The following is a 68,935-nucleotide window of genomic DNA, read 5'->3' on the forward strand; positions in this document are numbered from 1 at the left end:
CTTTTAACTCTATATTGCGAACTGATTTAATTAAACTGTGGTTATGTATGATGATTTCATTTGTTTTATTTTGTTATAATCTTTTTGAAAGGGTAATTCGCTCAAGTATGGTCATATATTAACCCTTTGGTTTGAAATTTCTTTCAACAAAAATTTGAAAGCTAAGATGGTCTTATTTTAATAGTTCAGATTGATACGTACAAGACATTAAAAGATTTATACAAAAAAAAAAAGACATGAAAAGATGATTCAACTCTGAACCAATATGAAAAGATTATGACTATTCCATTATGAGCCACACTTTGCAGAGACACCAACGCGTTTATTTATTCTCTACTAAGGCATGGGGGAGTATTTCTTTCGAGTTACACACTAAATTAATTTCAGAAATTATCAGTATAGGTTAATTTGATTATTGAAATTACGAAAATTCATTTTAATCTTAATTTAAATTAGTACATAAAATTAAAACAATAAAAATAAAAATGATTAATGTTTTGTCATTTTAGAAATTAAAATAACTTATCAATGATTTATTTAAAAATATATTAAAAATAAAATTTTATAATAATGTAGTTTAATATAAATTTAATCAATTAAATTAATTAAACCATGACTCTAATATCTTCTCGAGGTTCAATTTCTGATTCAATTTTTCTAAATATTGATCGAACATTAATCCTGAAGAATCTTTAAATATTAACCCCCCTTTTTCTTTTCTTTTCTTTTCTTTTTTTTGAAATACGGAACAAGGACAAAATACCCCTCCCCCTCAAATTAAGGATCACAATTTTATGGGTATAAACATAGTTAAATCTTCACTCAAGCAATGTCCGGTGCCCTTCCAAGTGCAAATCGTAAGCATCGATCATCAAGTTGTTAGGTGCAATCAAATCAATTTGAGCATTGCATTACACTATATTTGAAAGCAAAAATGCAACAACCTACACAGATGAATTCGTAAACAAGAATATGGTCTGCGCATCAATATAAAAAAACTAATAATAGTGCTCGGCAACTAGCCCTAGCAGGATAATTAAAAAATTAAAGAGTCATAATCAATCACTTTTAAATTTGATTAGTCTAAGCACTCCTTTTGAAGTTATCTGATTAGTTGAATCCAATATTGTTTGAGGGAAATTATAACTAAAAACAAAGTGGTTTAGACAACGCAATCAATAAGTATTGTGCATTTTCAAACACTCTTTAAGGCAACTTATTATATACTTTCTGAAAATACTGCAAATGACAGACTTTATTACTAGAAAGATTTTGATATTGTTTCTGAAAAGTCTTGATAGTGAGAATATATGGTTAAATAATATGTTAAAAATGCCTCACATTGAACAAAATATTTTTTTTTTATAAAATTAATCATATTAACCTAAATTTTGAGAATGAGGTAAACCAATGGGTGAAGAAATATGTATAATTATGCATCCACTTTAGAACAGAGAGACAAGAAGCTCAAGGTGGTCATTGTAGGTAGAAACCAATACTAACATCTTGTTTGAAAGAAGAGATAAAAGAAACTAGATTGTTCAACCTAGACGTCATTGATCGGCAAGAACACCACCATCAATGAGGAGAGTTAAGAAGCATCAACAGTGATGATGCTAAGAACACCCGTGCAACTCTGAGAAAGATATTAGAGATTGAAGCCAAAATATTGAGACAGATAAACCTTGTTTTTGAAAAGATTAAATTTGATATTTGATTAAAAGTTTTTCATAAAACTATTTTATTATTCATAAGCAGCACCTACTCCAAGCAAGGAAAGGAAAAACACAAATTGTTGTATAACAAAATCTGTGATTTTGGGAGTAGGATTTGAAGCAATGGATTACAAGATTACTTGGAAGTTTTCTGATAGGAAAAGGAAGATAATGGCTCAACAACCACAACGAAAACCACCTCAGTACTTGAAGGATTATGTTTAAGGGATTTGGGCACCAATTCCGTTATTTTGTAGTGCCTATTCCTGTAGTGCTCCCTATTAGTGCTATATAGATTCTGTTATTAGTTTTTGTCTTGTAGCAAGCACACATAACTACATATAGATTCTTACCTCTGTGTCTCTGCATTTTGTTTCTATCCTTGTTCATAACTTTTTCATTCTAAACTATCCTTTTATCCATGTACTTGTAAAGAAAAAAGTTTGATCCTGTAAGTCTTCTGATTTTCAAGCGTGAAACTTAAGAAGAAAAATATCAGAAGCATTTGTTAATGGAGCATTGTGGGCCCTTTTGTTTGCAATCTGGTCAATGGTTTAGTCAAGGAGCCTAACGAAATTTAAGACTTGAATAAAACCCTCCTCACCTTGATCCCGAAAGTTGAACATGCCACGAAGCTCAGATAGTTTCGCCCTATCTCATTATGTAACATGTCCTACAAGTTGCTATTGAAAGCTATAACTCAAAGGCCGAAACAAGTGATGGAAAGTATCATTAGCCTTGCCTAAAGTAGTTTCGTGTTGAGACGCCAAAGTTGGGATAATATAATTATTACTTAAGAAGTTATTCATTCCATGAGGTGCAAGAAGGGCAAAGTGTGTTAGATGGTGATCAAAGTTGGTCTTGCTAAATCCTATGATCGCCTAAGGTAGGAGTTTATGAAAATGAATTGAGATGAAAAGAGGTAAAATATTTGAAAGTAGAGTGTATAGGTGTAAGACCCGCACCAATTTTTGAAACATTCAACCCAAACACACCCAATTATATTTAAACCAAACACTACCTATGGAAGAGACCATGGAGGATATTGATCTTTTGAGAGATTTATTGACATGATTATGGCCTGCATTTCAACCCCTACATTTTGTGTGCTTTGGAATGGAGAATAGTTGGATGAATTTACTCATGCGAAGGGTATTAGGCAAAGGGACCCGGTTTACCCTTACCTTTTTGTGATGTGTCTGGAATGATTATCCCAAATGATTAATGAGAAAGTGTTAAGTAAGGAGTGGAGAGCCATCAAGTTATCTAGGAAGAGTCCAATTATCTCTCACCTTGTGTTCGCTGATGATTTGGTCTTGTTCAGTGAGGAATCTATGGAGAAAGCGGATATTATGCTATATTGTTTGCAGAAATTTTGTGTTATCTTAAGGCAATCAGTGAGTAAAGAGAATACAAAAGTCTTCTCCAATAATTTTGGATTTTAGGTGAGGAATCAAATCAAAAGTAGGTTGGGTTTTGGGTGAACTAATAATATTGGAAGATATCTAGGAGTTAACATTAACCATGGGTTGAGTTTCTCATGTTTCTATCAAAGGAATCATTAACAAGGCTCGGGCTAGGTTAAGTGTTTGGAAACAAAGAACTCTCCATTTCACTAGTAGAGTCACCCTTACAATGGAATTTCATCAAGCTTTACCTTCAAATTCTATGCAACCCTCATTCTTGCTAAGGGCTATTTGCAATGATTTAGATAAAATATGCAGAAACTTCATTTGGGGGGATAGTGGTGGATCAAGGGGCTTACATACTGGTTCCCAAGATAATATATGCAAACCAGAGGAAATGAGGGGTTGGGAATTCTAGAAAATATAATGATGTTTTTATGATTAAGATAGCTTGGGAGATCTGCACTAAACTAGAAGAACTTTGGGTAGAAGCCCTAATGATGAAATACACCAAAGGAGGAGGCATGCACTATCCCGTACTTGAAGAATGCGAGATCGACTTCTAATTGTTAGAAGGGTGTGGTGCATGTCTAGGAGGATTTCCTAAAATTTGTGTTTTGGAATTATGGGAAAGGAAATAAAGTCGGGTTTTAGGTTGATATTTGGTTGCCATAGTGTGGAATGCTAAAAGATCATGCTACGATTCAACTGACTAAGGAGGATCTTGACCTCAAGTTGAGTGAGATAGTGGACTCTAATGGGAATTTTAACATTGATCCCTCCTAATCCTTATGGAATAAATGATAACCTGGCATGGGCCTATGCTCAAGATGGTGCTTTTTATGTAGCTTTTGTGTATAATAACCTAATTACCACCACTGGACCATCTAAGGCACTTTACAAACTCATTTGGAGGTGGCCAAGATCGGAACATATCAAATGCTTTCTCTGGAAAGTCCAAAAAAAAATCCTTAGTGATAAACTCCCTATGATGGTCCAGAGGCTTAGCCGATTCAAATCTTTGCAATCTCTGTGGAGATGAATCGAAAAGTAAGATTCACATGCTAAGGGATTCTTTTGTGTATGGAGAAGAATTATCCCTCATGACCTGGCTAGAGAATTCTTTACGTTGGATATGCATGAATGACTCCATACTAGTTTGAATCATAAAGACAACACTAATAGTAGGTGGCATGTTATATTTGGAGTTAGGATGTGATACATTTGGGAAAGGATGAAACGTTGGATTTTTTCGGGTGTGTGGGAGAGAACAAATTTGGTATTATCAGAAAGGAACAATTGATGTCCCAATCTATTTTTCAGGCTTTTGCGAATGATCGAAACCTTTCATATTTGATGAGGAGATAAGAATTTGTCCTAGTGTCCTAGCAGCCTCCTCCGGAAGGGTGGTGTAAGTTGAACTGTAATGGCTCCTTCCCTTCTTTTTATCAGATAGCAACAACGTGAGATATTCTAATGGATAATCGTGGGAGATTCTTGATGGGATTCTCAAGTTTCTTAGGAACTTGTATGATAACGCACGAAGAGCTTAATGTGATTTTGAAAGGGCTTCAACTAGTTAAATCTAAAGGACTGGTGAAGATTCTAGTTGAATTCGATTCAAAGACTGCTATCAAGTTCTTGAGCAAAGGGTGCCCATTGAATCACCATGTGGTCCATGTGGTAGATTCTATTTGGAGACTTATTTTTGCTGATATGGAAGTAAGGCTGTTTCATTGATTTAGGGAAATGAATGTTGTGGTGGATTCCTTCGTCAATCATGCTAAATCTTTAGCAAGAGGATGCATTATAGTCCCCCTTATTTTGTTTCTTTGTTGTTACTGGCTAATGAGTCAAGTATAGCTTTTGGTAGATAGTTCTTTTTGTTTTCTGGCCTTAGGGCCCTCCATGAATATAAAAAAATTGTTAGTGTGTTTGGTTAGGTGGTAGAAAATCAAGGAAACTACAAAATCATGGTGAGTTCACCATAAAAGCAAATATATTTGTTGCTTCTACAAATTATAGTGAGTTCAACTCATTACCAATCTAAACACACACACACACATTGCATCATTTGACATATCAATGTTACATTAGTCAAATCCATTACATTTTCAGCAAAAGATTGATGAAAAGTTCAATTTACACAATTGCAAATTTGAAAACTAAAAGATTCAATTTGCATAATTAAAACTTAAAGAACCAAAATTACATTTAATCCTAAAATGAAAATCTAGTCAACTATTATTATACTATATACTACACAAATCATATATATCACAAATTTTGCATACTAACCTTAGAAAGTGGTTTGGACTTAAGAAAGAAAGGTAGTTTTAGTGTAAATGAAAAAGTAAAATAAAATAAACAAACCACCGTCATATAATCTTTTAATAACAAGCCTACTTATCGTAACATTATTAGTTTTGGATTACTTGTATTTGTATGTCTATTCTGGTGAGCTTACCCTTGCATGTTGCATGTGTGGTTTATGCCTGTGATGATGTCGTACTTGATATACATGGGGGAGCAGATGACTTCTAGGGTGGATCTTCTTCTTGAAGGAATAATAGATAGAGCAAGCATGGAGCTTGAAGTTGTGTTCTTCTCTTTCTTTTCCGGGGTTTAGTTTCATGTATAGAGATGAAAAGCTTAGGTTTGTATTAAGTAAATTTTCAAAGAGTCATATGTAGTTAAAGTTTTATCTTCTTTTAGTGGGTGAAGTGTCCTAAGGTATTAAGTTGTAAATGCACAAGTTGCATGGTAAGGGTTGAGTTTAATTTGTTGGTTTTGGGAATTATATATAAAAAGGAAAAAGTTCACTATTTTCATAAGTAAGTTAATGAAAGAATTTTTGAATCAAATAAGACTCAAACCTTAATTGTGTTAGTTGTGTAGCGAAGGCAGGTCGTTACATTACAAGCCTCACCTTAAATCAAATTATCCATCTCTAACCACCACCACCAAACGAAGAAAACCACCCAATTTGTTTATGTCATTGTTAACTCGTTGGCAAGTGTACCAAATCGTTACAAGTAGTAAAGTTCTCGAAAGTCCGAGTGTCGAATTCACAAGGACTTTGTTTGTACTTAGATTAATGCAAACCCAATTTAAAAGCAAGAGATAAGAATTCAAAATAAAAGATAAAGAAAGATAGAAGATAAGGTAAAGAAATGATAAGATATTTAAAGATAAAATTAGAAGATAAAAGAAAAGATAAGATATTTAAAGATAAAATTCGAAGACAAAAGAAAAAGATAAAAGATTGAAAGATCAAAATAGAAGATAAAATATTTAAATTGCGATAAAGATAACTACTTCTACGAAATTCAAATAAATAAAATCTAAATCTAAATACTTACTCCTACAACCCAACAGTAAAAATAAGGAATAACTACTTCTAAGAAAAACCAACAATAAAAATAGGGAATAAAATCTATATATTAAAATTGCTAAAACCTGACAAGTCTAGTTAGCCTAGACATATGGATTTTGGATTTGTCTGTTATCAATACCAGTGAACTAATTCTGCCCCACATCTATCCATCTACTTGTCCCTGATGCCTCATGATGACAAGCCTACCTTAACTACCTATCTTCCATGCCCTTTGCGAAGACTCAATAACTAAGATGCACTAGGATTACATCCTAGATGTTTGCTAAAGCATGGGCATTGGGGCATTAAGTCATGCTAACCCAATAATTTCTTTCTTTTATTGTTCTATTAAGCGTTACCTTCTCCCAAGTGGCCTAACCCTTAAAATCGATTCACGCATTCATTCGTTATCCCTAATTAGGCTTTACCCTCTCCCGAGTGGCCTAAAGACTAACAGAGTCCGAGATGCAGAATAAGCAAGAAAGAAAAGCAGATAAAAGAGACTGGAAGGAAAACCCTCTAAAAGATAACCCGATAATATCCTCCTTTTAGTGTTCTCTTAAGCGTTACCCTCTCCCAAATGGACTAAACCCTAACAGAAAGCAAGTTCCGAGATACAGGATGTAAAAAGAAAGAACAGTAAATAAATAAAGAACCTGGAGGGAATTTCTCTTTTTATTGATAACTCTTGAAATGCTCCATACATCATTGGTTTTTTAGGCCTGCCAAGCCCTAGCTAGGGGATTAGCCAGTCATGGTCATGAGGGCTTTACAATGAGAGGAGGGGTGAAAGAAAGAAAGGGAGTAAATGAAACCCCTAGGAGAGGGGGTTCTATGGTGGTGTCTTCTGTCCCTTGAACTGGCTCTCTATTTATAGCTGCTGAAGTGGGCTTTGGGCCTTCGTCGGCGCGCTTAACGCGACACCCCGCGCTTAGCACGTGTACTTCCTGGCCCACTTAGCCCGTGACGCACGCTGAGCGCGCGTATTGGGTTGGGCCTTCTTAAAATTTTCTTCTTTTTTCAATTTTTCTGCCCTTTTTGCTTGTTACACCTCCAATTTTTATATCTACACCCAAAAATTCAATTTAATTAATTTTCTAACTTTTAATCACAAATAACTGCTAAATAATTAATTTCAGGCCAATATTTGACTAATTTTCTACTATCAAAATACAATTATTTAGCAGTTATCAAAATCCCCCAAATTAAACTTTGCTTGTCCCCAAGCAAATAAAATTATTCCATTCTTTAGCAAAAATTTTCTCAAGTAAGTTCCAAGCATTCCAACACTCTCCATGACTTCAATTCCTTGATCCTTTGACTGGTCTCTTTGCATCTGTCATGATCTTAAAATAAAAGCATAAACACAAGAGTAGAAACAGGTCAATTATCTGGAATTCCAACAAGTCCGGCTTGCCTTACTTCCTTACAAAACTGGTGTTTCTCTCTGCTCACAAGTGTCTGGTCAAGTGTTTGCAATTTTAACAACCTGTAAATAAAACTCAAGAGTTTTGTACTTCATCTCGGTTAAGGTTAGCCATAATTACCTTCGGTGGATCACTAAGGACTTTTATGGCTTGTAATGGGGCCTGGCTAACAAAGAATCATGGTTTTTCTTGGAAATTCAAAATATAAGATTATAAGAGAGCATGCATTCCAAAAATTTGATTTCTTGCCAAGACTTATTTCCCACTTTTAGCCCCTTTTGCCTTTAGCACTTTTCACTTACACCTCTGTTTTTCATTCTTGTCCTTTTTATTTATTATATATATGTATATATAATTTTTCTTTTTCTTTTTCCCTTTTTTTTCTTTTTTCTGTTTTTTTTCAATAATATGCATAATAATAACAATGGGCTCACAATTATTTAGAGGTGTTCTAGTGTGTGCTATTTCCTTGGCTACTTTACCCATTTGTTCAAAATCCCCCAAATTAAGGCCTTATTATCATTTGGAACCCTATTGCTCTGTTAGAATCCTAAACAAGGTCAGGAATATCAATTTCTTGGCTTAGGGTTCTACTCAAAATAAATCATTATAATTCTTTCGGCTCAACATGGGTGCAAGGGATAAAATTATGTTGGGTTGACTTTTTGGCTTAGTGGGTAAAATAAAACAAACATGGCCTTGATCATATCCACCTTAAGTAACTAATTTTAACAGTCCAAGAATGATGCAAAACTAAAAGTTTAAAAACAGGCGTTTTCTCTCACGATTAAGGTCACACTCTCACCGGGATAAACTCAGTATTAGCGTACTAGATGTGTCTTCATTCCATCAAGCTAACCTTTCCTTTTCCATGAATTATGTTTCATTCCTTGATCTGACTTTTACTTCCAAGACCAGTGTTTTCCAATGACTAGTAGCCTTTCAAGTGTTGGACCTTTCAGAACAAACTCAGAATTGTCATTTCTCAAGTTATCATGCAATTTATTTATTCACGCATAAATTTAAACTATTGAAATTAAATTGCTGAAATCAAAATGCATAAAATCAAAATAAAGAAAAGAAATAACACAACTATCCTAAAAAAAACAAAATGCGATTAACTAAAAGAGAGATAAAGTAAGAAATCCTGGGTTGCCTCCTAGTAAGTGCTTCTTTAACGTCATCATTAGTTTGACGAGTCAAATGCCTTCAAGGTGGCATGAAGGTCACGTAGAACACATCTTCCTTGCATTTTCGCCTCTTAGTTAGAGACGCCATGAAACTCGTGTATTCTGGAAGCACCTTCCACATTATTGCAAGAGAAGTGGTAGCGATCAAGGAAAGAATGACACTTAAGGCTTTCTCATGTTTTCCATGCCTTTCTTCCTTGACAATCAGTTGATGAGGAGGGGTATTGACTTGGAGAATACTTTCTTGCTGAATTTCTACTTGTGAGTACTTCTCCCATTGTTGTGCTTTCTCCTCATTTCTTTCTGTTTCTTTCTTCTTTTCTCCTTCCTCATCACGCACATCTTCCTCAGTTTTCTTTTCTTCCTCTTCTCTCTCAGTGAAAATTACCTTGCAATCCTCTTTGGGCTTCATCTCAGCATTTACCGCAAAGGTTTCAGTGGGCTTTTCAACAATTGACTCAGCTAGTTGGCCTATTTGTATCTCCAGGTTTCTGATGGTTGCATCTGTGCTCTTTTGATGTGATCTCGTCTCCTGGATGAATGCTTTTGTCTCTTGAGTGTTTGCCCTTGTTTCTTGGATGAAGCTTAATAGCATTTCCTTTATACTGATAGGCGGCTTCTCTTGATGACTCGGACCCTGGCTAGGATTCTGATAGGGTGAACCCCCTTGGTTGAAGTTATTACTTGGATAATATCTCCAATCGTGGTCTTGCAAAAAATTATCGCTATGATAGAATCCTGGTGGTCCTCTTTGATGGAATCCTTGATGATTATGACTGCCCATGTAGTTAACTTCATTTGATGCGTCATCTTGGGCCATGCATAAGCCTGACTCATGTGTTCCTCCATATATGTGACATCCCCTTACCTGCATAATAGAAGAGTGAGAAGGACTTACCGCTTGCAGTTGCTGTGGAAGCTTGTTGAGGATCTCTGTCAGGGCTTCTATTTGTTGGGACAACAACTTATTTTGAGCCAAGGTTTCATCTTGAGTGGTGAGTTCTAGAAGGCTTCTCTTTATTGGTGCATATGTGCGATCATGAAGAATGGCGTGATCATTAGCTGCCATGTTTTCTATGAGTTCCATTGCCTCCTTCGGTGTCTTTAGCTTGATCTTCCCTCCTGCGGATGCATCCAATAATTGCTTTGATTGTGGTCGCAGGCCATCTATGAAGATGTTTAGTTGCATCGGTTCACTGTACCCATGTGTAGGTGTTTTCCTTAGCAGTCCGCGGAAGCGGTCAAGTGCCTCGCTGAGGGATTCATCGAGAAATTGATGGAAGGAAGAGATTTCCTTCTTCCCTTCAATAGTCTTTGATTCTGGAAAATATTTCTTTAAGAATTTCTCTACAACTTCTTCCCATGTCCGCAGGCTATTCCCCTTAAACGAGCAAAGCCATAATTTTGCTTTACCTACTATTGAAAAAGAGAAAAGATTGAGGCGTGTTGCATTTTCAGGAACCCCGACTATCTTCACCGTGTTGCAAATGTCGATGTATGTGGCCAGGTGTGCGTATGGATCTTCACTTGGTAGGCCGTGAAATAGATTCCCTTGAATCAGTTGGATCAAGGAATATGGATATGAGAAGTTGGCCGCCTACACCTCTGGTACGGCTATGCTGGTGAAGTATTGAGGTATAATAGGACTAGAGTAATCCTCTAGCGTCATCCTCTTTGGACGATCTTCTGCCATGATGCGTTCTCTAGAGAAGGAATGTGCACTGTTCACAAAAGAAACAACTACCGTGCACGTTATCACAGAAGAAAAATTAAACAAATATTTTTTAAAAAAAAATTTTAATTATTATTTTTTTTATAAAAAAATAAGAATGAATAAAGACAAAAAATTGAATAATAAAATGAAGCACTAAAAAAATAGAAAAAAAAGAAAGAAGTTAAAATAAAAAAAAAATAGAAAGTGAAAACTAATTACTTTAAAATTGGAATATGCAAATAATCAAGTACGAAAAACAAAGTTCCCGGTAACGGCGCCAAAAACTTGTTAACTGGTTGACAAGTGTACCAAATCGTTACAAGTAGTAAAGTTCTCGGAAGTCCGAGTGTCGAATCCACAGAGACTTTGTTTGTACTTAGATTAATGCAAACCCAATTTAAAAGCAAGAGATAAGAATTCAAAATAAAAGATAAAGAAAGATAGAAGATAAGGTAAAGAAAGGATAAGATATTTAAAGATAAAATTAGAAGATAAAAGAAAAGATAAGATATTTAAAGATAAAATTCGAAGACAAAAGAAAAAGATAAAAGATTGAAAGATCAAAATAGAGGATAAAATATTTAAATTGCGATAAAGATAACTACTTCTATGAAATTCAAATAAATAAAATCTAAATCTAAATACTTACTCCTAAAACCCAACAGTAAAAATAAGGAATAATACTTCTAAGAAAAACCAACAATAAAAATAGGGAATAAAATTTATATATTAAAATCGCTAAAACCTGACAAGTCTAATTAGCCTAGATATATGGATTATGGATTTGTCTGTTATCAATACCAGTGAACTAATTCTGTCCCACATCTATCTATCTACTTGCCCTTGAGGCCTCATGATGACAAGCCTACCTTGACTACCTATCTTCCAAATGCCTTTTGTGAAGACTCAATATGATGCATTAGGATTACATTCTAGATGTTTGCTAAAGCATGGGCATTGGGGCATTAAGTCATGCTAACCCAATAATTTCTTTCTTTTATTGTTCTATTAAGCGGTACCCTCTCCCGAGTGGCCTAACCCTTCAAACAGATTCAAGTATTCATTCTTTACCCCTAATTAGGCTTTACCCTCTCCCGAGTGGACTAAACCCTAACAGAAAGCAAGTTCCGAGATACAGGATGTAAAAAGAAAGAACGGTAAATAAATAAAGAACCTGGAGGGAATTCCTCTTTTTATTGATAACTCTTGAAATGCTCCATACATCATTGGCTTTTTAGGCCTGCCAAGCCCTAGCTAGGGAATTAGTCACTCATGGTCATGAGGGCTTTACAATGAGAGGAGGGGTGAAAGAAAGAAAGGGAGTAAATGAAACCCCTAGGAGAGGGGTTCTATGGTGGTGTATTTTGTCCCTTGGACTGACTCTCTATTTATGGCTGCTGAAGTGGGCTTTGGGCCTTCGTCGGCGCGCTTAGCGCGACACCCCGCGCTTAGCGCGTGTACTTCCTGACCCGCTTAGCCCGTGACGCGCGCTCAGCGCGCGTATTGGGTTGGGCATTCTTCAAATTTTCTTATTTTCTTCAATTTTTCTGCCCTTTTTGCTTGTTACACCTCCAATTTTTATATTTGCACCCAAAAATTCAATTTAATTAATTTTCTAACTTTTAATCACAAATAACTGCTAAATAATTAATTTCAGACCAATATTTGACTAATTTTCTATTATCAAAATACAATTATTTAGCAGTTATCAGTCACACTCACATGCATGCTTCAATTTTCACCCACACAGTACTTTCTTGCATTTTGTCATAATCACTTTCACTTTCTTGGTGGTCGTTGAATATATGCTACCATCGCCTCCATAACTATTTTGTCATAATCCCTTTCTATGAGTGCTCATCCCTAGTGCAAAACATCTTTGCCTGTCATGCCTCCATTTCTCCGTTGTGACCACTAGATCAAAATTGTCAGCCTCTAGCAAACCACACACTATTTGACCTACTTGCCTACCGCCACCAAATGCGCCACCACGGACCATCCTTCTCCGACAAATGCGCTACCACACGCCATTTTTTGGGTGCATGCACCATTTTCTTGACAACCTACTTATCTTTCAAGAAGTTTATTTTATTAATTTAATTTTTAAATTTAATTTCATGCTATCCTTACACTAGTGTGAAAGTAATTAATGCCATTAATAATAAAAATAAGAGAGAGTAAATTTTTAGTAAAATAATGTTCTTACCCGTCACTATAATAATTTATTTCATTAAATTTTATAAATATGACATTTCACCATTCTGTCTTTCTTGCTCTTGCTCTTTCACATAAGAAATACACATTAAGCCTCACCTCAAATCAAATGATCCATCTCCAACCACCATTGCCAAACAAAGAAAACCAATCAATTTGTTGGTGTCACACTATGCCTGCTTCAGTTCTCAGTTTTTGAAGGTTTTTTCTTTCTCTCTCAAGTCTTCACATTTTTAATAACATCATCTCTTGATTCTTTGGTTGTCAAAATTCATTACTTTCTTGCATTTTGTCATAATCGCTTGCACTTTCTTGGTGGTTGTTGAACATATGCTGCCTTCGTCTCCATAACCATTTCGTCATAATCCATGTCTAAGAACTCGTCCCTACTGCGAAGCATCTTTGCCCATTTTGCCACCATTTCTCCGCTGCGACCACTAGATCAAAATCACCATCCTCTAGTAAACCACTCACCATGCGTCACCTTTTTCCAACAAACGCGCTGCCACACCCCCTTTTCCGGTGCATGCACCATTTTTTCAACAACTTGTCTTTTATGAAATTTATTATACTTATTTAACTTTTAAAAATTTAAGTTAATATTATCCTTCCACTAGTGTGAAAGTAATTAATGTCTTTCATAATAAAAATATGAGCGATAATTTTTAATAAAATAACATTTTTAACTGTCACTATATTAATTTATTTTATTAAATTTTATAAATAAGACCTTTTGTCACTCTTCTCTCTTTCTTTCTCTTGCTCTCTCACACAATAAATACTCATTACAAGCCTCACCTCAAAACAAATGATCATTCTCCAACCACCACCGCCAAACAAAGAAAACCAATCAATTTGTTAGTGTCACACGCACATGTTTGCTTCAATTCTTGGTTTTTGAAGGTTTTTTCATTCTCTCTCAACTCTTCATTTCCTTGATTCTTCAATTTTCACCCTTTCATTCCTTTCTTGCATTTCTTTATAATCATTTTCACTTTTTCGGTGGTTGTTGAATATATACTACTTTCGTCTCCATATCCATTTGAGTCTCACTCTAACTGTCTCACAGAATTCATTTTTAATTGATTCCATTGCTTGCTTGATTTTATACTGTTCTAGTTAGGTTATTGTGTAGTTATTATTATTAATTTCTTATTGTTGTTTTTAACTTGTGGAATGCATTTTTTGTTTTGGTACAATTGTTGTTTGAGATTGGTATTTTCTTATCTAAATTTGTGTGGATAGAAAGGATTTGATGTTCTAATAAATTGAGGTGAGTCTTTTAACAAGAACCACTATAATCATTTTGGACCACTTCTAGCGTGGACCAATTGGTCATGTGGTCCAATGCACACTACTATTTATAACCATTAGATACATCAAGGTACATAGTGTTATCATAGATCCTCCCTCACTTAAACATTTCCTTTTTCCCCTTTAACTTCTCTTCTTAATTTCCTCATTGAATCACCGTTGTTGTCACCTCACATTTGTCGTCGTTGCCATGCATTTGTCGTTGTCGAACTTGTGCTCCGACATGCACCACGACCTTGGCATGAACACCTGGTTCATGCAATGATTGCAACCTCTTTGAAAATCTTCATAACCCCCTTCATTGCTCGCAATTAAAGCAAAAAAATCAAACAAGGTTCAACTCGATTTAGATCTAGGACAACAAATGCACAAGAAGTCCCCTTGATTTGGTGTGAATCTATCGTCATAGATTTGGTAGATGAGGAACGAAATCCCCTCGATTTGGTGCAAATCTATTGTCGGTACCCACTCGCGGTGGTTCTTCAAATCAAAAAGGAAGTGCGATTTTGTTGTCATGAATATGGTGGAGCTCCGGCGAAGTTGATGACATCGTGGATCTAGTGGGTGTTGTGAGTCGTCGATCTATTCGAGAAAGAAAGAGGAAATGAAAGGAAACAAAAGTTGCTGCCAAAGGTACCACAGTCAAAAATACCATCGACAATTGTGACTGACAGTCGGAGAACAAAGAAGGAAGGAGAGGGACAAAAAGAAAAAAATTGATACAAAGGGTGCATCATATTAGTGTATGAATGAGATTAATCTAATGGTAAATATAAGCAATCCACAATAAATCTCATGACCAAGTGGTCCATGCTAGAAGTAGTCATCATTTTATTTTATTAAAATTACCAACAAAAAAAATATAAGCTTCCTCATCTAGTTTTAAAAAACAAGTTTCTCCAATATGGAAACTTGGCCTAATTTGAATTATCTTCCATTCTTGATCATACTTAAATATTTTTTTGGTAGGTTACTCACATAAGAGAGGTGATCTAAATCCCTCAATCAATTACAGAAAACATATATAGAAAAGAAGATTAAAACACACTAGATTTTGTAATATTTGCGACATAAAAACGTTAAATTATCGCACATGCTTCAACGAAATCATCTTACTTTCCACTATATTGATAAAAACATACAGGACAATGAAACCTCTTAATCAATTTGATAAAATGATGAATCAACAAGAAAGTTCCTTTGTTAACACAAAAAATGGGTTTCTCATCTTCTTCTTATTTATCTCTAAGATCCATGCACAAAGGAGGAGGGGGGGGGGGTTGATTTGAGAACACAAACATATTCCCTTCTCTTGTTTTTGTTTGCAACAAGAACCATGCATTTTTCTTCACTTTCATATAAGAGGGACAAAGACACTCTCATGCACACACTTTGTCCCCCTTTTCTTTTAAATTTTGGAACATTTAAATATCATAATTAATAACCATTAAAAATCATCACTATGTTAAAATTAATTGTCATATAAAACACTAACAATCACTAGTTTTAGATTGGAAAAAAGGCAACATTGACCCAAATTTAAGAGATAAAATAACAAAACAAATGTTTAAAAGGATAAAGATAAAAAAATTAATAAAATAAAAGACCAAAAATAGATTTCATCCTATTCATGAACATAAACTATTTTACAAATTTTGCACAAATCATATTTTAATAATTATATTCATTTTTACTTTTCCTAGCTATTTTGAAATTACTAACTTCTATCCTAAGGAGATTCATTAAAAACTTAAAATTTATTTTTTTATTGAAAAGTGTAATAGTATACTATATTCTACGATAATTTCTAATGCAATCCCAGCTTAAAAACTTTTTGCTTAATTTCTTAGGTGCAGGCTAGAATGGGAAAGCCCCTCATATCTCCCATCATGGAAACTGGTCCTTAAGATATAATAAGCCTTTTTCGAGATATGTATAAGACTAGAATAGGCATGCCCACTCCAGAATAAATTTAAAATATTAAAAAAAAAGTAGCCTGTAACTATTATAGGCTATCATCTTGAAAGCTTTAATTTGATGGCCATTCCTTCACAAAGCCCTTCCTTCTTCCAGACCAAACCACCATTTGCACCAGAAGATCAAAACAAAAAAAGGAGGGAAACATAGCTAATGAAAGTAAAGAAAAAAAGATATCACCACCGTCACAGTCACAGATCCCAAAGCTCTTGCACCACCGCACTCCCTCTTCATCCTTCATGCACGGTGTTGGCGTTAACAACCTTCATATTGTCTTCTAGATTTTTTTGTGAAAGGGCAATGTGAAAATGATTTTAATTGCTCATAATTTAATTGTTCATAAATCATACAAATTACAAAAGGTTCTGGATACTAAAATGGGTGTAGAAGAGTTTTTTCATCACAATAGTGTTTACTGGAATTGGAAGCCATCAAATATGGACTCACACCAACTATTTGAAGTTTTCAACGTTGGTGCTCTACAATAGGATGATCATAGACTACTTTTTTAGTATTTTTTTTTTTTTAATTTGCTCTAGTATGGGAATGTCTACGATAGTCTTACACATATCTCAAAAAAAAATTATATCCTACAGACCAGCTTTGTTTCCCATGATGGGAGATGTGAGGGGCTTTTCCATTCTAGCCTGTGCCTTATTTCTTAATCATTATCTTTAGGATATTAATTAGGATGTATCTTCTCCACTGGAAATTGCTTACAGAAAAAAGATATATAGAGAGGGGTTGACTGTATAAACTTTTTGTACCATTTTGTTTTTGTGTGTTTATCTGTCTCAGTGGAGAGGATCCACACACACTATTTAGCATGATCCTTTCTTTTTCCCCTGAAAATTCTATTATCTCTGGTTCCTCTTGTTTCTGGGAGGTCAATGATTTCATTTTCAAGAGTGAAAAACCTGCTGTTGCATTGTACTTATTAACCGTGACTGAAAATCTTTAATTAGGACTCACGTGCATGGGCAGGAGGGACCACAACTCGCCCCCACGTGGGTAGTCTTATCAGACTAGAAAAAAAATCCTTCTGCAAGAATACTAATCCATTAGGGCACACAACACTCTCGTGTGCTACGCTGATCTTCAAAAACCCAACAGATGTGCTATGTAGGCTAATCTTTGTGTACATCTTTTGCACTGATCTCACTGTTCATACACATTTTTGTAGTGCCATTCCTCAGCTATCGCATTCGTGATCTTCACTTTTTGTCAGAGAAAGATCATAGAGGGTGGATTCCCTTTTCTTGACTAGTTGTATTATTGAAGAATGATTAATGAATTATAATTTATATGACACATGTATAACTCTAATTTACTATGTATACCAAGATTCAGGCTTATTGAATCCTAAATAAATGTTAGATATAACCTACATTATTGAGTTTAGTGAGTGAATAATATAAAATGATTATTAATAAATTTAATATAAAGTGTTACCACGTTAAAATTTGAGTTTGAGTATAACTTAATTAGTTAATCTTGTAAAATTAACTTATAAAGTGAGAATTATCTCATTTATATTCATTATTTTGGTTATATATACATCGTTCTCATGCCACAATTTGATATTGTCTTAGAATTTAGATTTGAGTCTAACTCAATCCCTAATATTGTCTCATAGGATAAAGTTGTAAGAGTTATTCTACTTATATTATTTATTTTGTATTATCTCTAGTCAATATGGCTTTGGATTTTTCTTAATATTTATGTTTAAGTCCCAATTTGCTTGTCAGGTTGAATGAACATAAGAACAAAAATTGGTTTCTTTTTTAGATATAATAGTCCTAATTGAATATTATATTTGTGTCTTCATCAACACAAAAATAGAAATGTACCAAATGATGTTTAAATCGTTCATTTAGGCCTTGTTGGAAAGCCACTTTAATTGTAGTCATCCCTAGTCCACTTTAGTTGTGACAGGTAGTCATGGGCAAAGAAGAGTGTGTTGAAGTCACACATTGTGGCAGCTAGTCATGGGCAAAAGAAGATGTGCTAAAATCTCACATTGACTAATGATAGTGTCGAGATAGAGTATATAAATGAGAAACAATCATCATCTTTCAAGTCGATTTTGTAAGGTTGAGTTAGACTCAAACACACGTTGTAACATAGTACCAAAGTCTATCCTAGATTCATCAGTGGGCCACCTGTGTTTATCATGCTCTAGGCGGGTAGCCTTGAGTGTGAAAGGAAGAATTGGAAGCCACCTTAATTGTGGTCACCCCTTGCCCACCTTAGTTGTGACAATTAGCCATGGGAAAAGCGGGATTGTTGAAGTCTCACATTGCAACTATTCACCGTAGGAAAAAGGAAGTGTGTTGAAGTCTTTCATTGGTTAGAGATAGTGTCAATATAGGATACATGAGTGGAAAATAATCCTTACCTTACAAGTCGATTTTGTAAGCTTAAGTTAGGACCAAATTCACATTATAACATGGTATCAGAGTCTATTTTAGACCCATTGGTGGACCATTCATGTTTATCACGCTCTAGGCAGATAACCTTGAATGTGAGGGAAATGTTGAAAAGCTATCTTAATTGTAGTCACTTCTAGTCCACCTTAGTTGTGGTGTGAAGCTGTAGGCAAAGAGGGGTGTGAAATCCCACATTGCAACAGGTTAATGTGGGCAAAAGGCGACATGTTAAAATCTCTCATTAACTAGACACAATGTCGAGATAGACAATATATAAGTGGAGAACAATTCTCATCTTATAAGTTAGTTTCATAAGATTGAATTAGGATCAAACTCACGTGATAACAAGACCTAAATGGGTAATTTAAAAATTACAATATAAATAAAGTGGATTAGAGAACTAATATTGTTGATTGAAGTATTTATCCTAGTTTTTTCAAAATGATTTTTTGCCTCATCTGTGTGAACTCATAGGCGGTTTCAAGGCCCGGCTACCCTGGGCAATTGCCCAGGCTCTGGCCCAAATTCATTTGGTAAAAAAAAAAGGTAAAAATTAAAAGAAAAATATTAAAGAAAGGGCAAGAAATTGAAAGGGCAAAACAATTGTAAGAGTTAAAAATTAAAAGGGCAAAAATATAGGTAACAGAAACAAAAGAAGTAAAGCTTCGTCACCGCAGCAACACTGTAGAAACCTTAAAGCTTCCGCCATCGACACCTACTGGTTCTTTTATTTCAACTGATTGGGTTCTTTTATAATATTGTATCATACTGATAACTTCAATAAATTTCATTATAAAAAATATTTACTTTATAATATATTTTGTCATTTTGTGTGCTGCTAAGTGTCAGATTAAGCTACTACACAGCAAGATTCATTGGTTATAAAAGTTTTATTGATAAGTCAAACTAAAGTGTGTATCTAGTAATATTATAAGCATATAGTATTATTTATAATAGCAGTAAAAAGATCTTTTACAGTGGAATCATACCACTTGTAAATTTGTTTATTGATAGATAAATTATCTACAATAAAGGTTTCTTTTGGTTATCTAATTTTATTAGTTTCTATAATGGTGTTTAATTGAATATAATATAATGCTTGTTCCTACTCTTTATAAATCATAAGAGATTACTTTTATTTTGAAAAACTATTCTTATTTAAATTTTGATTCTTATGATTTTAATTGTTAATTGAGTATTAACTTAAGATCATTTAATTTCAGAGATGAGGAGATTTTTGGTTGATAGAGCAAGTATTGAGAATGTGAATGTTGTACAACAAGAAGCCGAATTAGAACCGCCACCTAATGTGGTTAATGAGTTTAACCCAAATGAGATTGTGCGTGATCCAGGTCATAGGAAACAAATTAATGAGTATGCTCCGGATATTCAAGATCAAGTGAGGAGGGCATATATATTGAAGGGTCCAATGCAACCACATTTGCCAAGCTTTCCTCGTACTCCATTTGGAAGTGTTTCTAGAGCATTTAGTAAATCATGGTATAAGAATTACACATGGTTAGAATACAGTGAGATCAAGGATGCAGCTTATTGTTTTTATTGCTTTCTCTTTAAGCAACCCGGGAGGGCCGAACCCTTTGGTTTTGAAGTCTTCACTAAAAGCGGATATAGAGATTGGAAGCATGCATCTCAAGGCTTGAAAGATCATGTTGGTAGTCATAATAGTTTGCACAACTCATGTGTCAAGCACTACGATGATTATAATAATCAAAGACAAAGTGTGACAAGTAAGTTTACTAAAGCAACCAAGGAATCAGAAGAATTGTATAAGATTCGTTTGACTTGTTCTTTAGATTGTTCAAGATATCTCATAGCACAAGGCATGGCTTTCCGTGGCCATGATGAATCCTCTACTTCGCTAAATAAGGGCAATTTTAGAGAGATGGTAGATTGGGTAAAATCTCAGAATGAACAAGTGAGGGATGCTTTTGACCGTGGTGGAAAAAATTGCACAATGACTTGCGGTGACATTCAAAAGGAGCTTGCAACGTGTTGTGCACATGAAGTTACCAAGGTGATTATGGAAGAGCTTGGTGATAGACAATTCTCCGTGCTTATTGACGAGTCACGTGATATATCCGTCAAAGAGCAAATGGCGGTGATGTTGAGGTTAGTAGTTGTATTTTCCAATTTCCAATTTTCATTACCTATTATTCTCTATGCCGCCAAGTAAACTGGTTGAATTTGTTTTAGGTTTTTGAATGACAAAGGGAATGTTGTGGAACGATTTATTGCTCTACATCATGTCACAGATACTTCATCTAAGTCATTAAAGGATGCTCTTTATGGTATTCTTGATAAGTACACATTATCTATTTCAAGGATACGAGGGCAAGGATATGATGGAGCTTCAAATATGAGAGGTGAATTTAATGGTTTGCAAAGAAAAATTCTAGATGAAAATCCTTATGCTTTCTATGTCCATTGTTATGCTCACCGTTTGCAATTGGTTGTTGTGTCTGTTACTAGTAGTTGCTCATCTATTCATGATTTCTTTGAGTACATCACCTTGATTGTGAATACAACAAGTGCATCTTGTAAGAGGAGGGATGCTTTGACAGAGGCACAACACAAAGATATTTTAAATAAACTTGAGAGTGGTGAGATATCTAGAGGAAGGGGCTTACACCAATCATCTAGTCTCACTAGACCCGGGGATACTAGATGGGGTTCACATCATACTACATTGCTTCGTTTGGATCAAATGTGGTCCTCCGTGTTAAAGGTGCTTAGTATGGTTGATGAAGATGGACGTGGACCATCTCAAGCAGCAGGTTTGATAGAAAAAATGGAGAGCTTTAAATTTGCTTTTATTTTGAGGTTAATGTTAAAGTTGTTTGGTATCACAAACGAGCTTTCAAATATATTGCAAAGAAAAGATCTTAATATTGTGAATGCCATGGAATTAGTTGATGTTGTCAAAGCTCGGTTGGGCACAATGAGAGAGAGTGGCTGGAATAATTTTTTTGCCGATGTCCAAGGATTTTGTGTTGCTAAAAGTATTCTGGTACCAAATATGGATGACGAAATACCAGTTCGGGGTCGTTCAAGAGCAGAAGGGAGGACTATCACTAATCTTCATCATTACCGTGCAGATATTTTTTATGTTGCTATTGATAAAATATGCGTGGAGATGGATCACCGCTTTAGTGAAGGAAGTAACATTATACTTGATTGCTTCTCATGTCTTGACCCCAAGAACTCTTTCTCCAAGTTTGATGTTGATAAGCTTGCTCGTCTTGCTGATATTTATCATGCAGACTTTTCTGATGATGACCGAGGAACAATTAGGGATCAACTTGAAACTTATGTGCTTCAAGTGAGAAGAAATGCTTCTTTTTCCACTTGTGAAGATGTTCAAAGTTTGGCTATGAAGATGGTTCAAACTGAGAAACATTTGGTATTTCCATTGGTTTATAAACTTATTGAGCTAGCTTTGATATTGCCGGTGTCGACAGCATCCGTTGAAAGAGCTTTTTCAGCAATGAAGATTATCAAGTCTAAATTGCGCAATAAGATCAACGATGTGTGGTTCAATGACTTGATGGTATGTTACACCGAGCGGGAGATATTCAAGTCACTTGATGATATTGATATTATTCGAACATTTACCGCAAAGAAGTCTCGGAAAGGACACTTGCCTAGTAATTTTATTTAACCTGCTATTGTAAGATTATGTTTATCTCTTTTATTTTAAACTATATTTTTGTTGACAAAATGACGAGTCTCTTTTATTTTGATTGATTACTATTTACATATTATATACAATGTGAATTTGCTATCTTTAAATTTTTGCCTAGGCTTTATAATTTTTCTGGCTCCGCCACTGGTGTGAACCAGATGCGTCTCTCAATGAATAACCTACCACAGCTAAATTAATAGAAATAGAGACTATAAACATTAAGAATGTAGGATATATAGTATTATTAAATTTGTTGTGGCTACTAATTTACAAACTGCACTCAATCGAATAAATGATAAACTAAGGATTTTGGTCTAATCATTAGTTTGGCATGTGGCAAAATAAGATCAAATTGAATGTAACAAGCTCTCATATTTCATTGTTATAAATTGTCAACGCAGAGAGACATTAAATAATGAAGAAAAAAATTACATGTATGAGTAGGCAGGACGCATAATGTCTTTCTTGCTTTATTAATTTATTGACTATAAATTTGGTAAGATGTATATCCAATCTTAGTTTCCAAAAGACTGCTTCAAGTAAACTTGAGAATCAGCACCTTGTTTTCTTGCAGGATATAATAGCAGGTAACCATCAGTTTCAATCCACTCTTCTTTCAACACTCGGAATCAACCAAAGAAGAGATGACAAAGCTACACACTTGTTATCCAAGCTCTGCATCTTCAAAGCTAGGAATTGACAAAGATTCACATGTGATCTCAAAAACCAAGCCAAAGATCAGGATAATTCATGTGTATGCTCCAGAAATCATTAAAACTGATGCTGCAAATTTCAAAGAGTTGGTTCAAAGGCTCACAGGAAAGCCAAAAGAAGAAGAAGGGAGAGGTAAAAGCAAGTCCAAAACTGCACTAACCAAAGACCCAAAGGATTCACGCCCCAAGAAGGCCATGGTCATGCAAGATGATGAGTTTCTGAGTCTGCAAAATAGGACAAGGGTAAAGAATGAATATAAAGAGGAGGAAATTCAAGATGATATGTGGAGGTCAAAGTCAAACGAAAAGTTCAGTGGTTTCCTTGATGGGTTCTTAGAATTGGATGGTTTTATGGAAGAGTTAAGTACTGTGCCTTCAGAGAATCAAAATTAAGGCCTAGTTTTGATATGCTGTTATGTGTCTATCTTGTCGATGTGAACATATTTATCATGAAAATGAGTCACTGAAGAACTGATTCTTCTCCAATGTAGATTGGGTATTGACAATTACCTTGACTCTGTTGCAGTGCATGTGTATTGATCTCAATCAGTCCTTTGGATGCTTCAGGATTATAGTGAGTATTCATTAACATTACTCACCATAATACTTTGTTTTGTGTATGATAGTTGTCTTGAATTGCATCTCTTTCTCTTGGTAATGATTGCTTTCTAGGTCTTTCACATAGCAATTGTTAACCAATTTTGCCTAGTTAAGCTTCTTTTGTTTTCTCTCTCAGCTATTGTTTTTTCCTTCTTCTAATCATTTCCAAGGGAGAAGAAGGGCTTTTTGTACTTTTGCAGGCTAAAAATTCACAGATCAATTCATTCCATTTGGGAACAAAATTATAATTCGAGCTTTGACAACATTGGAGTAATCAAATAGTGTCCTTGTCGTGCATACAATATTAATGTAGACCTGACAGTTGTTTATCTTTATGAAGACTTTTCAAGAGTAAAGAGCTTCAGAAATAAACAGCATTACACTTTGAAAGTGAAAGAAAGATTATTTAGATAGTAAATTGAATTGTGATTGGAGATGAAATTGGAATTGTTGAACAAAATAGATGGAAAAAAACTTATGCTGTTTGTTAGAGAATACAAGATGTAATGCAAGTTGTGAAGCCACCATTTGGAACTCATCATTCAAGACTTTTCAATAGTAGTGAGCTTTGGAAATCAACAGCATTACGCTTTGAAAGCGAAAGGAATATTATTATAGACAGTAAATTCAGTTGTCAAATAGAGCATGCTTATTAGGGATGAAAAGGGATATGGATTAATGAACGCTGAGAAGCCACTATTTAGAACTCATCATTAGAGACTTCATCACAAATATTGAGATGAGGTTCAATAATCCAAACCAACATAATAGATTCATCATAAATGTATGATCTTCAACATTCGACAACAAATTGTTTAAATAGACTCTGATATATTAAGTGGGTTATGAATCTAATTTAATTCTATAAAATTAACTTATAAAATTATGATTATTTCTCATTTTTATACATTATTTTGACCTCAATACTAATTGATGTGGTATCTCCATCAAAAAAGACATGAAAAATATGGTTTATGAAGAGTGGTAATGTGCATTGCATCGTCTCTTCATGCATTTTTTGCTTAAAAGTTGTGCATTTTCGTTCATTGCTTCTCGTCCTCATACTTCTGTGTTTCTCAAACAAAATCTTAAAGTTATTATTACACAAGATTAAAAACAAATAATGTTTGGATAAAAATTGGAAACAAGCATGCTTTTAGGAATTCTAATGTACATTTTCTGAATTTCAAGGCATAAAATGAAGAAGGCAAAATTTATTGCTTTGGAAGAAAAGTACTTTTGTGTTCCTAAATTGATATTCCAATATGTACTATATATAGGACCAATTTATTTAAATTTAAAATAATCAATTTTAAAGTAAGCATTTTATAAAAAATGTTTTTTAATAAGTAAATAGAATTTGCTTATCAAAATAAGTCAAGAATTATTTTTTTAAGCAGAAATGATCTAGATAATCACACTAAAAAAATAAAAAAAAGTTTCTTGTTTTATTAAAATAAATATTTTTTATTAAATAAATTTAAACAAACTAGTTAATAGTTTTTGCAATCATTCTTGTATTTTCTCATTTACCGGTAGTTTTGAGTAATATATATTTTTTTAACGGCAGTTTTGAGTCAAATTAATATAATGTAATTAGAATACACTTGGTTGAGTAATATTTACAATAACAGGGCATCAAAATTGAACTCATATTTTCTGCATAGAGTTAACTAAAATTAAGAAGTAACTCTAAAATTCCTTTACCAGTAATGAGGCACTTAATGGGCTTTTAAAACGTTGCATTCTTTTAAACTTTTAGGTGCGATGGTTTTGCAATACGGCTATACAATACAACGTTACACTTCATAAACGTTTGCATACCAAAATCATGTTTATGTATAATTACTGGTCAAAATGTACCTTCTATATAAAATATTCAAACAAGTCAAATATCTTTAATTTTTTTTAAACCTTCTATTCATAAGAGAAAAAAGACTCTGGTTAAAGTGGAGCTTCATCAAAAAATAAATAAAACTTAATAAAAAATTATTTCCATCATAAATTAAATTCAAATTCTATCCAAACCATTCAATATTAACTTGAACACATTCCAATCACTTCATTAAATAATAATGATTTAATCTCACTTCTTAATAAATTAATAATGATGTCAAATTGAGTTTGTAAAATACAGTATAACCCAAATGTGTCTTTTGGGAAATGAACAAACAAACATCCACTGGCACAATAATGAGTAATGGCGTGTCCAAAGTATACATATCCCTCGTATAAATCCATTATTATTTACTTCGATTGGAGAACTTGGCAGATTTAGTTTCAACACATCATCTAACAGCTATAAAGGAATTAATGGGATACCACTAACACATTGGTTTTTGTAGCTTTCTTTTATTTAAGGTGATTTCAATGTTGACCTTGGAAAATAAACGTGGCTTTGACTTTATGTCTTTCTCTTTTATTCAAGTTTATGACAGCTTTGATTTTAGGGCAAAAACTCAACTCCTAAACCAATTCATGTACAAAAATATATATTTCAAAAGGTGGACAAATTACATAGCAAGGTGAGGTCAACTGGTTCAGGTTTGAAGCTATAGCATAAGATAACTTCAACCCACGATCTGAATGTCACAAGATATTATGCAAAAATGTTACCTTCTTTTTTAATGTTCTGTATATGAAATATGTAAGAGCAACCAAAGTCGTTTAATGTTAACTCTAAGGGATTAGTTTAATGGAGCATGACAAGGTCTTGCACCTAACAACTTGAAGGTTCGAACTCCCATTCACTTCTTAGGCCAGGTAAATGTAAATATTCTGTAAGAACTCTTTAAGTCCTGCGGTTTTCCCTGCTTTATACTAGGACATCATCCACTTCCTCTAAATTTATCACTACCAAAAAAACATCGTTCAAAGTCAACTACTTGATTAAACAAGGCAACTGTGTTTTATCTAAATTTATTTTAGACCCCTTTTGATGATTTCACTGGTCTTTCTTGGTTTATCTCTCTCTAATTAATGGATTGGATTATTTTCCATCCAATATACTTTTTTAGCTGAGTCTTTTATTTATCCTCTTCTCGAATGTCCAAAACATCTTAAGCATAATTGTACCGTCTCTTCCTTAATCCATACAACTTCAACTTTTCTCTAATACAATGGAACAATGCTTCTCTGTGTAAAGTCTGAGGAGCGGCATTATGAGACCTGGTCAACAACTTGTTGCATACATAATACAAATTCAATTATGTATTCCAATGCTGGCCAAAAAACTAAGCATCAGTCATAGATTCAAAGCTCATTGTTGTTATTGTAAGAAAAAAATATGCCCAAGTCCAAATTTGCATTATTCACTGATACTGCAGCTGTGAGTTCAAGTGATGCAGTGTATCCAATAGACACAAACATTTAGCAAAATATATGCCTAGGTAAAACTGAAAAAATTGTGTCACTCTACAAGGAGTAATATTGACAATCAAAGAAGATCTCAAGCTCTCAGCCAATACTAAATTCAGGGTGCTTCTGGCTGGGCTGCTCTGGTTGCCTGATATATAAGTAATTTTATAAATGTATGATACCTGAAATAGAGACAAATCATTGTGTGCCTCAGTAAATTGTAAAATAAATATTTTAGGAAAAACCTTTATTGGTAAAAGGAAAGATGAACAGACCTTATCCACCAATATGTATCATGGGCCTATTTGCAGTCTTTGCTATGTCAAACATACCAGCATGTGAAGCTTTCTTCCTCTTCACCTAGAACAAAGGAAAGACAACATTAAGAAATATGATAGTACAAGACCCCATAAAATAGCTTAACTAAAGTTTGCTTATACAATTTCAAGTAGTCTATGACCCACTGTTGACTATTTTGCCAGAAGGCAATCACTTATGTTGATAGGACTGGACCAAAGACAGAAGGAAATCATAAAACAGAAATGAATTTGTTACTGCCCCCCTCCTCTTATATACAGAAAGTCTAACTTCTCAGTTAGGTGGTGGGGTGTGTTATCCCCTGCTATGCTTCTCTTATTGCTTAGATCTTTTTTATTAGAGGTCCACTATCATATACTAAATTAAAATAGCATGTCTATTGCAACATAAAGAGGATCATAAATCCTAGCAAAGAAATAAAAAATAGTAAATCAGTATAACAATTCTGAGTATTAGCAATAATAATCAGAAGAAGTGCATACTGCTGCCCCTATTATCTCTTTAAGTTCATCATCCTCTGCACCACGTCTCAGGGGATCTCTTAAGCTAATCTGCAAGACAATGAACATGAGCCTATATAAGAAAATCACATAAATCTTTTGGTGAAGCTACATATGAAAGATGCTATATGTTATTTGATGACTGATTTGTAGTTATGTTTGTCTATTATGAGTTGACCAGATAGTTTCCCTTTTTTCCCCAAAATTGAGCATATATATCAAGAAATCAGAACTGACAGTAGAAATCACAGGTTCAAAGTTCTAATCTGTTGCTTCCCATTCTTTAACCCTTTATTCTGTTAAGCCACCGATGATCACTGATATAAGACTAAACAACTCCCAGAGTCATACCCAGAAATTGCAACTGCTGACTGCAAGGCATCATTCACACATTTTATAAAACCTGACTGCTAAAGGTTTGTAATAGCATTAGTCATGATTTTATTCACTAAAAACATTTATAGGACTTAAATACCAGTTCCTTAATCTCAGATTCTTCACCCACATCACCTAATTATCCAATTCCTTTACCCATATGAATTTAGAAAGCCTGCAATTATCGTCTTCAATTGTAGCCTCACAGGTTCACCAAAAACATTATCAAATATATGCATCACAGATTCTAGCCCAATTGCCATCACCAAATTTAAGTGCCATGCATAATATACTGAACTTTGATGATTTGAATATAACTTACCTCTGAAGGACCAAATAAACAGACTTTAAAGTTTCCATCAGCTAGTAGTCGCAATCTATTGCAACCAGCACAAAAATGCTTAGTCATCGATGTGATAAATGAAACTCTACCTTCATGCCCATCTATTGTGAAATTCTTAGCTGTATCTGTAGGGTGATCCTGAACTCTTTTTAAGCTTGTAAACCGTTTCATCTGTTTGATAATGATTGTTATAAAGGGCATCTACTATAAGAAAACATAAAAACACTATAAAAGTTAGTTCTTTAGTCCGAATTCTACCTTACCACTTTATCCAACATTTCTGAGTAGGGTACAAGTTTCTTGACATTCCAAACATTTCCATCAAAGGGCATGAACTCTATAAACCGAATATCAATTGGCTTTTCACGCGTCAACTCAACAAAGTCACAGATTTCATCATCATTGAATCCACGCATTACAACACAATTGACCTGAAATACCACAGAAACATACAAGATACCTTAAAATGCATCCATCACAGGCATATGAAATTTTCCATAGAGGTTATGCACCTTTATTCAAGAACAATTCCCTCGCTGTATAATTTCATTTGAATAACTTAATGAATTTGGAAAAAAGGTAGCTGCTTATGGGAAGGTGATCAAAGAGAAACACTTGCAAAAAAGTAATGATACAAGACTAAGAAATACCTTAACTGGATTAAATCCAAGGTCTATGGAAGCATTAATTGCATCCATTACTTTTTCATGCCCTTTGCGTCTCGTCATAAACTCAAACTTCGCCGGTACCAGAGTGTCTAAACTAATGTTCACAGAATTAAGCCCACATTCTTTCAGCTTTGGAAGTTTTCTTGCCAGGGCAATACCATTGGTAGTCATGGACAATGTCTTCAATCCCTTCAAGTTTGACAATTCCAAACATATGTCTTCAATATCTTTTCTAATAGTTGGCTCCCCACCCGTCAAACGTATTTTATTTACCCCAGAGCTTACAAACAGATTTGCGCATCGCAGAATCTCAGTCTTTGTTAAAAGTTGAGGACTAGGAGTGAGTTCCACACCATCTGCTGGCATACAATACTGACATCTTAAATTGCACCTCTCTGTTAGAGATATTCTCAAGTAAGTGTGAAGCCTTCCAAATGAATCTACTAACATATCAGAGACAGGATTATCCTTTGGCTGATCTTCAGACAATGAAGCACAAGAGGTTGTTGCAAAAGCTCTTGTGGCATATTCATTGTTGCCACTGAACAAAGCTTGGCGATTAGTTCTTCTGGCAGCACAGTAGGAACCCATCTCACAATTCAACTGCTTTAAGAAAATTTGTGTCACAAGCCACCCACATTTTCATAAACAAAATTTGAACATATATCAGCACCAAATATTCTCACACATAATCCCTGAACAAAAAATAACAATTCTCATCTGCATGCAAATGGGTATCAGTATAATTAATCCTTCAAGTAAGCATACTGTAGAAACTTAATATTACAATGGAACAACCTACATTGCATGAATACAGGTGTTGTACTGGTATCAGAATCAAGTAGGAGAAAGATTTTCCAAAAATCTAGGATACAGATACGTTACATAAATTTTAAAAAAAATGTGTACATATGAAAATACAATTTAGTATAAACATGATTAAATTTTATAAATGATAAAAAAAAAAAACAAATAAGCAAAATTAAAAATATAAATGGAGATTAAATTCTTCAACATGACAAACAAATATTTCATATAGAAAACTATGATACGAAAATGTTCACTGATAAATACAATAACACCTAAGCATGACTATGATATCACACTTTAACAGTTTCATTCATTTTCTTGTTCACAGTCACTCAAGAAATAGCCTTTATAGCTGGTTTGTCAAGAGAAAGAGTAGCAACTTTTAAGAATGCCAATCCCTTCGACTGAATCTTATTGGTCTCCACCTATATTCCATTTTTTGCTCTCACCCTCTTTATAACTCTTACTCATTCTAAAGAGGAGATGAAGGTTTGTATGTAATAAAACTATCTTCATCTATTTTAGGGTTGAACATATTTCTTTTCATAGAATGGATAAAGAAATATGTGTTCTAATTTCTCTCACAACAGGCAGACCAATAGTACCCAATAAAGTACCCAATTTTTTTTCTTTGAAATACGTACCCAGTACATATATGTACAACATAGTTTTAGAAGTACCCATGCTTCAGAGGGCACAACACAACTCAATAATTGATTTTTGCATTTTCTTGATAGACCCGGGGGATTACAAGTTTGAAACTGAGTCTGAACATGTATCAGCACCACCACACTCCAGATTAACACACACAGCATGAACAAGAAATAAAATTACAATTCTCATCTCAGTCATTTGCACGTAAACGGGTATCACTAAAACAGATAATTGGAGCGAGCATATTATAAAAACCCAATTGATGTATAATGATGGTTTTTTACAAGTTCCTGATAGAACAGGGGATTATATCTTCATAACCGAAATTTATTCAGACACTGGCATGGACAATTCAGTCAACTTCGTGTGTGTGTCCCAAGAGACCAATTTTCAATCCATTACAACATAGCTTGATTGCTTAGTTACATCACCAAAAGAGTAAGCTAAATCAAACACAGAGAGAGAGAGGTCTCACCGGAAAGGAATTTGATGGATTAAAGCCAACTGGGCCATGAATTAATTTTGACAAGTAGCGCCTCATTGTTGATGGTGAAACAATCAATCACTTTGATTGCAACAGTTTTTTTCCATTTTCTTATGGCACACTTGAAGGTGGCGAAAAACCAAAGACTCAGAACATATATCTATATAATATACGAGGAAAGAAAGAGAGACAGAGAGAGAGAGTTTTGAGATGTTGTGTTGTGTTGGTTCTGAAGTGTACAGATAACATTAAGGTGACTGTGAGAGAGAGAGAGACTTGACAACGTCTAGTGCCGACTATATTATATTCTATTCTATCCTCAGTATTAAAATAATATTCTTTGAAAGATCAAAAACATTTTTCACAAGGAATTAGTTGGTTCGAATTGTACCCACTACTAGTTTTTTTATCCTATGTCAGAAAATTGTACCCACTAGTGTGGTCCAAGTGAGGAGGAGATTTGAGTAATATCTACTAAGATATTATTAGATTTGATTCTTGTTACCGTGAAAAGAAAATTGTTGAAATTTAAAATATTTTTTTATCAACGAGAAAATCAAACAGATGAAAACAAGAAACTAACTTGCACGATTGAAGGTTGTAACAATAGTATCTACAAATATCCAATGAGATAACCCTTGAGGGCAAAACCCATGGACAGTGAAGGATCCTTGAGAAGGTGGAGGATGGATTCACTATGACCTTAAAGGAAGGTGTGGCTGATCAAAGAGATAACTAGGATTCAAGGGAGTTGCTAGCATATTCAGGTTACAAGTTCCATCAACGAATATGTCCTTCAAGGAAAGATGAGTGTCCTGAATGTGGACATAGTCAACCAAGGAGCATAGGGGACCATCAATGAACCAACAATCATACCACAAAGAGAGGTTGCCCTTCCCAACAAGAAAACGAAAGCCAGATTGGAGGACTTCCTTGGCTTTAACAATAGAAGTCTAAGTGTAAGAGCTTCCGGGATATTCCTTGAAAGCACTAAGTCACCCTTTAGGTATTTAGACTGGAAAATATCAACAACTTTGGTTTCTCCTTGATAATGTCCCAAGTGAGCTTTCCTAATGATGTTGTATTTACTTCACTGAACACTTTCATCAAACACCAAAGGCACAATGATAAGGGTAGAGCAAGAGAATGCAGTGTTAGTGGAGCTCGGAGTTTGGAGTCATCTAACTGAATTTGCAAGATTAGATTGCTGGCCCTAAAACATTGGGGAAAAAATTTAAAAAAAAAATCAGCAAGTCACATGAACAATAATCAAACACAAACAAATGCTGAAAACAAACAGCTCGCGTTTTTTCTCAGTTACCACGCGAGAGCGAAGTCGAGAAAGTGCAGAAACGCTTCTGAAGAACGTCATTTGTATTACATTGAGGGAAAAAATAGGAGCCATTGATTTTGAAATTGTTAGATCTAACGGTGGGAAACTACTTCCCCACGGTGGAAACTTGAGTAACTTTCCCACCGTCTACATTACATTGAGAAACCACATTCATCGCATCATTGTCCTTATAAAGACCAATTCAATTCCCAACTTTTTTGAATCCGATCTTTCTTCTCCTTGCTTTGACCTTTTGCCGGTACGCTCTTCCCTCCGATTCCAAAACCCTAACTAGTTTTCCATTTCATTCTTCATTCTTCATTGTTCCGATTCACGATCCCTCTGCCACCTTGTACCTTTTTCTTCATCCGATTTTTTTTAATTAATATTTTTTTAATGCTTCCAAGTCCCTAACACTGACGAGCTGGTGCAGGTTGTTGTGTTGCATTGGTGCAAATGGCGTTCTTCAGAAGCGTTTCTGCACTTTCTCGACTTCGCTCTCGCGTGGTAACTGAGAAAAAACGCGAGCTGTTTGTTTTCAGCATTTGTTTGTGTTTGATTATTGTTCATGTGACTTGCTGATTTTTTTTTTTAAAAATTTCCCCAATGTTTTAGGGCCAGCAATCTAATCTTGCGAATTCAGTTAGATGGCTCCAAACTCCGAGCTCCAGTAACACTGTATTCTCTTGCTCTACCCTTATCATTGTGCCTTTGGTGTTTGATGAAAGTGTTCAGTGAATATTAGATGCTATGTTTTATCTGAGGACGGTGTTTCTATTACCGTTATTGTGGTGAAGTATGGAGTTGGATATTGTAGTTTGGTTTGTCTATGTTGGACTTTGGATATCGAGGATAACTGAGACTAATTGGCGTTTATTCTTGCGTGAAGTTGGTTATATATATTGAACTTTGTTTATTTTTACTTTTGTTGATTTGGGTTATTTTTCTGTTTTGCAGGATCTTTATTCTGAGTTGAAGGAACTAGTTCCAGAGTATCAGGTTTGGCTGCAATTTTAAGCTTCCGTAGTGATACTGTTTATGTTGGATCTATTAATGTATAATCTGTGTTTCTCATTCAAGCAAGTGATAGTTTTGTGACGTCTATACAGAGTGTGGGCTTAGTTGTTCTATTCTTGGTTTAGTATTGAGCATAATGGGTGATAGCCAATGTGAATTAAATTCTTGCTAGGGCTCAACTTGCAATTTGCAATGCACAATTTAGTTGCAGTGATTTGTGTTGTGCACATTCTATTATGAGTCTGAGATTCTTGGTTAATGCTTTACCTGATTTGTAATTCTCAGTGATGATTGGTTCTTAAACAATGTTTCCTTCATTTCATTGTTACTTCATGTTAGCTTGTAAATTGCAAAACATTGATTAATACTTAACAAAAATTGTTATATGTATATCTTATGTTTAATCTATATATAAAACCTGGTTGCAGGAACGTGTTAAGAAGCTGAAGAAAGATCATGGAAGTGTTGAATTGGGAAAAATTACTGTTGATATGGTAATTATATTATCCTTTTGTAGATATATATCTCTTAAAGTTCGACCATGGAAGCGATTTATTTATTACGGCGGGTGATGGAGCAATATCGCATGGCCCAACAAGACTTGCACTTGATTTTTATTGACTTGGAGAAAGCGTATGATAGAGTGCCTAGAGAGATTTTGTGGAAAGCTCTAGAGAAGAAAGGGGTTAGGGTTGCATATATTCGAGCTATCCAAGATATGTATGATAGGGTATCGACTAGTGTTAGGACACAGGGTGGAGAGTCAGACGATTTTCCCATCACAATTGGTTTACATCAAGGGTCAACCCTTAGCCCCTACCTTTTTACCTTAATTTTGGATGTCCTCACGGAACAAATCCAAGAGATAGCGCCGAGATGCATGCTTTTTGCAGATGACATAGTCCTCCTTGGAGAGTCGAGGGAGGAATTGAATGAGAGGTTGGAAACTTGGAGACGAGCTCTAGAAACACATGGCTTTCGCCTAAGCAGAAGCAAATCGGAGTATATGGAATGTAAGTTCAACAAAAGAAGGAGGGTTTCTAACTCAGAGGTGAAAATAGGAGACCATATTATCCCTCAAGTCACACGGTTTAAATATCTTGGGTCTGTAATACAGGATGATGGGGAAATTGAAGGGGATGTGAATCATCGCATTCAAGCAGGATGGATGAAATGGAGAAAAGCATCGGGGGTGTTATGTGATGCAAAGGTACCGATCAAGCTAAAGGGAAAGTTTTATCGGACTGCGGTAAGACCGGCGATTTTGTACGGAACAGAATGTTGGGCGGTCAAGAGCCAACATGAGAATAAAGTCGGTGTAGCGGAGATGAGGATGTTGCGGTGGATGTGTGGTAAGACTCGACAGGATAAAATTAGAAACGAAGCTATTAGAGAGAGGGTTGGAGTAGCGCCTATTGTAGAGAAGATGGTGGAAAATAGACTTAGGTGGTTTGGGCATGTAGAGAGAAGACCGGTAGACTCTGTAGTGAGGAGAGTAGACCAGATGGAGAGAAGACAAACAATTCGAGGCAGAGGAAGACCCAAAAAGACTATAAGAGAGGTTATAAAAAAGGATCTCGAAATTAATGGTTTGGATAGAAGTATGGTACTTGATAGAACATTATGGCGGAAGTTGATCCATGTAGCCGACCCCACCTAGTGGGATAAGGCGTTGTTGTTGTTGTATATCTCTTAAAGTTACTAGTTGCATTAAAAGTTGTCTTCTTCTCTTGTCATGTAGATATATATCTTTTAAAGTTACTAGTGGCATTAAGAGTTGTCTTCTTCTCTTGTCAATAAGCTTGTGATTTAACTTATATTTTGAGTAACCTCTGTCACAATTTAAAGGTACTTGGTGGAATGAGAGGAATGACAGCTTTAGTATGGCTAGGCTCAGCTGTTGACCCGGATGAGGTATATAAATTAACTCAGTCTTCACTTTTCAGATATTTGTGAACTATCAAAGTGAATTAACTCTTGCTTATGACTATTTTTATTAATTGAGAGAATCTCTGATGTAGCATCTGTTAATGTTTACTGATTAGTTATTACTGGATAGATCTCTGAGATCAGCATGTTATGTCTTATAGGGAATTCGCTTTAGGGGCATGTCAATTCCTGAATGCCAGAAAAAGCTTCCAGGTGCTTTTCCTGGTGGGGAGCCTTTACCTGAGGCTGTACTGTGGCTTCTATTGACAGGAAAGGTATGCAATAGTTTTAGAAAATCAAATTGAATTAATTATTTTGAATATTACTCATAATGCATATATAATCCTTTTATGAAGGTGTTTTAATATCAACACTTGGTTTAGATTTTGTTGTATAATCTTTGATTCATACATTTGGTCACAGATACCAAGCAAAGCGCAAGTTGACTCATTATCCAAGGAATTGCGAAGTCGTGCAACTATCCCAGGTTCTGTTTTTTTTTTTCATGTCATACTTTTGGTTATAATTACCTTGAAGCAATGTTTTGCTTGTTGTATTATAATGGACTGACTCATTAAAATGAATTGACACAATATAGATAGTGCATGACAATATGTTCAAGACCATAGATGGGATTATAACTAGTAGTCTCTAATGGTAGCTCATGTATTGTTTAGAACCATTGTTGCATAGGAACTTTATGGCTTGCATCTCACTTTTTCTTTTTTATATGTATGATTCTTGTCTGAGGAATTTCACATCTGTATGCAAGTGCTTGTTGCTTAAAATATACAGACATGTCTGTGTTGTCAACTTTCACTCTTTAATCTTGCTCTTGTTCAAATTCCACACATGGTGTGTCTAAAGTTTTTTACATGTTTTTTTCCTAGCTTGTTTCTGATGCACTTTAGTCTCAGTTCATTCTTGGACTTATTATTACTACTTTTTCGTTGCAGATTATGCTTATAAGGCAATTGATGCATTGCCTGTTTCTGCTCATCCAATGACTCAATTCACAACTGGTGTCATGGCCCTTCAGGTTGAGTAACAGATTCTTTCATGAACTTTTAATTTAAGTAATTGAAGGGTATCATAAAATTATTGGGTTGTGGCGTATATCTTCAAAATAGAATAATCAAATCTTTTTTTTTTGTTGTTGATTTTATGCATCTAGTTTCTGTGCATATTATTATCTTATATATGAAAGACTGATTTGGCAACTCCTGCTTGTTCTCTAACATAAAAGCACAAACCCAGTCAATAAAGAAAGAGAATTAACTTGGTAATGGGTTGCAGTTGCACAAGAAGCAAAATTGAAATATGCTTGTTCTCTATTAGAAAAGCATGACTCAAGCTTAAAGAAAATTTTACTGCACAAATATAAGACCTAGAATGTTGTATTAGAGAGAAATTTGGGGTAGCATCTAATGTGAATATGGTAGAATCTGGCCTTCAATAGTTTGGGCATGTGTGCAGACGACTTGTAGAAGTCCTAGTAAAATGAATTGATCAAATGGGGAGTAATCCAACAGTTAGTGAGGAAGGCCAAGAAAAATTATAAGTCAAACCATCAAGAAGGATTTAGATTTAAATGGTATGTCATTGCACATGATATATTATAGGACATTATGGCATCATTTGATCCATGCAATTGGTGTGTTCTACAAGGAGTACTTTGTGATGGTTATCTATGAAGTAATTGTAGAAAAGGAGACTAAACTTTTTTTATCAGTGTGATGCAAGGGCTTATGCAGTCATTCGGTGCGTTTGATTGGATTGAAATGCTCACATTTTTATGGATGTCTCTGTACCTCTGAAACTTGTTCTGTTCATGGATGTTTCTAGGGAGCTGCTATTTTAGATATGCATAATGGGCACACATTGCTTCATTTTTTTGTATTTTATCGTGTTCTCTTAAGTATCATGCTTTTTTGGTTTAGGAGTCTTTTCTTTCTAATAAAATTGTTTTTCCTGTCAAGAAAGAAGACATAAAATACAGACCAAAGCATAAGTGACCTGTGACCATCTGGTACAAGGAAGCACAAAGACAAAATATTACCATCATATCCCTCTAATAATTGCATCATTCAGAGCCACTTTCAAGAAATGAACTGTACACTCTGAGAAGACAATTGAACTGTCCTATTTCAAACTAATTATGTTGATAGTTGAGTTAAAGACTATAGCAAATATGCCCTTGCCTTGATATTTTCTTCCTTTTCTACACAATGCACTCTCTCTACTTTGCTTCATCCTACATGTCTTTTGTTATACCAAGCTAGTGTGGAGTAATTTTCATATCATAAGCACATCTTAACTTCCAAGTGAACCAAAGAACAAAAACAATTTCCATAAAGGGTAACATGTCATTTATGGTTAGGTTAGCTTTTGTAGTTAAAACTTTCAGATAATCTCTTATTGTTTTTCTGATTCAGACCTTCACTTTAATCCTTTAATCTCTAAGATATAGTTAGTTTTATAGTTTTTTTCCTCTTGCTATTTCCTTTCTATACTGTTTCTTGCTACACTTAGAGTGTGTTTGGATTAGTTGTGAAAAATAGATTATTTCAATAATCAGTTATAGGTATAATATAATTGACTATTGGCATTATCGATTACATGAAACAAGTTTTATGTTTGGGTATGTTAGGTGAAGAGTGGTTTTAAGATAATCTATTTTGTTTTGATTGTCTTAAATAATCATTTTGTACAGTAAAATTAAAAAGTGGCTATGAAGTTATTTGTAGTAGTTGGCTTTGTATTTAATTAATCGATTGTTGTGAATACAAAGGGAAAACAAAAGTTACTAAAAAACTGCTGACTTAGGGTATGGTCAATGTGCTGGGATATTTTAATCAATAAGCAGCTTGACAGACTTTGGAGCAGGGGATAATCTTGAGGTATCTCAAGATTTGAGATTGGAAACATGATAACTGTATACGGGGTGCAAATTCCATGTTGTGCCCGGATACTGCAACAGAAAATGTTCTTATCCACTTATTCTACTCCATAAATGACTTGCACTGAAGAACCTATATTCCTTTGCTATGAACTCTGATTCTTTTAGTACCATCCAGAAATGGCTAAAGTGGTCTGCCACCTTTAACATCTCAGAATCTATGACTTCACTGCTCAATAAAAGATGCTAAGTCAAGAATCAGACAACCAATGCCTTGTTTCATAAATCCAGATTGCAGGGATCTGTTAAGCAAGGGGAACACACAAATCCTGTATCCAGGACACTATGTTTTCCTAACTTCATTCCTCTTTGGACACTGTGAGAACTCTATCTGTTCATTGCTAAGCCGGATAGATCAGAGCATTTTCCACCTAATACTCGCACACTTTACTAGTTTACAAAGCCCCTAATCCTATTTCCTCAATACTTGTTTATCATCATCTTTTCTTGAATCTGGCCTGAAACTCATAGTAAACTGTTTAGATTGCCTAACATTTATATTTCTTATGTTTTTGTAAATAGCAACAAATGATTCACAATCAATTTGTTACATTTTCAGGTGCAGAGTGAGTTTCAGAAGGCATATGAGGGTGGGATAGCTAAGGCAAGGTAAAATTCTAAACAGTGTTTGTGTTATTTGCAACCGTATATGTTACTCTAGCTGGTTTACTGCTTGGATTTAGGTATTGGGAGCCAACTTATGAGGATACAATGAATCTAATTGCTCGTTTGCCAGCCATTGCTGCTTATATTTATCGACGGTATGTAAAGCATATCATCCTAATCAATATTACACATTTAATAAGCAATGGGATACATACATACATACACTCACATATATATATATCATATATTGTGTGATGACAGTGATCAAAAGTGTTTGACAGATTTTTTCTATCTTCGTACATTTGTATTGACTTGTTAACCTATTTTAAAGGAAATACAAGGATGGAAAAATCATACCGTTGGATGATTCTTTGGATTATGGTGCAAACTATGCTCACATGTTAGGGTTTGATGATCCGGAAATGCTGGAGTTTATGAGGCTGTATATTTCCATCCACAGGTTAGCATTCCATTGCTAATGATAGCACGTACTATGATCATGATGAGTTGTATGTGTGCCCTGTAATTACTAGCGACCCCAGTTATTGCTAATGATCTAGGGGTGGCCAAAACAAACTGAACTGCACTGAACTATAGTTAACTGAACCAAAATAAACTGAAAAAAACTGAACTGTTTGAATAAAAATTGAACTGAACCATCTTTTCAGTTCAGTTTTAAAAAACTGAACTGCTAAAAAGCAATTCAGTGCACTCCCAAACTGATACTCATCAGAGCTGGAAAAATAAATCCCGCTCCACTCCAACATATAATATTCCCCTGTACCGCCCATTACACGAAGAAAAGCAAGAATCACACTAATTAGGAGAATGAAATCGTGCCACACATTTGTTTCTTCATCCTTTTAATATACATTACCCACATGTAGATCAATCTAAATATGACAATTAGTTGGCCAAATAAGATGCAACACTTAAAAGCAAATACTGTCACGTGTGACCTCCATAAGCAATTTTCAAAAATGTTGATCATAAATTTAAAAACCTATAATTTTAAAAATGCTCAAACTTATCTTTAATATTTTGTTCATGGCAATTTGAAAAATCAGTCATATAAAAAATCTTTACTTATTCAAACACAAGTCAATGTAAAAAGAGAAGCCAAACTAAAACAATGTGGTATCTCTTTACTTAAAAGAAAAAAAAAATCTACAAAAAAAAGGCCCCTTAAAAATAGTTCGATGTAGTACGAAACAGTTCAGAGTAGTTCGGAACAGTTCAGTGAGCAGTTCAGTTCGAACTGGTTCTTTCCAGTTCAATGCACCTTTAAAATAGTTCAGTTTAGTTTGCCTAAACTGCTTGACAGTTCAGTTCGATTCGGGCGAATTGCATTTGTAGTTTGGAACAGTTCAAGACAATTTGGTTCAAATTGAACAGCCCTAATGATGACACGTACTATGATCATGATGAGTTGTATATTTCTCTTTCAATTACCAGCAACCCCAGTTTCTAATGTTTTTTTTTTTGGTTAAATTTTCTTTGCAGTGATCACGAAGGTGGCAATGTTAGTTCACACACAGCCCACCTAGTAAGTTACTTCCTTTAATCAAGCCCTTTCCATTCTGTCATAATTTAGAATTGTAAAACATTAAAAAGGATTTTTTAATATATATTACTTGTGGTAAAGGCCTGTGTTTTTATTATATATATATATATATATATATATATATATATATATATATTAATGTATTGTACTGTGTGTTCCCGTCAGGTTGCTAGTCCGCTATCAGATCCTTATCTTGCATTTGCAGCTGCTTTGAATGGGTTAGCTGGGCCCCTGCATGGTTTGGCCAATCAGGTTATTTGTTATTTTATTTTTTATATCCGTTTTCTGTTTTTCTGGTATTAACTTTGCTATAGTTCATCTTTTGGTTTAGAAATCATGTTTGGCTATAATGTTTTCAGACCTACATTTTTATCTTTTTTCCGTAAATAAACCTTTTTGCTTTACTAGTATACTCTGTCCTGATATAGTCAGATACTATTAAAACACCTATATTTTTAGTTTTGTTCACTTCTATTATGTTGCTACAGGAGGTTCTACGATGGATCAGATCAATAGTTGCAGAGTTTGGAACTCCTAACATAAGTACAGAACAATTGGCTGACTACATTAATAAAACTTTGAGTAGGGGCCAGGTAATATCATAACTAATATGAATCTATGATGCTGAATGAAGTTTTTGAAGCCTTTTATTTTTTACTTTAGCTTATTTGTTTGTCTTTACTTTTTTTTTAGTAATGACATTTGTAATGGAAGAGATGTGGATGAAAATTACACTTATAGGGAAAAAAATCCATTGAGCAAACCATGACACCGTGTCCAATGTGTTATGTTCAAATCTTTTTCTTTATGAGGAAAATGGTTGTCTGGAGGGAATTATGGTTCTTCAATTCCCTACCCACAAATATTTTCTTTGCAATACAAGCCTTCCCTGACAGGAAGTTTCTACTAGAAAACTTAACATAGGTTTTTGTAGATTTTCAAAATAAAGGTGTGTTATATGTAACTAGAGAACATTACATGCGTATTAATATGAATATATTATGTTTTACTATGGGTTTTTCAATGTATTAATATGCATATCTGTTCACCAAATGATGTAGAGAGAATATCACTGCCAACTTCTCAGATAATATAAGCTTTGGTTGTTGTGCTTTTTGGATTTGCAGGTTGTGCCTGGATATGGACATGGGGTTTTACGCCAGACAGATCCAAGATACACATGTCAGAGGGAGTTTGCTTTGAAGCATTTGCCTAATGACCCATATTTCCAGCTGGTAATCACTTATTTCCTATTTCAAGATTGTGTTTTCTTTGGAGTGCTTTCTTGCGACACAGCCAAAGCTCACTTGTAACTGACCCTTTCAGGTGTCTAAAATAAAAGAGGTTGTGCCTCCCATTCTTACCAAGTTAGGCAAGGTAGTGTTTATGTTTTTATTTTTCAATATGCGTTTCTATGAAACTATTTATTCTATACTCTCTTTTTTTTTTAATTTAAATGGTTTATGCTTAATAAATTTACTGCCAAATGCCAGTATTTTATGAAAACATATTTGCGGTAAGATTATAAGATTTTAAGGTCGGGCACAGGCATTGAATTAAACACAACACAAGGAAGATGATATAGGGGCTGCATGTTATAATAGAGAAATGCTAGCAATATACTATTTGGCACACTCTATTGTTGGGTAAACTTCAACTTCAAGCAGATCATAGTAAATAACCAGCGTCTAATGGGACCTACATATAACTCTCTTGACATGTAGCATATTGAGAAGAGTCTGATGCTCACATTTCTGATTAGATAATGAATTTCTAGTTCTTTGTTGAGTTTATAGTTTTTAAAAAAAAAAAAAATTAACGACATCAATCATCTGAATTTCATTTGTAAAGCATTTTAATTTTAATTCAAAAGAAACAAAAATGTGGATGAAGATTCAAAAGGGGGGAGCATTGGAGAGAACCATGCAGCATGTGCTCTGTTAAGTGTTCTCTTATGATGGTATCAGCTTTTTTCAGGGTAGTCAGTCACTATTTCTTTACCCACTCACACAATCAGATGAATTTGGATCCGGTCCTTCACATTCTAATTTGGTTCTGTTTGATTTACATTTTTTATTTTGCTTTGTTTTTAATGATTTGCACCTAGATGTTTTGCCACATGATGTTTTCATGTTGCGTCTTTCATTAAGTTTGATACACATTAAAACGGATAACAGATGTACTCATTGCTCTCTAGATATTAGTCATAATTTATTCCTGATACGACTGAACTTGAGTTTTCAACGGTGTAGGTTAAAAATCCATGGCCGAATGTTGATGCGCACAGTGGAGTGCTACTGAACTACTATGGTCTAACTGAGGAAAAGTATGGGGTTACTTCTCTCACCTGTTCCACTTGAAATAGTTTTCATTTTGCAATTATTTTTTTAGGGTGAATTTCATCTAATGATCTATTAACATCGTGGACAGCTATTATACTGTTCTCTTTGGTGTATCAAGGAGCTTTGGAGTTGGCCCTCAGGTTTGTTGTGCCTCACTGTTTCCTTGTTAACACTTCTCTTTTGGCTGTTTCTTCCTGCACCCTATAAATAATCTGGAATGAAAGTTTTACATTCCGGATTAATAATCCGGAATTTTACTAGGGGTGTCTCCTTTTATTATGGAAAAGTTAAACCAGAATCAGGGTTTTACATTCCAGATTACCTAATCCTGAATTTAAAAGGGGTTTAGGTGAAATTATAGGGTGCAAGAACCACCTTTTCTTTTTGTTACCTTGGGTTAACATTTCTATTTTGGTGGATTTCAGTTGATATGGGATAGGGCTCTTGGAATGCCACTTGAAAGGCCCAAAAGTGTCACACTAGAGAAGCTCGAGCAATTGGTTGCCAAATCATCGTGAAATTTGAAGCGCCATTTCTCTGTTAATAATTGCTAAAATACACACTGCGGTAGATGTGTGTGGTGGTGTTGAGTTGAAAATGTGGTACCATTGTAATGAGAAATATTGATTACCCTCCCCTATGGTTTCTATTTTAGAAGATTTTGGTATTTAGGTAAAGGGTGGCTTTTCACCCTCAATGGTCTTTCCCACTTTTTTTGAATTGCATAAATTAGGTTTGAGGGAGCATAAGAATAAAGGCATTATTGTATTTGGGTATAAGTTTACCCCCTTGTATTCTTTATGAAATCGGAATTACCCCTTTTGACTAATGATCGGTAACATTTATTTACTGAGTTACCTGTGGATAAAAGTAGTTTTCTCATAAAAAGAATTAGCCCTCCAACTCTTCCACCCACTTGACACTAACCCTACTAATTCCACCTTCAACCCCATCATCTCCGCCCTTGCCACCACCAATCCCTTTGATTCCATTTCCTTCTATCGCAAAATGCTACCCCTTAACCTAAAATTGTGCTTAATTACACTTTTGTCCTTGCTCCTTGCTTGCGTTAACCTTGTCGCTTTTAATTTAATCAAAGAGATCCATGGTTGCGCCGTGAGGAACTCCATCCACCTGCATCACCAGTTGAGCAGTGCTTTGATTGAAGTGTTTGAGAGATGTGGTTCTCTTCGTTGTGCAAGTTTGGTGTTTGAGAAAATGAGGGATGAGGACAAAGATGTGGTTATGTGGAGCAATTTGATCCCTACGTGCACCTTCCACGGTGAGGCGGAGGTGGGGCTAGAGAGTTTTCGATGGATGGAGACTGTCGAAGTTCGGCAGAACGGGGTTACATTTCTCGGGGTGTTGAAGGCTTGCAATCATGTTGGGTTGGTGGATGAGGCGGTGTGGTATTTTGCAAGGATGAGTGGGGAGTATGGTGTGGAGGCTGGGAGTGATCATTATTCGTGCTTGGTGAATGTTTTGGGGAGGGCTGGGAGGTTGTAGGAGGCTTATGAGGTGATCAAGGGGATGTCGGTGAAGGTGACGGAAAAGGCGTGGGAGGGGCTGCTTGGGGCGTGCAAGAATTTCGAGGAGTTGAGGCTGGCAAAGGTTGCATCAAGGGCATTGGTGGAGGTGGAGTCAGGGAATGCGGCTAATTATGTGCTATAGAGGAAGATGTATGCTAATGTAGGGAGGATGGAGGAGGCGGAGAGGGTGGAGGAAGATGAAGGAGAGGGGAGTGAGGGCAGCCGCAGGGAGTAGTTGGGTTGTGTATTCGGAGACGTGATCATGTTTGTTATTTTGAGAAATGATGTGATTTGGAAGGGGATGAATGTGGTGATGAAATGCCAAGGGGAAATTGGAATGGGGTGTGTAATTAGAAGGGAAATCAGTTACTGAACAAATGAGGAGTGAAAGAAACAAAACATCCGACAGTGGCATCATGTAGTTTCAGAGTCATGGCATTTGACCTAATGTTGTTTCATATCAAATGATGCAATGTGAAAAAGGGATGAATGCAGTGACAAAATGCCAAGGTGGAATTTGAAGGGACTTCGAAATTAGAGGGGGAAATGAAAGAATGGGGAGTTAAGGAAACAACAACTGCCACGGGAAGTAGCCTCATGGAATGTCAGAGTCATGACATTTGGCCTAATGTTATTTCATCTCATATCAAGGTCTTTTATTGGAAGGAAGCGGCAGAAATTAGAAGGGAAACAGAAAAGTGGGGAAGGCTATAGTTGATTGTTTCCTGATGTAGTTGATTCTCAAATGGTGCTTGCTGTTGGAGAAAGGGTGAAGTTGGACTCATGACTTTCAGGTAACACTAGCATTTCTTGTCTAGGTGCTGATATGGATTTGAGTTCTCTAGTTTTCGCTCCTTACAAGACTTTGTCATTTTAAGATAGGTATAGACACACTGGCCTTTACTAGGGGCTTCACATTTCCTGCATAAAGCCCCACACTCCCACATAATGTTCTCTTGTAATTTGTTTAATTATGATGGAATTTGGACTTAACTATTTTACAGTAGCATATACCATGGTCTGATGAGAGGAACATAGTTTGTCAAACCTAGCACCATGTATGGAATGTGTTATTTCTTGATACATTGCAAAAGAAGAGAACCGAGAGAGGATTCTTCTCCAAGGATTTCCTCTTCACAAAGAGCTAATGCTCAATTTCCAAATCATAATAAATCATAATAGATCTTAATGAATTCCCTCAGCTTCAATCCTATTTATTATTTATGTCACTAACTCACTCTAACTAAGCTAACTCACTAATAATCTAACTATCCTAAGTAACCCCCCTTCCCTTTAGTCCTATTAGGATGTTTATGAGATATATTTAAAGATTGCTGACAGACAAATCATGATAGTCACATTAAAGCATAGGACAGACAAAACAGGACAAGATAAATAGTTGAGTTGCAACTCAATTTTTGTGATCTGTTGTTGAATAGTCAATGCGTAGCGCAAGAAATTTTATGTTGTATGTTGTTTTATTTAAATAAACTATACATGGAGATCTTTAATTATCGTACAGGACATGTCTTCAAAAGCAATTAAAGAGAAACCTTTTATGTTCCCTAAAATAAAAAGCCCTTGAGGTCCATTACAGAAAATTAAAAGGATTGAACCTAAACCTGCAAAAATCACTTTACGATGATTGTAACCATCTTTGAAAATTTAAGATTCTTTCCAATGGCTGTCGTTAACAAACTGTCAGGCAACAGAGAGGCCTAACGTGATTAGGGCAAGAATCTCTGCCTGCAACTAAGACTTTTGATGCAAGGAACGTGACAAAGACCACATGTTGCTGCTTTGCCGCATAAAACTTCAAAGCTGGCAAGGCATTGAACAGTCTAGTTTGTTTTTTTGGAAAAGGCAAAACAATTCATTAACTTAAACTAATTGGATTGTCCACAAGCAGTGATCATCCCAACTGAAAAGTACATGAAATGGAGCTGATATTAAACAGCATCCCCACCGAAAAACCAAATTGTGAAAATAAAATGCTACAAACCTCAATAAGACATAGAATAGGAAGCATGCTGTTTCAGCTTAAATCACCCCTAATACATTCAGAAATTAAACCGTAAAGCTTCCTAGGAAAAAGCTTTCGAGACCCCAATAAGACATAGAACAGTCTAATTTGTATAAATGATACATTAGGAACTAAATTAAAAAAATGGAATAAATTGAATACATCTTAAAATCATTGTTTAATATATATATATATATATATATGATCATACGCTTTAGCTGTTTCAAGAAGGCTTTAAGTTGAAATTCCAGGCATGTTAAAAGTCATGCTAGTGTGTTTGGATCAGCTTTTTAGTGAAAAACAATCAATTAATTTTTGATGGTGAAGATAAAGCAACAAATAGCTGTTTATACTTTTTCATGGTATGAATGTATCACCATGATTTTATAAGGGTAGAATTGATTCCTGTGTGATATCCAAACACACTCGTATACTAAATGATCATGTGAGAAATGGAAAAAGATATTTACGTACTCTTTTGTATCAACAGAGGCAGAGATGGGTTTCCATAGGACGCAATCACGTTTGTAATTTATGCTATCAGATTAACATATTTAGTTGAGGAGCTTAAAGGAAATAATCAGTTAACTTTTGAAGAGTTGAATTTGAAGTAGCCAAGTCATCAACCTTGGAGGATGTAAGGGTGTCTCTTGCACTTTTTATAAATTGATTCTACGTGAGCTTTCTTGGTTAGTTTAATTTAATTTTCGTGCTTTAGCTTTTTAAAGGAATTGCACTGGAAGATGATTCATTACTAGATGATCTTCAAAGTAGTCTCCAAAAACAAGAGGCCAAGTTAATTGCTTTTGTGCGTGATTTCTGGTTTGTTGGATGAATTCAGAGTTAGAGATGCTAAATTCAGTATCTAAAATAACTGTGAACTTTCACACATTACAAAGAATTCAATTTGATCCAAATTGTGTAAGAATCACAATATTTACCAATATAATCGTGATTTATTACCATAAATTCTACGATATAATTTATGGTAATAAATCATGATTATACATTTTCGTGTCAAATGTAATTAATTAGATTTTATTATTATTTATAATAATAAATCACATATAATACAATTGATCGGATTTTAATTTTTTTATTGAAAGTAATATCCCATAAAAATATCATCTAATTAAATAAATCAATTCAATAACTAAATTTTAAATTGATTATGATAATTTTATATTATATGATATTTAATTTATTAAATCATTATAATTATGAAAACTTTTTATTTATTATCACGATTCTTAAAAGTTTACGCATGTAATTCATTTGTAGGCACAACCCTGCTCATCTTTACTATCTTTAAATGTAGCAAAATGTCTTTTCAAGAGCATTTTGTATCCCTTCCAACTAATCTTTACAGCAATTAACATGCATTTCACCAACAATTCTGCCTCCTCTAGGTCGTCTTTGGTCAATGGGAAGTCAAATTTTGTAATTGGAAGGGACTGAAAAGGCTCTTGAGAAGACATTTTGTCTTGGATTAAAAGATGGGTAAGATGACAAAAAATGAAAACTGGAGCTAATCTTGACTAAGAGAGATGGAATTCAAGGTCCTGCATATCAGTGAATGCTAAAGCAAAAAAGTGCGGCAAAGGCTAATGGAAAGTTTCAAAAAGTTCTTATGAAATGTGCATTCAAAGATAGTGAAAATGAGAAGATAGAGCAACTGAAAACGAAGGTTAATATAAGGAAGAGAGAAATGTGAAATTTTTACTGAAGATTCACGGGTTAAGGTATTGATATTTGATAAAAATATTCCCTACAATACAAATATTTCTAAATTGCTATGTAGTTTTCACTTGCCATTTGAGATACATTCCTCTGCACAACTTTGCAGGCATCATATATAGGTTACTATTGGTTAAACTAACACGAAGCATTGTTTATATATATATATATATATATATATATTCAGCAATGAATTAAAAGAAAATAAGAAAAAAATGAAATGAATTTCGTCATAAACTAAAATTAGTTTATGCATATACAATTTTGCAAAAATATTCTCATATAACTTCATGATTTTTAATTTGAGTTTTGGATTTCTAAAAAAGAAAATTATATTATGGGTATGTTAAGCGTTTCTAGAAAAAGAAAATAAGAAGAAAAAAATGAAATGAATTTTATTTATATACGTAAATTTGTACAAATATTCTTATATATCTTCTTTAAAAGGTGACTTTTAATTTCAGACTTAAATTCAAATACACATGATTTGGTGGCATCTTGTATTTGATGAGTACAGTCTATTATAGTTCTTGTTGCCATGAACAAGCAGTGATGTTTTCTTCTGTGTCAACCATGTTTGGTTGGTGTGGTAGTGTTTTGGATCCTTATTTGTGGCGAAAGCTGTCTAGCTAGAAGCACCAGGATCTTGCTCTTGATAACATAAACAAATGGATAACGATCTTTATATTTTTGCTGTGTGTGAAACTCTCTAAGAACTACAGTTATATAAAATTAGCAAAATTAGCACAGCACTAGTCTTGTTTCTTAGAACAAATCAAGCTATTTTAGGAATAAAGTTGTGATAGTATCAAGATACTATCATTTCTCTATTCTAATTACAAATAATTGATGATTTACTTGATTGGCTAATTCTCTTGATTGATTTTCTTTCCTTTTAAACTTTGTATGACAAATAACAAGGTCTAGTTGATATTTTAATTGTTGCACTTTATGTGGATCCTTTAATCTATACTAAAAACAATTTGAAAATTTATATTAAAAACATTTAACTAAATTTTAATTTTTATTTCAATAATTTAGATATAATATATTTTATGTCAAATGTTTAATATTTTTATGATATTTTCACTCTAAAATTTAAATATTAGCAAACTTTTCTTTAGATGATGTTAATAGGCTTTGATGTAAAATATTCATTTTATGGTATATTTCTAATTTTGGTTATTCTTTTATTTATACTTATTTTTATTACTTAAATACTAATGTGTTTCCGTGCAATTTTTTTATATGTAAGTATTATCTCCAAATCTGAATGTTTTTTCTTTTGATTTTTTTAATATTTGCATAAAATACCCTTAACTATTGTGATTTACATATTTAAGATAAGCTTTGTTGTATAGTTTTTACTTTCTTTCTTTTTTGACATAAAATATAGTCACTTACAATTACAATATATTTATGTAAAGTTTTATTTCCTTGTTGTATATTAAGAAAAAGAACACATTAAAAATAAGTATTTATTATAGATTTTACAATCTATAAATATATATCAGTATTTAATTAAATATTATACTCTATCAATTCATATATTCTTACCTTTTCATAATATTTTTATTTTTGTTCATTTTTTCTTGCTATTTCTTTCGAAAATAAATATTTTAATACGATTTTTCATACACAATTTTTATTTAATTGTTTTTAAAATTACATATTAACATGAAGAATATTAATAGTAAAAGAATGTTCTCTTACAAATAAAATTATTTGATGGCCTGTTAAATTACTAAAAATATATTTTTCTGTATTTTTTAATTAATTTTATTTGGTATTTTTGTATTTTTAAATTATATTTTATAGGATTACCATATCGATATTTTTAGAGACCACCATAATGTTAATACACGAAAGAATTCCCATTAATAAACGAAGATAGAAAAAAAAAAAAGGAGAAGCAATGTTTTGATACCATTTAAGTTTAATTTATTATATATTAAAGTTTCTTCAAATAACTCAGTCACCCCTTCTGGTTCTTGTAATGATCCCCACTTCCCATTAGTTTTGGAATTTCTGTCAAACCTACCATGGCCATCTACTTCGTGTAATTAGCATTCGCCATTAGGTAGAGTATATTGGTGTCTTACAATCTAAATTGTTCATCATATTTTACTAAATAATATAGAAGGGTTGTACTTCTTGAATCACTTGTCTGATCTTCCATTGCTTCTTGTAAATTGTAATGGTTAATCTTGCATGGTTGACTTTCTCTTGTTTTTCCCTTTTATTTTGTCATGTAGTGTGTCAATTCTGAGATATGTAAACATTCAACCATCAAGGACAAAGAATGTTCACCGCAAATCACATTGGAATGCCTTTTTGTTTTTTTAATATTCATCCATATAAAGCAAAATTACTATAGGTGCATTTTATTTTATACGATAAAAGGACATTATGATGCACATTGGAATGTTGACTTCAATAAAACTGAATTATGTTGTCTTCAACAATACTGAAGTAAAATGTGTAATTGTAGCTACCAGATAAAAGAAAACTGTGCACATACAGCTAAGTAACTCAATGAAGTACCACTATTCCATGTCTAAAATACAAAACCAGAAGGGCGAATTTTGGAGTCAATTCAATAGTAGGGATATTAAAAACTGGTTTTTCTTTTTTACCTTTTTCCAAATTTTATATTTGATTGACATGTCAATAAAAAGAACAATATAATGAAACACTTTATTTACTATTATGTAGCTCAGTCTATTACAAATAAATGAATTAGTATACTGTAAAGCAATAGAAACATGTCCATATTCAAAGACAAGAAAATAGGAAACTATTTAGACTTTTCCACATCAGTTTGGAGGGTGCTGTCTCCAGTAGCCGCTGTGAAGTTGCGCCTTTCCTCAGAAGTAGCAGTGATAACTGGCATCCACACATCGGCTGTATCACTCAAGAGTGACTGCACCTGTGGATCTGAAGCCATTGATGATGATATCATCTCATCAAGATTATCCAATCTTGCTGATAATTTATCCAACTCCTCAGCTATTTCCAACTGTGTAGATAATGTATTAAAAAAATAAGAACACAAAATGAGAGAATGGTATTTCATTTTGTTGAAATTATGTGTTTGATATGTTCATAGAACTTAAGCACTAACCCTTATCTATACTAATAATGATCCTAATTAATTAAGAAAAAAAATCATGATAAGAAAAGAAAATATGATAGCTAATCCTCAATGAGGAAATAAAAATGTTGAGAAAATATAATAACTAATCCCAAGAGATAACGAGGAAATCGAAAAACTAATTCACAGGATAATATAAGATGAAAAAATCTTTTCATATGTTCTAGCACATTTCAACAGGGATAAGAGAACTCTGCATCAAGTGAAAAACACCTCGTTAAGGTGCTGCGTTGACTTTGAAGGAACTTTTGTAACCTCTAATCCAAGAGTTTCAATTTTAGAACGCAGCTCAACTTCTTCTTGATTCGTCAGTGATTCCACCTACACAGTTTACCATCAAATATGCATGAGTACATTATATAGCAATGATCACTAAGCAATAAGCAGGGGAAGCTGAGCTATGGATGGAATCCAGAGAAGCTGCATGCATAGGTAATATTCAATATTTTATGCATTAGAATGCTTAATACATAAGTGATTAAAAAGCTTGCAATCTGTAGCAGCAATGGTCAAAGATATTAAAATTATGAATATAACAAATAAAACTCATCAAGGTGGAAAAAGTACTCTAATCTTCTAATGTTTACAACAACAGTGGAAACAAGTTAAATCTAATTATAGGAAGCAGAGGATTAAAATCATAGTTAAATGAAATGAAGATCATAAAATGTAAATGATTATGTGCAATTCACAGTACAGAATCACTTCATAAAATGTAAATGATTATGTGCAATTCACAGTACAGAATCTCGACGGAGAAATCCACAAGTTCATAAAAAAAACTACCGTACCCCATTGCTCGGAGGCTCCTAGCTATGTGAAGGAGAAATCCACAACTCCATAGTTTCAACAAAAAAAGCTATAGATTTTTACTATTTTCTTTTGGGTATAGTATCCTCACTGGAGGGTCATGGGTAGCAATCCTAGAAACAGATTTTCCACTTGTAAGGGTAAGGCTATGTGCATTTACCATCCCTAGGCCCCAATAGTTGGGACTTGGGAGCCTTGTGAACTTGGTTGCCCTTTTATTTTTGGGCACAGTCTCCTCAGTTTTGGGCAGTTGAGAAAAAGAGCAATATAAGTGCTAGTAAGAAGTGTTGATAAGATGGAAGATAATCCACCTATTAGGGATAGAAGTAGATAAAGACTTTTAAGTGAAACCATTAAAAGAATTAATTCTAACTGGCCTCTGTAAAGATTTTATTTTTGACACTACATAATGATTTGTTCGATCTATGTGTCCAACCCCATCTAATGGCAAAAGATTTTAGTTATCATACAATATCCTCACTAATGCTCATTTATCTCCAAATTTTGAAAACAATAATGCTCATATCGGTCAATAACTTGGTACAAACACACTGTTAAAAGCAGATATGGATACCCTTTTATTTCCTCTGCCTCATTATTATCCATACATCATTCACAATTGAAACATGGATAACAGCAGCTTCAATGTGACTATCTGTTAATACATGCACAGTGATATTGCATATTATAAGGTCCAGACAAATATATTAGACCTTTAGGGTGCACTACATGGTGCATCATTGCACAGTCAAATTCTTGGATGCTTGAGTCATGAAGCCGTCACAAATATATTGAAAGTGAAGATGACAGAAGTGCATGCAGCTAGAAGAAAGATGAATGAAGAAACCATTCTCAAAAGGGTATAGACAGTATGCATTAGAAATTGATAACTACAACTTGTCGCCTTATTGGTGGTCACCCCTAGCTCACCTTAATGCAGCCTATCAGAGTTGGTTGCCAATGTCTTGAAAAGGGCTACCTATAAAGGGGCTAATCAGAAAGGCTGAGTGAAGCATAGTAGTGTGCAGCTGTTGGGACATCAACTCTTAAGGGGTTGAGATCCCATATCGATTAGAGATAAGGCCTAAGTAGTGCTTATAAAGCTTGGACTATCCTCACTGTAAAAGCTGGTTTTTGTGCGGTTCAGTTAGGCCCTAACCCCAAAATCTAAGATAACTTCATGCTAGTTATCTTTTAACTGATATCAATACATGTCAAGTTTTTGTTTGAATTTTCTTTTATTTTTATGAAACTCTTAAAAGTTTTGATATGTTGATATCTTACATGTCACAAAGAGACAATTAGCATTGATTGTCCAACTATTCATCTTACAGTTTCATTTACCATACAAATTCAGATCATGGCATCCAGAATAACTGGGAAATTGCTTTTACCTCGCTCATTCACAAATTTTAACCATAAGGTCAAAGAAGCATATAAAATTATAAAAGCATGGTTAGTTTTGGCTCTAGGACGATTGTGTTGTGTCCCCCCATCTTCATGGAATTTGATAGAAACCCTTTAGAAAGAATGGGAATGAGTCTGCAAACAGTTAGGCGGTTAGGCCCATTAAGGGTGGGATTATGTTAAGCTGTAAACAGTTTAGGAGACTTTTGGTGATTGAGAAAACAGTGTAAGGAGTGGATCCAAACCTCTCCAAATATCTGGAGTAGTGTATTTTTTTTCCTTGGGGGCTTCTCCCTAGTTTCATTCAACAAGAAACAGTTCTTTCACACTGTTATGATACCAGTTCTAACAGAATTACACAAACAACAACAGATAAAGAGGATTAGCCTACCGCATTGTTGCAGTAACCCATTACTTTCCACAAGAGAAACAACAAATTCTCATGAGTCAGTAGGAGTCGTATTAAGCATATAGAGGAAAACATACTTCTGATCTCTGTTCAGGGGATTACCCCAGGGTAACATCAAAACAACAATTCATCATTGAAGACAGTAAAATGTTAAGACGAACATAAAATATAAGACTGGCATAAGTTACAAACCGCCATAACTACGATTCAAAGTATGGGATATCAAATGCAAATCACACCTGGCACAAGGGACCTTGCTTACAGCTCTGACCCCACAAACAACTACAAAAATGTAGACTTCAGACAAATGTAAACCAACTATGCTCATTTTAAGACACATCAATACGGTGATACTTCGATTCTATCTGTATCTCTCTATCTCTCAATACTCGCTCTCAAATCAGATATTCTTCTTATCCTTGTGGCAAAGTCCATAAAAGATCTGATGCAATTACATTCACCACAACAACAATTACATACAGAGGGGAAACATCAGTACTCCGGACAAGGATTAATCACAAACCTCAAATGTACGATGGAAAACTCGTAAAACCACACACAGAGCAAAGTATGTGCCTATGCTAGATAACTGCCCAAAACCCAAGTTAAATTACGATCCAGCGAGTAAAATCAAACAGAATTCAAGCATAAAATCGCAACAGAAACGCAATTCAGAGATCTGATAATAATAAGATGGTGAAAAGTGAAATACCCAGATGATGAAATTCCATAAAAAGGGAAAAACTTGAATGTTAATTCGAGAATGGAACAACATATTGAGCAGATAATAATAATAAGATGAAAAGACATAGAGGGGGGAAAATGAACCTGGTGGAGAAGATTGGAGAGAAGCTGAAAGAGCTGTTCATCGGGTTTCCCTTCCTCTGCCATAGGATTGGGATTTCTCGGTCTGTGAAACCGCTTTCTTTAGTTTTGTTGCTGACGCTTTCTGTGATCTCTTCTGATATTTAGCTCCTTAACACAGAACAGGACAGTGTCCCAATTCCGTATACACGAAAAGTGTCCAAATCTAACTTCATTTTTTACTGTGGATTCTAGTTTATCTATATCTTAATTCAACCAAAAATTTAAATTGAATAATTTGTTTGGACTTCAATTAAGACATGATAATATTTTTAAAAAGTTTTAAATTCACTTTTGATGTTCTATTTTTTAAAATTCATAATTTTAATTTTCTATTTTAAAATATAAACATTTAATCTCTTCTTTTTATAAAATCTATAATTTTGATCAATCCCAATGCATTAACAACGAGTAAAAAACCATTATGACACTAATTAACTTGCAATATTTGTAAACAAATTATATATAAATTAGAAAAAAATGTAATATTAATTCCCCTAGTTTGATTAATTCATAATTTTGATTCTCCTAAAATTTAATTGAGACATTTGGTCCCTTTAATTCTAAAAATTAAGGATTTTTGTTCCTCTATCAAATGGAGTAATTGCCTATATGGCATATTTATGTCGTGTTTATTAACTAATAATTGTGATTATTGGAATTATTAACTTAAAATTTTCCGCCCCTCCCTAAAAGTGTATTTTGCAAGGATTGAACTCAAATCCTCCCCTACAAACTCAGTGTATGTTGTCAATTGAACTATACTTTGGATAGTTATTAACTTAATTTTAAATTATTAAAAATTTCTCAGATCAAACTTTCTCTTCTTCACAATTGATTCAAAGAAGCATAACAAGATAAGAGAAGTGGTTAGGCTTCAAATCTTCAAGAAGTGGAAGAAAGTTGCAACTACTTCCAACAACAACAATAAAACAAAACCACATGTCCATCGCCGCCACCATTATCATCAAACACAAAAATAGAAAATAAACATATAGTTAAAGTACCTTTTTAGTCCTATAATTTATTATTTAAGTTTGATTTGGTCCTTTAATTTTTTTCGAGTTCATTTTGGTTCTCTAATTTTTAAAACTGGTTCAATTTTGACCTTTTATCTAAATTAAACTGACGATGTTAAGAAATGTGCATTTTGTGACAATTTAAAATCATTTATTAGTAATTTTAAACCACCATAAAGTGTGATTTCTTAACATGATTGACCCAATTTAGATGGAAGGACCAAATTGAATCATTTCTTAAAGTTAGAGGACCAAATTGAATCCTAAATAGACTAGAAGACTAAATTAAATCTAAAAAGAAGTTAGAGGATAAAAAACTAATTTAACCTAAACCTACCATTGCAAAAAAAAAATTATTAGGAAAGCATGAATTCCTTGAGTTCATCATAATGAAGGAATGCTACTAAACAATAGTATTAGAGTAAGGCCTATAATAATATAGAAAAAGCGACATTGTCATGGTGTTCTTCACTAAAAAGGACATTATTGTAGTTCATACAAATTTGATTTGTTCAAGTGAATTTGGTATTATTATATTAATATTGATAACTTATTTCATTCACTAAGATGACTTTTTTTATTTTAGTATTATAAAACTATTTTAGTATTGAATTAAAAATATTGTTGCAAATAATTAATTATCGAAGTATAATTGCATCATTATTTTTTTTAGTGGCATGCAATGATAAATAAACTATTACATCAATAATAATATCTTATTTTTGTCACTAAAGTATCAAAATAAAAATAAAAATAAAATTTTAAAAAATATGGGGTGATAAATTATAATAAGATATATTAAAAAGTATAAGTCATTGTTTATTTGATTTTAGACTAATTAAGATCCGATTAACATCACTATATTTTCTAATACAACGGAAAATCTACTATGTTTAATACCATAATTTTTTGCACATCTCAAGCGTCTAATGTCATGTAAATTTTGTATTTAGGAGAACGTCACACATAATACTAAAACCAAATACTCGAAAGTTGCTAACAATTCACATACTCTCAAATATTTCATGTCACAAAATATAATTTCATTCAAGAACAAAATTGAGAGAACTCATATCTTAAATAGCCCATGTATATATTCTTTTCACAATCCAATCATTTTATCATTAGTGTATAAAGTCAATAAAATGTCACTTCTAAATCCCCACATTGATGGATCCCAAATAATCGAAACACATTTAAATAAATAGAATACACACAAATTTCACTCATAGTGTTCAAAACTTCTTCGTTTGTGTAATATAATAAGAGTTATAACCACTATCAATTTTACACTGAATACTTAAATATCAATAAATAATAATAACAACTAATGTAACAATTTAATTACAACATTTTAAGTAGTTAATCATCCCAAAATAGCTAGCAGCACAATTAATAGCAATTAAAAGAAGAAAAAAAACTTTTATACCAATTGAATATAAATTAATGCACTCCAATCAATTTAGAGAAACTCATAATTCATGTAACAATGGAAATTAAATAATAAAAAAAACTATTGTCATGTTAATGCAATCAACATCATTCATACCAAAATAATCTTCAAGTTTAATCATGAAACTTTTTAGCATGAAAAAGTACAATATGTGTCACGTTTGAATACTCAAATCTTAGAATAAAAATGTACAATATCTTATAAAATAATATATTGCTTCACACAAATGAAAAATTATTTTAATCATCTAAACATATACTTGATGACACCAATTGAGGAAAACTTGGAACCAATATTTCCAACTTAGAACAAATATACACAGTATCTCATAACTTGATGCATATATATAAGGAAAAAAACATCAAACACATATTGGTTCAAGAATGAGTCACATCTTATTCATGAGAATGGATACTCTCACTGTAATGTTAATTTCACTTCTCCCTAAAGACTTTTTAACTCAACACATAAAAAAACTTCTAAAAAATTATAAGTATCCAATATTTCTCCCATGTGTTTAAAAAAAATACCATTCATAATGATTTCAGGAGAGGTTCTAAAAAAAATTGCTAATTTCATCTTGCAAATTATGGCTTGCAATTTGCTATTTTTCTTACCTTTCCACCACATTTTTTCTTGGTAGATTTAGATTTCACACATAAACAAATAAAAAAAAATGTCATATAATTGTGTACCTCAATGTGACAAATACTAAGGTCAAAACTTTAAAAATTAGTCTCATTTAATTTCTAGCATTGGGGCTCAATCAACCATTATATCTCTTCTCCTCACTATGTGGTATAGGATCCAAGTGTTGTTAAGCTCACACATGATGCAAATAAACGAAACGTCTCACTGTACATCATCATGAACAACTTATAAGTCCTTAAGGTTGTTATCCTAGGTGTTCGAATCCTCGATCCCACGAACTATTCACAACCAGTGAACCAATCATTCATGAACATAATCTAAAAATAAATATGATTACAAACAAACTAAGCCTGAAATGTGTGTTAAAAACACTATCCTTAAGGACTTATCCGCATAATGCGTAAGCCCCCTAAGATTTAACGAGCTAATCTCAAATAATAGGGGCATCAGAACTGACAAGTAGTAACACAAAGAGTAGATAACCCAAAAACAAATAAGGAGAAATTGGATGAAATATACTCCCATTGGAGGAAGGAGAGCATCCTTTTTATAGTTAGAAAAAGGCACATAATAATAATAATGTGTAATAAAGATAATTAACTACAAATAATGAGTAATTATTATGTTAAAATGAAGTATTAAAATCAATTTAAAACAAAAATTATGGCTAATTAAAATTGTAATAAGGAATTACAATAAAGTCATTATATTGGAAAATATTCAAAGTTAAAATAATGAATAGTAACCTTTTGAAATATACAAAATATACAACATAACATATTAAAATGTGATAATTGGCAATTTTGCATACGTATTTTGGTGTATAATTTTACAATTGTTTAATCTTTTCTATAACTTAGAGTTTTTGCTTGCTCAAATTTCATAGAATCTTGTAATTATATAGGACTAATACGTTCTGATGGTTTAATTAGGTTTTCTTACTAGTTTATATCTTTTTGTGATGGAATTGAGGAAGAAACTCTTTTGGTTGATGCAAAGCAATAAGAGCTTCCATGATATATCAAGTTATCTATTTTTGGACTTTGCTAAAAATGTGTGCTGAAAGAACTCAATCGTTGGATATGATACTTAAAGAAAAATTAACAAAGAGGAACTTGACCAAAAGCTTAGAAAGAAATTTTAAAAACATGTTCACAAAATTGAATCACAACTCTAGGTCAGTTAAAACATATAAAGAAAGATGCATATAACACAATATTTCTATTGGTTTGTCTCTACTATTGAGACTACGTTCAATCCTTGACAATCCACCAATTTTTCACTATCTTTCACAAAGATACAAGTTTAGTTTTACAAGCTATTTCTAGCTTTTCCCAAGTAGTGATTACACTAGCCTCTCTAAGCTGAAAATCCAAGTTTTGTTTTCTACCAATCCACTTTTGGCTCTACATCAACATATTTGTTTAAGGTTTTGTGTACACAAACTAAGTTAATAGTCTTACAAATGGATACGCACATTCAACTCATAATGTTTTTCTCTCAGGATTGACAAAGTTTTTTGGGAGCTATTTACAACTTGAGATATTTAGAGAGTTTGAATGCTTATTGGATACTTACGTTCAAAATTTGTAACTTGAGCACTTCAAATTTTTTGGTATTTATAAACGTACTAATGAGGTAATCGTTGTCTCAAACAGTCTTATCTATGCATCTGTCGATCATCCCATATTAGAGTATCCATTGAAGCATTTAATGCAACATTAAATTCTTGTCACCAACCAATCATAAAACACTCTGCATATTTTCCTTGAGTAGAACTCGAAATTTGACTTCGGAGATCAAATCAACTTTTGTTCAGAGAAATACATTATCTTTTGCTTTGGGTGTGTCTTTTTTATGTAGTTGGTAGCTTATTATTTGACTTTTTCTTCCTCTTTCTCTTCAACAAATCTCATGAAGAATATTTAGACACTCCCTACATAGAGGATCCAAACACATCGAGCATTAACTTGGTCTTAAATGCTATAGATCTCAACATCAGTATGCAATTGTTTGATACATCAAACGTAGATTCAGTGCATCAAACGTACATTTCAGACACAACCTTTTTTAAACTTAGTATTTATTTGCATTAAATTAAAAAGAAATGAGGGAATTGATTTGTCTTATGACTTAACAACACTAGGAATGAATCTTGATTTGTTGGTCATCTTATGATCTTAAGCTTAAAGCAAGTTACCTTGTTAAGTTATCAAGAGATTGAAGCTTAACAATGAAACTTAGGATCTCTTCTCCTAAAGGATTAGGGTTTGGGTGACTTTTCATGAACAATGTCTATATTAATTGAAGTACAAAATATGATTTTAAATATGTTTTGAAAGAAAGTGATGTTTTGTGAAATCTAACTGCAACAATTCCATCTCGTTTGCAAAGCCTGAACTTTTTCATATTTCTTCACATTATAAAAATCCAAAAATAGTTTCAAAGCTTGTTTCATTGCTTTGCTTCCTTTATCGTAATCAAAATCTCATTTTTATTCGTTAATTATTATGTTTGTTAAGTCTAGCTAGTAAACAACCACAACCCTAGGCCCAACAAGAGGATTACGTAACTAATGGAGATTATTCATGGAGGTAATAGTATGTCTTTTTGTCAATTTTATTTCCTTAAGTTTTACAACAAAATATAAGTAATGGTTTTTTCGCTTTTACGTAGATCCAGTGGTAGATTGTTATAGACATTTGAGGGTGGTACCTAAGGACACAAACGAACATGATATCTTGCAATAGACATTGACAATCACATAGGATGGCATAATAGTTGGATGCAACTCATAGGGACAAAGGAACAGGACCACTAGTCATAGGGGAAGTTAACTTTTCTTTACATTTTTTTATTTATATTTACATATATAGTATCTTATGTTTTATGCATGTATTAGTGTTTAGATATACAATAGAAATGTAATTTTGTTGTATTTGAGGGTGGTACCCAAGAGCATAGACAAACATGATATCTTGCAATAAACATTGACAATCGCACAGAGGACCACTTGTTGTAGAGGCAGTTGACTTTTCTTTGCATTTTTTTACTTATAATTAAATATGTAGTATCTTATGTTGTATGCATGTATCAAGGTTTAGATACACAATGGAAGTACAATTTTGTTGTGTATATAAACCCAAATACATAATGAAATTATGATTATGTTATGTATTTTTTATATTTTTATTCTAATTATTGAATTATGATGTAAGTTAATTTTTTTATTATTGATTTAATTATGATATAAATTGTCTTAATAATGATACATGTTACCTTTTTTAATAGTAATAGAATTATTTATCATTTAAATTAATTTTTTAATTGAAATTTAAATTAGTGACTACACAAATTATATTTTTTAATTACAATCAAATTAATTATGATACAAATTTATATCATAATCAATTAGATTATTATTAAAAAAGATAATTTATATAATAATTAATTTAATTACCACTATAAATGAGAACTTCAATAGTAATTATTTCAATTTAAAAAAAAAGTAAGTTGTATCATAATTTTTTTTATTTACCTTTAAAATGTATATTTTTAAAAATTATATTTAAAATTATTCACACAACAAAAATATAATTATGTTGTGTATTACATAACATAAATATAATTTCATTATGTAATATACAATAAAATTATATTTTCTTAGTGTATTTTGGGATTGAAAAAAAATACTTAAACAAATTCAAAAATATGATTCCCGTGTAGAAATTGCAAATCGAAATCATATTTTTGTGAAAAGAGCATTTTTTAAATATAAAAATATATCAACCACGTTTGGTTGTGAATAGAAATTGAGGGGTAAGAATAGCGACTTCCTATATCTCTTATTATGATTGCCGAATGTCTAACCCAATCCACACTCTCTTATTGAGCTTGTTCTTCTAACAATTATCATCGTAATATTTTTTTCTTAATCACCTTATTTTGCATAAACCTATGTCTCTTTAGTAATTAAAAAATTGCGCTAATTTCTTTTCTAAATACTGTAAAATTTTTATGGCAAATTGGTGCTATGATAAAATGTTAATAGAAATATTTTATTTTAAAATGAGATAGTTTTATAGTAGGTATTTTTTTTGTCAAAGGCCTTTTTGCTTTATAAAAACTAATAACAAATAATTTTTGGAGTTTGCTATTGACCTCAGCCACATTGTTTTTATCTCTACCAACATTCTTAAATTTCAAAAATACCCTTCCTCACAATGCACAACCAAATCGTGATTTCGTTGTATTCTTTTTTTCACACCCCACTAGTTTAGCATAAATGTGTTTTTGTTGTGTAGCCAAGTGTGTGAAAAAAGTACACAAGGGAATGAACCACAATTTTATTGTACAAGTGGGGGTTAATTTAAGAAAGTACAGTATAAATATGATTGTATTGCTCAGTGTATAAGGAAATCAAACTTTTTTTGTATTTTTTTTTTTTGAAAAAAAAGAACAGCAAAAATATGATTCTATTACATAAATTGTTACACAAAATCACCATTTGTTGTGTTACAATTATGTAACATAACACAATCGTCATTATGTTAGTGTATCGGAAAGGGTGTGTGGTAGATGTCAATATGAAAAGAAAGAAGCAAAAGATCATTTTGATATTTACACATTTATAATAGGGATTAAAAGCAATTTTGGAGGGATTAATATCAATTCCCATAATTCTTTTGTAGATAAACCTAAAATTTAGATTTTGGTTATTTTATCCTTGAGTTGATCTTGTCCTAAACAAGAAAAACACATGCTAGTTTTTAAAAGCAATCTGGGTATTTTATTTTGTGTAAGACTACAACAAACCACTGATCCTGCGGAAACATAACACGACTCGGAACTCGACTTTGATTTTGTTTTGTTATTGAAAAGTACTAATTTCGCTATCTTAAAGTGCTTTCGATCAAAATATTAATAGGACTATAGCTTCGCAGAAATTAAGTCGAAAGTCCCTTTATGTATACAAAGCTCTATTCTAAAAGACCACCATCCATCTTTTCGGAAAGTTACAATTTTCCAAAAGCATATTACATTACTTTATGGTATATACACATACAACATTTCTTAGCATAGAAGTAAAAACAATTGCAATGTAGGGAAGATCTATCATTCAATTTACTGTGACCAATCATAAAATAGATATATAGACAAGAGCCTTTGGAGATGCCTTGTGTTCTGATCCCTGCCTGAATTAATTTGCAAGAAATTTTGTTTTGTTTTGACAATTATTCTGTGAGGTGTTCAATAATGCAAAATATAATAATATCCGAGTCAATGTCTTCTTGGTCACTTGTCGTCGTTTCAGGCAAATAAAGAAAGACCAGAATGAACATGCATGTGGACAACGAAAAATTTATAGCCCATAAGAAATATTATACCTAACTTGAGATCAAAGCCAAAAGTCATTTCAATGATGCTTACTACACTATCTTGATCTTCTTTCTTTTCCACTCAACCTATCTAGTATGCAGATGGATCATGCTGATTCATAAATCTGCCTAATCTTTGACAATGATATTCACTAATATCTAATGCCTCCTTCTTTGTTTCTTTTTTAAAGACCACTTGCATGCGGGCACACATATATAGAGGTTTTTCAAAAGAAAATATATTTCAGAATATTAGTTTTATTTTCTAAAACAATTTAATATGTTTTTAGTCTATATATTTTAAAAAAAATGTAATATTGAGACTAAAATTAATATTTCAAAATATTTTAAAGAGCTACAAATGTATTTTGACCATGAAAAGAATTAACTCTAATAACTCACTAATTAAATTAAGACTTAATTTTTTTTTAATCCCTTAAATTTGTGAGTCTATTTTTTTAGTCCCCAAAATAATAATAAAAATATTTTTAATCCCTTAAATTTAAAAAAATATATTTTTTTAACCCTTCTGCTCTAATGAAAACTTGTATTTTATTTAGTCTCGTAAATTTTTGACGGATGGACTAAAAAGAATGTTTTTTAAATTTGTGAGATTAAAACATATAAATTTTCATTGGAAGGACTAAAAAAAATAGACTCTAATTTAGGAAACTAAAAATATAAATACTCCATTTGAATCAGGTTAACAATAACTCACTTATTGAATTAGTAATCCAACTAATACTTTGAGTTAATGACCAAGAGAATATTTAGAATAACTTATTCGACATTATAAAAATGCTTCATGATATTTTTTTTTAAATTAAACATGTTTCACTTTCAATACATTTTTATAAATTTATGGATAAAGTATTTTTTATTTAATAGAATTTATTAAAGAGGCATTTAATTTCACTCCCAAGTTGAATTTAATAAGCAACGACTCTGACCTATAGAGTTAAAATTGTACGAAAAAAGTAGCCCAAAAGCAAAAGTAGGATAAATTCAAATCCCTTTTTTAAGTTCCACTAGCACAACCGAAAAGGTGGCCTAATTAATAATTTAATCTAATCTAATCTAATCTAATGGAACTCTAAAGTAATTAATACCATCCGCAGCTATCTACGTGCTCTCCGCTGGTTCTGTCAATTGTGCAATACATGTTAGTTTCTATAAACCCCTTGTTCCATCAAACACATATGTCATATTCTTTCTCAATTTGTAATGAATAATATATTTATATATCAATAAAATTTGATATAATTAACAGATTCTTGAGTTCCTTAACCTTAAAGATGTTAGCCGAAGTTCAATTCTTGTGCACATGAATAGAAAAATGTTTTGTGGAAAGAAGGAAAGCACACTTCAATAATGTTTACAAAATAGATTAATTTCCAATTATTGGATGGAAGATACTAATGGTACAAACTAAAAAAAAAAATAACAATATACTAACAATAATTTTTTATTGATTGATAGAGTAAATTTTTTTACATTAATAATACATAATCATTAAAGTTAAGAACAACTTAATACACTTATTTACTATGTAATATATATATATATATATATATATATATATACTTATGGGTTAGTTAGTGAAGTCTCGAGAGATTTTTTTTTATCATATGATATGAGAAATTTAAAGTACCTAAGTCAATGAATATTAATTAAAGAACAAATTACACTCATTCCCTTAAGTTTAACACTTATTATAGGCGTATCCTCCCCTTAGTTTACCTCTACACAAATTTTGTTACAATCACACCCCTTACTTCTGCAGGGTGTTAGTTCTATTAAATGAAACACATCACATGCATTGCCCATGTTTCTTTAATGAAATTGTAGGACATTTATGCCCTCATCTTCCTCACATCATCTGGTACAAGAACACCATATCAACAAAAACCAATATTCAAACTCAACAACACCAAGTATGGGTCCAAAGGAAAAAATGCAGAATCACGGAGGAGAAAATATTGACACTTACAACTTGGTGAATCAGAAAAACCTATCTAATTAAAATTAAAATCATCAAAAGTAAGCAAATAAGGGTTTGGAAACCCCGTTCTCACAATTGAAAACAATTGATTCATCGAAAATATTGAACCTTACAACTTAATGAATCAGAAAAACCTATCTATTTTTTTTCCTTAATTGTGATCATAGATAATAAAGTATAATATTTTTATTAATAATAATTATTTTCCATTATAGATATATAGTTTATTATATATCTAGCAAACCGTGATTTTGTAATTTAAATAATTGTTGTGAAATAAATAAATATAAAGTGAGTTTCTAATTAAAAAAAATTGTTGTGTGACATGCACGGTATATATGCTTATTTGTGAATAATACCAATATTTATTTTTTTAAAAAAAATTGAATTAATAATTATCAACTAAAAATAATAATAATTTTGTGTTAGATATCAATCATGTATGTTATATATATATACATGACGATTCGATTAATTATTATATTTATGGTTTTTCAGATATATAATAAACTATATATAAATATAAATATATATATATATATATATATATATATATATATATAACGGACAATAATTATTATTAATAAAAACCATGATTTTCCAGATATATAATATTTTTATTAAAAAATGTAAAAATCATGGTTTGCCATATATTATTAACTTGCAATATAAATTTCAATAATGGTTTAGAAATCATGGTTTTTAACGATAACAACTATATATAAATTTTTCTATTAATATTAGTTACATGATAGAAAATAAAAATAATTTTTAACAATTTATATTCTTTTTAGCAAAGAAATTGTAGTTTTCTAATATATGTTCGGCACATGTATGTATTTAATAGAAAATTAATTTATAACCATTATACTTACAAATTATACTGAACAAATTATAGCAAATATCAAATAAAATTAAACTTAAGATTTATAATAATAGTTACATTTTTTCAGTATAACTTATATCAAATATTGTCATAAATAAATTCTGTTATTAGCATAAATTATTTACGAAAATAAATCATTTCTAAAAATGAATTATAATGATATCTTTTTAAAAAAGCACTAAACTGAGTAAAATAAATTTAGGGTAAGAAAGGACAACATGTGTGATATGATGAAATGATTTCAAATTTCAAAATCAAATGTACCTTAAAATTAATTAATGTAATAATTTTAACATCAACAGTTTTTCTGAGAGAGCCGTGCCTAGTTTTCCTTGTTTTTATTTCAAATTTCAATATAATAAATAGGTTGTAAATGTCATTTACAAAAAGGTTGTAAATGTCAAATCACTTTGTATTCAATTTGAATTCCATGCTTAAATTCATTTTTATTATTATCATTTTAAATTGAATAATATCTAAATATAAATGTTGTAAATAATTTGTGTTACGTAATGTACATAATCATCCATTTCTTATTTTCATTTAATTTAATAAAATAACAATTTATTTTAAAGCAATTATCACTTAAGTCTTGGACTTATTTCTATCAATAATTCAATGCATAAGGCAAATATTAAGGAAAAGACGCATGGATTTTGAATATCTTTAGGTATAATTTTATATTTAGAAAAACTGACCAATAACTATTTCAATATACTTTTTGTTATCAATAACTATTTTTAACAAATGATGTAATAATCCTGTAAAAAAAGTGATGTAATAAATCTTTTATGCAGTAATTATTTTATGAAAATTTAAAATATGTCATAAAATATTTTCTATAGTTGATTTAAATAATTTCTATTATAAAATGAAGTTCGTATATTTTATTTTATATATAATTTATTTTGTAGAAATATCCCGATTTAAATTGTTATTCCTGAAATTCGGATTTAGAGGATTATGTTCGTGTGATTAAAAAACGAAATAATATCAGTCATTAATTTTTATTATTTCCATATTGAATGGAAGATATGTATATTCAATCATATATTTAAATGTTACTTTATTATTCATATTTTAACTTTCCTTATTTATAAGTTTCCCTTTTTTCCTTTTAGCGTAAAAAAAATTCCAGCTTATTTTCCCCCTCGGTTAAATGTTCTGCAAGACTTTACAAAAAATTATCTTTTTTTTTAAATTTTTTTATTAATTAATTGTATATTAATGCCATTTATTGTCTATTGGATAAATGATATTTGTATGATTGACATCATTTGACATATTAAGTTTTTTTTTATAAGGAATTGTATCGTATATAATATAAATAGATAGATTCTATTTTAAGCTTAATTAATTACGTCTTGTACTAAGATTATATGATATAATATTATTGTCTTTTGCTTTAAAAAAAAAAGAAAAAAAGATTATAATAGTTTTATATTATCATTTAGGGGTAAAAATAGGTTAGGTCAGGTTTTGATTGGTGTAAGTTTGACCTACATCACCATCACTAAGTCTAAGCCTAGTTTGTTACCTGTTAAAACTAATTTATTGAAGCATGAGTTTAGCTTGCATAAAAGCTTGACCTAACCTGAAAGCCTATATACAAGATCCAATCTAATTGAATACATAAAAAGTCTCAAAGCCTACTTGAGTCACATGATAGACCAATAATCTAAGACAGATCCATTATTGAAAGGAGGAATCCGAGGAAATATGAATATATTAATTCAAGATGTAGAAATGTAGAACTAAGAATGGAAGTGATAGACTGATTCTACTTATATATCATGCGACTGTATTCCAACCAAAAGATTTTTGATGGACCACCTGACTCTTATGGCTTGTATTACAAGTAAGTGAGATGGGTGAAAGTAAAAATGTATTACGTTTAGACACCCAATATTCAAGTTTAGTGAATATTTTTCCAAATCTATCGCCTGACCTTCTAATTAATTTTTTTTTAAAAAACTTAAATTTGACCTTTTTAATAAATAGGTCAAATTAGGTCGGGCCTTAACCTGACTAGGTCGTGGGCCTCTGTCAGATTATCTGATTTATTTACATTTTTAATTCATCATGTATGATAAAATTGTTGATTTATAATAATCACTTTAAAAGATATATAATAATAATTTGTGATTATATAATAGTGTAAAATTATTTCAATATTAGTGTATCACCCCTTCAACTCTTAAAAAATATTAAAAAATGATTCATTAATTGATGAAGCAGGAAATTAATAAGGTGTGGATCATATATTTTCGGAGTAAATGCTTGAAGTTGAAGTAGACGAACGGATATATTAACAAATGTAGCGCGACATCTAGAAGATGTAATGTTTGTATTGCCATTTATTTATATATGATTTTTTATTCGCTTCTGTGATTTTTAATAAATATTTAAATTTTATTTTTATTTTTATTTTTAATATATTTTTTAATTCTTAATAGATTAGTGAATTCTTGTTTGCTAGCTAATAATTTTTTTTCATTTGTTATTAATTTTTTTAAAAAGACTAGTAACAATTGACAAACTATTAGAAAATAAACATAAAATTTATTAATTTATTA

General features: G+C 32.7%; 7 protein-coding genes across 11 annotated transcripts; 4 read left to right on the plus strand and 3 right to left on the minus strand.

Annotated features, from left to right (window-relative positions):
• Positions 1-9,133: 9,133 nt before the first annotated feature.
• On the minus strand, positions 9,134-10,807 carry LOC114386270. Its single transcript, XM_028346233.1, has 2 exons — positions 10,727-10,807; positions 9,134-10,495 (listed from the first exon to the last, which is right to left on the minus strand). Exons 1-2 carry the CDS (start codon positions 10,805-10,807, stop codon positions 9,134-9,136), a joined length of 1,443 nt encoding a protein of 480 aa, XP_028202034.1.
• A 9,173-nt stretch (positions 10,808-19,980) lies between these two features.
• LOC114387699 (zinc finger MYM-type protein 1-like) lies at positions 19,981-22,441 on the plus strand. Its single transcript, XM_028347903.1, has 2 exons — positions 19,981-20,892; positions 20,977-22,441. Exons 1-2 carry the CDS (start codon positions 19,988-19,990, stop codon positions 22,439-22,441), a joined length of 2,370 nt encoding a protein of 789 aa, XP_028203704.1. The 5' UTR covers positions 19,981-19,987.
• Positions 22,442-22,939: 498 nt separating this feature from the next.
• On the plus strand, positions 22,940-24,616 carry LOC114387577 (VQ motif-containing protein 17-like). 3 transcript variants are annotated; one of them, XM_028347776.1, is made up of 3 exons: positions 22,940-23,537; positions 23,705-23,752; positions 23,949-24,616. In XM_028347776.1, coding segments are annotated over exons 1-3 (477 nt in total). In that variant the 5' UTR covers positions 22,940-23,109; the 3' UTR covers positions 23,950-24,616. The 3 variants fall into 3 exon arrangements, with proteins under 3 accessions (XP_028203577.1, XP_028203575.1, XP_028203576.1); XM_028347774.1 differs by having other exon boundaries at positions 23,670-24,616; XM_028347775.1 differs by having other exon boundaries at positions 23,705-24,616.
• A 2,409-nt stretch (positions 24,617-27,025) lies between these two features.
• Positions 27,026-32,557, minus strand: LOC114385730 (GTP 3',8-cyclase, mitochondrial-like). Of its 2 annotated transcripts, none has more exons than XM_028345779.1 (7): positions 31,279-32,557; positions 29,322-29,945; positions 28,935-29,102; positions 28,651-28,842; positions 27,936-28,004; positions 27,411-27,495; positions 27,026-27,317 (listed from the first exon to the last, which is right to left on the minus strand). In XM_028345779.1, the coding sequence occupies exons 1-6, from the start codon at positions 31,342-31,344 to the stop codon at positions 27,412-27,414; spliced, it is 1,203 nt and encodes a 400-aa protein (XP_028201580.1). In that variant the 5' UTR covers positions 31,345-32,557; the 3' UTR covers positions 27,026-27,317; position 27,411. The 2 variants fall into 2 exon arrangements, with proteins under 2 accessions (XP_028201580.1, XP_028201581.1); XM_028345780.1 differs by having other exon boundaries at positions 27,053-27,317; positions 29,322-29,942; positions 31,279-32,554.
• A 183-nt stretch (positions 32,558-32,740) lies between these two features.
• On the plus strand, positions 32,741-43,866 carry LOC114385729 (citrate synthase, mitochondrial). 2 transcript variants are annotated; one of them, XM_028345777.1, is made up of 20 exons: positions 32,741-32,879; positions 33,054-33,127; positions 33,236-33,298; positions 33,578-33,619; positions 34,066-34,131; positions 35,486-35,551; positions 35,728-35,841; positions 35,990-36,053; positions 36,523-36,605; positions 39,085-39,134; positions 39,209-39,286; positions 39,463-39,591; positions 40,635-40,677; positions 40,861-40,947; positions 41,184-41,288; positions 41,823-41,930; positions 42,022-42,072; positions 42,948-43,021; positions 43,126-43,177; positions 43,463-43,866. In XM_028345777.1, the coding sequence occupies exons 2-20, from the start codon at positions 33,077-33,079 to the stop codon at positions 43,553-43,555; spliced, it is 1,419 nt and encodes a 472-aa protein (XP_028201578.1). In that variant the 5' UTR covers positions 32,741-32,879; positions 33,054-33,076; the 3' UTR covers positions 43,556-43,866. The 2 variants fall into 2 exon arrangements, with proteins under 2 accessions (XP_028201578.1, XP_028201579.1); XM_028345778.1 differs by having other exon boundaries at positions 32,834-32,972.
• Positions 43,867-44,045: 179 nt separating this feature from the next.
• LOC114386271 (putative pentatricopeptide repeat-containing protein At1g03510) lies at positions 44,046-44,543 on the plus strand. The gene has a single exon (XM_028346234.1). It carries the CDS (start codon positions 44,046-44,048, stop codon positions 44,541-44,543), a length of 498 nt encoding a protein of 165 aa, XP_028202035.1.
• A 6,454-nt stretch (positions 44,544-50,997) lies between these two features.
• Positions 50,998-55,139, minus strand: LOC114386463. Its single transcript, XM_028346473.1, has 3 exons — positions 54,935-55,139; positions 51,694-51,801; positions 50,998-51,345 (listed from the first exon to the last, which is right to left on the minus strand). Exons 1-3 carry the CDS (start codon positions 54,995-54,997, stop codon positions 51,124-51,126), a joined length of 393 nt encoding a protein of 130 aa, XP_028202274.1. The 5' UTR covers positions 54,998-55,139; the 3' UTR covers positions 50,998-51,123.
• Positions 55,140-68,935: the final 13,796 nt, after the last annotated feature.

Source organism: Glycine soja, chromosome 15 (genome assembly GCF_004193775.1).
Source record: "Glycine soja cultivar W05 chromosome 15, ASM419377v2, whole genome shotgun sequence".
Taxonomy (NCBI): Eukaryota; Viridiplantae; Streptophyta; class Magnoliopsida; order Fabales; family Fabaceae; genus Glycine; species Glycine soja.

Bases quoted from the DNA above. Each gene is read 5' to 3' on its own strand.
- LOC114385729 (XM_028345777.1), top strand. From the start codon at position 33,077: ATGGCGTTCTTCAGAAGCGTTTCTGCACTTTCTCGACTTCGCTCTCGC. The intron at 36,054-36,522 runs GTTCTGTTTTTT...TTTTCGTTGCAG, and splicing joins AAGTCGTGCAACTATCCCAG to ATTATGCTTATAAGGCAATT. The intron at 39,287-39,462 runs GTATGTAAAGCA...CCTATTTTAAAG, and splicing joins GCTGCTTATATTTATCGACG to GAAATACAAGGATGGAAAAA.
- LOC114385730 (XM_028345779.1), bottom strand. From the start codon at position 31,344: ATGAGGCGCTACTTGTCAAAATTAATTCATGGCCCAGTTGGCTTTAAT. The intron at 29,103-29,321 runs GTATTTCTTAGT...GTGGTATTTCAG, and splicing joins TTGGATTTAATCCAGTTAAG to GTCAATTGTGTTGTAATGCG. The intron at 28,005-28,650 runs GTAAGTTATATT...ATTGTCTTGCAG, and splicing joins GTTTATTTGGTCCTTCAGAG to ATTAGCTTAAGAGATCCCCT.
- LOC114386271 (XM_028346234.1), top strand. From the start codon at position 44,046: ATGCTACCCCTTAACCTAAAATTGTGCTTAATTACACTTTTGTCCTTG.
- LOC114387577 (XM_028347774.1), top strand. From the start codon at position 23,110: ATGACAAAGCTACACACTTGTTATCCAAGCTCTGCATCTTCAAAGCTA. The intron at 23,538-23,669 runs GTTAAGTACTGT...TCTCCAATGTAG, and splicing joins TTGGATGGTTTTATGGAAGA to ATTGGGTATTGACAATTACC.
- LOC114386270 (XM_028346233.1), bottom strand. From the start codon at position 10,807: ATGGCAGAAGATCGTCCAAAGAGGATGACGCTAGAGGATTACTCTAGT. The intron at 10,496-10,726 runs GTACCAGAGGTG...TGCTCGTTTAAG, and splicing joins AATACTTCACCAGCATAGCC to GGGAATAGCCTGCGGACATG.
- LOC114386463 (XM_028346473.1), bottom strand. From the start codon at position 54,997: ATGGCAGAGGAAGGGAAACCCGATGAACAGCTCTTTCAGCTTCTCTCC. The intron at 51,802-54,934 runs GTTCATTTTCCC...TAAACTGTGTAG, and splicing joins TCTCCAATCTTCTCCACCAG to GTGGAATCACTGACGAATCA. The intron at 51,346-51,693 runs GTGTTTTTCACT...TTATCTACACAG, and splicing joins CAACGCAGCACCTTAACGAG to TTGGAAATAGCTGAGGAGTT.
- LOC114387699 (XM_028347903.1), top strand. From the start codon at position 19,988: ATGAGGAGATTTTTGGTTGATAGAGCAAGTATTGAGAATGTGAATGTT. The intron at 20,893-20,976 runs GTTAGTAGTTGT...AATTTGTTTTAG, and splicing joins CAAATGGCGGTGATGTTGAG to GTTTTTGAATGACAAAGGGA.